This window comes from Salmo salar, chromosome ssa15 (assembly GCF_905237065.1).
Source record: "Salmo salar chromosome ssa15, Ssal_v3.1, whole genome shotgun sequence".
Lineage (NCBI taxonomy): Eukaryota > Metazoa > Chordata > Actinopteri > Salmoniformes > Salmonidae > Salmo > Salmo salar.
In genome coordinates, this window is record NC_059456.1 from 4098823 (window position 1) to 4170911 (window position 72089).

A 72089-nucleotide genomic window follows, 5' to 3' on the forward strand; every position below is an offset into this window, starting at 1 on the left:
GCCGTCATTGGCTAAGTCAATTGCCAAAATCATATCTAAAGATGAGTGATCTCTAATGCTTGCTATTCCTAGCTTTCTTTACTAGGAATCAACAACCGTCTATCAGGGAAAAGCCAGCAGCAGTAGGGAGCTAGCTACATTTCACGTTGTAACCTAAGTAACTCCATATAAGCTAATATGATTAAATCCATGTTAAGCAACAGAGAAACAAGTGTTTGTTGGAAAATGAGTTTATTACTGTCGTAAGCTTTTAGCAGATGATATTACATTTTAAACGTCTTTATGGCAAAACAATAAACATGACAGCTGGAACTGAGACTGAGTGGTGTCAACAATAAAACATTCAAAATAATCTTTACGCTTAGGACCTGAAAATACATTATAAATACACATTCAATCTCATATATAGACTCAACATATATAGCCAAAATAACTACTATAATAATTAACAATTGAGCGGTTTAGAAATCAGCTTTGTCTTGAAGTGGTACAGGCTATATTGATGGGCTCAAACTCCAAGGAGAAGTAGCCAACAGCGAGGTTTTTTCCTCAGCACGGGCATCCTGAGGGTGATGGGGCTGGGGGGGGCTGGGGGTGCTGTTCATACCCTTACAGGAGTGAAGACAGTTGGCTTCATACAGGACCTGAGGCACCCGGTTCAAGTCAATTTTTTTCTCTGGAAGGAAAAAAAAGAAAGACACTATTGTCGGACTCGGAACAAAGCCCCACCACCACCACACACACACAAAAAAAGACTTCCTTGAAACATTACAGCATCGCACACACATTTTAGGCTACTAGGGCTCCCGAGAGGCACAGCGGTCTAAGGCATTGCATCTCAGTGCTAGAGGCGTCACTACAGACCCTAGGGCGGCGCACAATTGGCCCAGCGTCGTCCGGGTTAGGTTTTGGCCCGTGGTAGGCCATCATTATAAATAAGAACTTGTTCTTAAAACTTACTTGCCTAGTTAAATAAAGGTAAAATTAAATCAAATAAAAAGAATCCTATCCAAGTCTCCAATAGTGACTAGCTTTGTGTACTGACATTACATTGTTGTGTGTCTGTATAGTAACAGTTTAAGACATCCGTCCATTAAAGATACTCACACGTACCTCCGGGTGGGCACACTGCGTTCGTTGAGGCGGTTGGGCAGGCTGACTAGCTGTGCGTGATACTCCGGCAGGCTGCCAGTGCAGAAGCTCTCGTCCACACACTGGCCCCCCAGACACTGACGAAGGGCCAGCATGCACAGGAGCAGCAGGAGCTGCATAGGAAAAACACAGAACGTTAAGTATCAATGTTGAGTTGGAGCTGAACACGGAAAACACAACACCAAAAGGGATAGAATATCATTGTTAAACCTAGGGAGTTACTGTCCCTGGTTTAATGATATAATGTCCTGTCATTAGGCTAGTGGCAGCTGAAGCTGAGCAGATAAAACATCAGGCACTAAACATTACATCTGTGCAACTAAATAAAACTACAAGCCCAGGGCTCTACGCTGAGATTTTTTTACGAGGAGCACATGTGCACCTCAGATGAAAAATGTAGGAGTACAATGAAAAATATTCAGCGTATTAATGATAAGAATTGCCAGCAATTACAAAATCTAGGTGTTAAGGAGCACCAGAAAAATGATTGAGATGTAGTCTGCATTGGCTATCCTAATCCTATCCTATCCTCATCTCCTGAAGAAGCTCTTCCTTTTCAGTTCTTTATAATGTACTAAATGTTATCTGAGTACTGTTCTTTATAATGTACTAAATGTTATCTGAGTACTGTTGGGGCACTGGCGCTCCCAAATCAAAATGTCAGGTAGCACAGCAAAACATTTAGGAGCATATGTAACCAAAATGGAATCACCGTAGTGCTCTGTAGCCTGGGCTTAGCTTACTGTCTTAGGGCTAATTCTGTCTTGTCCAAATGCCCGAAAATGATTAAATCACAAGTCCAAAAATAGATGTAGCAACTGTACATTGCCCGTTTAACCAACTCTGTGTTGTCTTGGTAACCATGGCCCAAGACTTAACCAACTTTATGACCCTTCACTTGAAGGGTCTACCCATCCCTAGCTGTGACACTGACCACAACTTTATGACCCTTCACTTGAAGGGTCTACCCATCCCTAGCTGTGATGCTGACCACAACTTTATGACGCTAACTTTCACTATGAGTGTTGAATGCTCTTGATTGCCGCTGGTTATTACTACGCTGTGAGGTTTATGTGAAGACAGACTATGTGCTTTGATTTAGAATTCTCATCCTCTGTTGTTGCTGTTAGGCTCCTTCTAAAAGCACAGTATGAGCTACAGTGCTACCAGCCAAGGGATGGAACATCTACTTTGAGGTAATCCCAATGGTATTCTCTCCACAGCCACGTCTGATGTTATCCCACCCTCTCTCTAGGTTAGAAAACATTTATTAACGCTGCTTACTGCCATTGAGCCGGTGATGAACCGTCCATACGGCTTCGAGCGGACCGTGTACCGCGCCAAGCTCAGCTCCATCACCGACAAGGACATCTGGGCAGCCATGAACAAGATGGGAGAGCCCAACCATAACGAGGCTCTGTCTGTAGATGCCTGGCAGTAGCTGGACCTGCGTATCAGATGTACCTTCACCCGGTACCCTACCCTACCCTACCCTATCCTATCCTATCCTACCCTACCAAACCCTACCCTACCGTATCCTACCTGACCCTACCCTACCCTACCCTATCCAACCCTACCCTATCCTACCCTACCTTACCCACACCCTACCCTATCCTACCCTATCCTACCCTACCTTACCCATACCCTATCCTACCCTACCCTATCCCACCCTACCCATACCCTACCCAACCCTACCCTACACTACACAACCCTACCCTGTCCTGACCCTACCCAACCCTACCCTACCCTACCCATACCCTACCCATACCCAAACCCTACCCTATCCTACCCTCCCCCACCCTACACTACCACACCCTACCCTATCCTATTCTACCCTACCCTATCCTATCCCACACTACCTTATCCAACCCCACCCTACCCTATCTTACCCTACCCTATCCTAACCTATCCTACCCTTCCCCTACCCTACCACACCCTACCGTACCCTATCCTACCCTTCCCTACCATACCCTATTCTACCCTATGCTACCCTACCATATCCTACCCTACCCCACCCTACCCTATCCTAACCTAACCTATCCTACCCTATCCTACCCTACCCTACCAAACCCTTCCCTACCCCATCCTACCTTCGCCCTACCCTACCATACCCTATGCTACCCTACCCTGCCCTGCCCTACCCTACCTTACCCTACTCTACTCTACTCTACTCTACACTACACATATACAGAGAGAGATTGGCCTTCGCTTGTTACATCACACAGACACATTTTCTTAAAAATCTGTCCTCTCCTCTTCTCCTTATCAGACTGGCTTTGTCCTGGTCACTTCTCATCAGACTGGTTTTGTCCTGGTCACATCTCATCATACTGGTTTTGTCCTGGTCACTTCTCCTCATCAGACTGGTTTTGTCCTGGTCACTTGCTTCAGATCAGCGCAATGGAGAGAAATTATTTTCTTGGGGGGGGGAAGGATCCACGGAGTTTGGCTGATTTAATTCAGTGTTAACTGTTCTAATGCCAGTGGTGTTGTCCTGTTGTTGGAATGTGTTCTTGGTTCCAGAACAAGTACTTCCAATATAAATATGTTAACCTGGACTCATCCCTGATCTCCTTCGGGCTGTCAGACCCCCAAACTGTGGAGCGTCACAACAACATCCTTCAAACCAGAGACCTTCTGATTCATACAGGCTAAGCTGAGCCCCAACCCTAAACCAAGCCTTAACCCTAACACTGACCCTAACACTGACCCTAACCCAAGATCCACTTACCCTGGATCTCAAACTGAACTTGTATCCGTGTTAAGTAGCAATGATATCCTTCGCCACCGTAGTCTTACGACAGATATCTCGGACCAGTCATGACTAGTCAACAAAACAATAAAACAATCAATCATTTTCAAGTTTCTTTCCAGCAAATTTCTTAGTTACATGAAGGTATAACTAGCAAGGGAGTTTTGAAGTTGAGGGTGCAGTATTTATGAAGTTTGGCAATGAGGACAAAAACTAGCATAATTCACCTAGCCAGATAGTTTAATAAACCCACCTCAGTGGGTTAGCTACATATATTTTACAAATATCATACCCCCAAGACATGCTAACCTCTCACCATTACAATAACAAGGGAGGTTAGCATTTTATATCATACCCCCAAGACATGCTAAACTCTCACCATTACAATAACAAGGGAGGTTAGCATTTTATATCATAACCCCAAGACATGCTAACCTCTCACCATTACAATAACAGGAGAGGTTAGCATTTTATATCATACCCCCAAGACATGCTAACCTCTCACCATTACAATAACAGGGGAGGTTAGCATTTTATATCATACCCCCAAGACATGCTAACCTCTCACCATTACAATAACAAGGGAGGTTAGCAGTTTTTTGGGGGCGGCAGGGGGGATATTTGTGCGTCTAACTTTCTCACTCATCGTGATTCATTCAGGATGATCCATAATCATGGTAGTATCCACATTAAGGTAGAAGTATTTAGAAACATTCTAAAAGTGACTCGAAAACAAAATACATTTAACATTAATTTCTATCGGACACAAAAATTATCTGAAACACAACCAAAACAAACAGAAAATGCATTCAACAAGTTTGTAGATTCACAAGCTTGATGTTATCATTGTGTGCTAGGAATATGGGACCAAATACTAAACATTTTACTACTTTTTAATACACATATCATTTAGTTTGTCCCAAAACTGTTGTCCCCTAAAATGGGGGGGACTATGTACAAAAAGTACTGTAATTTCTAAACAAGTTCATCCAATAAGGATATAAATACCCTCAAATTAAAGCTGACAGTCTAAACTTTAACTTCATAGTCATTGTATAATTTAAAATGTAAAGTGCTTGACTACAGAGCCAAAACAACTACAAAATTGGAGCTCCCTGTATGTGTATTTATACCATGGCATTGTTGAATACTCATTTCTGATTGGCTTGAAGGTCATTCTACAAAGTGCATTATTTCCCATTGAGGCAGAGGTCAATGGAACTCGCCGAAAACAATGGAAATGCCATGGAAACGCGTGGGGGAAAGATGGTGAATCTCCTCATTGCCCCCCAGCAGAATTAGCCTACATTTAGGCTGTTATATATGTATTTCACACTATGTTGAGGTAAAACCCGGACTATAATGCTGTATAGATGTCACCCCCAACACATGTTCATGTTTTCGTCACCAATCAACTGCATTAGTTAAAAATGACTTTTACTACCATAGATTTCTCTAGCTACTAGCTTATACGAATGGGAGTAAGCATTTAGCAGTCACTTATTCAAAACCTGAAAAGGGCCTACTTCTAAATGTTATGCACCAAACACAGCCAAATATATCAACATCTGACTGAAGTAACCACATTGTTGTGGGCCTGTTACAATACCTCAATCAAGACGGATTTGATGAATATCCACTTTGTTAGATAAGAATTGTTGAATATTTCCACCAGATGTTGTAACATTGCTGCGGGACATGCTCCCATTCAGCCACAAGGATTAGTGAGGTCGGGCATTGATGTTAGGTGATTGGGTGATTAGGCCTGGCTAGCAGTCGGTGTTCCCATTCATCCCAAAGGTGTTCGATGGGGTTGATGTCAGGGCTCTGTGCAGGCCAGTCAAGTTCTTCCACACCGACCTCATGGGCATTGTCATGCTGAAACAGGAAAGAACCTTCCCCAATCTTGTGCCACAAGGTTGGAAGCACAGAATCGTCTAGAATGTAATTGTATGCTGTAGTGTTAAGATTTCCCATCAGTGAAACTAAGGGTCCTAGCCCAAACCATGAAAAACAGCCCCAGATCATTATTCCTCCTCCACCAAACTTTACAGTTGGCACTATACATTGGGGCAGGTAGCGTTGTCCTGGCATCCGCCAAACCCAGATTCGTCCATCGAACTGCCAGATGGTGAAGCATGATGCATCACTCCAGAGAACGCGTTTCCACTGCTCCAGAGTCCAATGGCTGTGAGCTTTACTTCACTCCAGCCGACGCTTGGCATGGTGATCTTATGCTTGTGTGCTTGGCCGTGGAAACCCATTTCATAAAGCTCCCGACGAACAGTTATTGTGCTGACGTTGCTTCCAGAGGCAGTTTGGAACTTGTTAGTGAGTGTTACAACCGAGGACAGACATTTTTTACGCGCTTCAGGACTCGGCGGTCCCGTTCTGTGAGCTTGTGTGGCCTACCACTTTGCGGCTGAGCCGTTGTTGCTCCTAGACATTTCCACTTCACAATAACAACACTTACAATTGACCAGGGCAGCTCTAGCAAGGCCAACTGACTTGTTGGAAAGGTGGCATCCTATTTACGGTGCCACGTTGAAAGTCACTGAGCTCTTCATTAAGGCCATTATATTGCCAATGTTTGTCTATGGAGATCGCATGGCTGTTTGCTCAAATGTATACACCTGTCAGTAACGGGGTTTAATGGCACAGGCAGGGAGCCCAGCCAACAGCGAGTTGCAGTAATCCAGACGGGAGATGACAAGTGCCTGGATTAGGACCTGCGCCGCTTCCTGTGTGAGGTAGGGTCGTACTCTGCGAATGTTGTAGAGCATGAACCTACAGGATCGGGTCACCGCCTTGATGTTAGTGGAGAACGACAGGGTGTTGTCTAGGGTCACGCCAAGGCTCTTAGCACTCTGGGAGTAGGACACAATGGAGTTGTCAACCGTGATGGCGAGATCATGGAACGGGCAGTCCTTCCCCGGGAGGAAGAGCAGCTCCGTCTTGCCGAGGTTCAGCTTGAGGTGGTGATCCGTCATCCACACTGATATGTCTGCCAGACATGCAGAGATGCGATTCGCCACCTGGTTGTCAGAAGGGGGAAAGGAGAAGATGAATTGTGTGTCGTCTGCATAGCAATGATAGGAGAGACCATGTGAGGATATGACAGAGCCAAGTGACTTGGTGTATAGCGAGAATAGGAGAGGGCCTAGAACAGAGCCCTGGGGGACACCAGTGGTGAGAGCACGTGGTGCGGAGACAGATTCGCTACGCCACCTGGTAGGAGTGACCTGTCAGGTAGGACGCAATCCAAGCGTGGGCCGCGCCGGAGATGCCCAACTCGGAGAGGGTGGAGAGGAGGATCTGATGGTTCACAGTATCAAAGGCAGCAGATAGGTCTAGAAGGATGAGAGCAGAGGAGAGAGAGTTAGCTTTAGCAGTGCGGAGAGCCTCCATGACACAGAGAAGAGCAGTCTCAGTTGAATGACCAGTCTTGAAACCTGACTGATTTGGATCAAGAAGGTCATTCTGAGAGAGATAGCAGGAGAGCTGGCCAAGGACGGCACGTTCAAGAGTTTTGGAGAGAAAAGAAAGAAGGGATACTGGTCTGTAGTTGTTGACATCGGAGGGATCGAGTGTAGGTTTTTTCAGAAGGGGTGCAACTCTCGTTCTCTTGAAGACGGAAGGGACGTAGCCAGCGGTCAAGGATGAGTTGATGAGTGAGGTGAGGTAAGGGAGAAGGTCTCCGGAAATGGTCTGGAGAAGAGAGGAGGGGATAGGGTCAAGCGGGCAGGTTGTTGGGCGGCCGGCCGTCACAAGACACGAGATTTCATCTGGAGAGAGAGGGGAGAAAGAGGTCAAAGCACAGGGTAGGGCAGTGTGAGCAGGACCAGCGGTGTCGTTTCACTTAGCAAACGAGGATCGGATGTCGTCGACCTTCTTTTCAAAATGGTTGACAAAGTCATCCGCAGAGAGGGAGGAGGGGGAGGAGGGGAGGAGGATTTAGGAGGGAGGAGAAGGTGGCAAAGAGCTTCCTAGGGTTAGATGCAGATGCTTGGAATTTAGAGTGGTAGAAAGTGGCTTTAGCAGCAGAGACAGAAGAGGAAAATGTAGAGAGGAGGGAGTGAAAGGATGCCAGGTCCGCAGGGAGGCGAGTTTTTCTCCATTTCCGCTCGGCTGCCCAGAGCCCTGTTCTGTGAGCTCGCAATGAGTCGTCGAGCCACGGAGCAGGAGGGGAGGACCGAGCCGGCCTGGAGTATAGGGGACATAGTGAGTCAAAGGATGCAGAAAGGGAGGAGAGGAGGGTTGAGGAGGCAGAATCAGGAGATAGGTTGGAGAAGAGCCATCCTCAGGAAAGGAACTTATCAAGGCGTCAAGCTCATTGATGAACTCTCCAAGGGAACCTGGAGGGCGTTAAATGATAAGGATGTTAAGCTTGAAAGGGCTGGTAACTGTGACAGCATGGAATTCAAAGGAGGCGATAGACAGATGGGTCAGGGGAGAAGAGAGAATGTCCACTTGGGAGAGATGAGGATTCCAGTGCCACCACCCCGCTGGCCAGATGGTCTCAGGGTATGCGAGAACACGTGGGCAGACGAGGAGAGAGCAGTAGGAGTAGCAGTGTTATCTGTGGTAATCCATGTTTCCGTCAGCGCCAACAAGTCGAGGGACTGGAGGGTAGCATAGGCTGAGATGAACTCTGCCTTGTTGACCGCAGACCGGCAGTTCCAGAGGCTGCCGGAGACCAGGAACTCCACGTGGGTCGTGCGCGCTGGGACCACCAGGTTAGAGTGGCAGTGGCCACGCGATGTGAAGCGTTTGTATGGCCTGTGCAGAGGGGAGAGAACAGGGATAGACAGACATATAGTTGACAGGCTACAGAAGAGGCTACGCTAATGCAAAGGAGATTGGAATGACAAGTGGACTACATGTCTCGAATGTTCAGAAAGTTAAGCTACGTTAAATAAAAAAAAAATGACAAAGACAACTTATTGACTAAAATGACTAAAATGATACAGTACTGCTGGCTGGTGAAGTAGGCTAGCTAGCAGTGGCTGCGTTGTTGACTTTGTTTGAAAGTGTAGCTGGCTAGGTAACCTCGATAGTTTCAGTGCTACACCTTATCATGATACAAAGGCAACTATGTAGCTAGCTAACACTAGCTATCCTGGCTAGCTAACCTCGATAATTACTCTAAACTACACAATTATCTTAGATACAAAGACAGCAAAGACAACTATGTAGCTAGCTAACACTACACTAATCAAATCGTTCCGTTGTAATGTATTAGTTTCTACATTGCTGCTAGTCGGTAGAAGTTGGCTAGCTAGCAGTGTTGACTAAGTAGGAGAACGGTGGCGCGGCGGACGAAAATAGCTGGCTAGCTAACCTCGATAATTACTCTAAACTACACAATTATCTTTGATACAAAGACAGCTAAGTAGCTAGCTAAAAAATTGCTCAGATCAAACAGATCAAACCGTTGTAATGTAATGAGATGTAATATTACCTGCGGAGCGAAGTGCAGCACGACTACTCGCTCCAAACCCGGAAGTACCCACTACTTTTGTATATACTGTGTATTTGCATTGTGGTCCTCTGAAGAGTGTGTCTGAACTGTGTTCGCTTCCATTATAGGTATGGGTCGGCAGCACACCATGCAGAGAGCAGAGCATCTGTACATCCAGGGCTGGAGGAAAACCAACAAAACGAGATGCAACAATACGTTTTTTTTTGTCAATAATGATTTGGTTTGGTTTGGTTTGTGATGTGATTGGTCTGAAGCCAAATCCAAACTGGCTTCCCTTGACATTAATTTTTTTGGTGCGCCACGACCATTCACAGTTAAGCTCAACACTGATTGGCTATTATTTTATACTTTTTTTATGAAGGCAGGCCAAATGTTCACTGGCTTCCCTTGCATTCAATGCTACAGACAGCAACAATGTCATACTCTTTATTACCAGACAGCATCAGATAGATGGGCTACATATACAGAGACAAAGGGGCACTGTTTTGCTCGCTCGGATGCTTTCTCCAGTTAGATACATTTAGCCGCTTGCGAATTGAAGGACATTTTATGAAACACGAGAGAGACAAAAGATACATTAGTTTCAATGTTTTTTTTTCTTGGTACATTTTTTGGCATCGAGGAATACACAACACTGCCAGCCAGTCAGAGCCAGAGAGCCAGTCAGTCAGAACCAATGGTTACAGGTGTCTGTCCTAGGCCCTAGGCTGGGTCAGGGATGGTAAAAAAGTTAAACGTTAGCTTTTGGCTAAAAGCTTCAGCTAAGCAGTATTGCAGTATGTTACTGTAAATTATTATTAATATTCGTATTATTATACATGCTAGGCAACTACGAACCTACTAACTACTCTGTATGGCGCTCTGGGCTGGGGGAAGGGTCAGGAGGATTGGGTCAGGGGGACAGGGTCAGGGGAACTGGGTCAGGAGGATTGGGTCAGGGGGACTGGGTCAGGGGAACTGGGTCAGGGGAACTGGGTCAGGGGGATTGGGTCAGGGGAACTGGGTCAGGGGGATTGGGTGAGGGGGATTGGGTGAGGGGGACAAGGTCAGGGATGGTAAAAGGCCATTCATTCTCTTCCTGTTTCAAAATGGACATCAAGTCTGATCTACTGGGTTCCTATTTGTTGGTCATAGTTTGACTACATAATAACTGTTAGAGCACCGCTCTCATTTATTGTTATTTGATTTGTCTTTTTTTTAAACAATACAAAACCAAATATATAAAAGACAACATACCCAGACCCATCTGTCCAGACCCACTTGTCCAGACCCACCTGTTCTCACCCCTATCTCTCCGCCACATTGCACCGTTTTGTTCCTCTCCGTCGCCCACGCTCTTTCAATATTCACATAATAAAGCATGTGATTTTTCCATTTTCTTAACGATGGAGGATTGGTTGATTTCCAGTTTTTAAGTATATGTTTTTTCATGACAATTGACTAGAAGAGTGTCGTCCAACCCGTCGGGTATCTCACTGCCCCCTCATATGATGTCTTGAAATATGCTGACCTTACATTTACATTGTAATACTTCTAACAGCCAACATTCTAACTCCGCCCATAACTGTTGGACTTTATAGCGTTCCCAGAAGGCATGGATTATTTGAGTCATTGTTAGTTTTACACTTAAGACATGACTCTGTCGTTGTGCTGTAGAATTAGTGAATGTTGTCTCTTGCATGAGTTTTTACTGGATTAAGCGAACATTTTAGTTACCTATAATTTCGTTAGAGGGAATAACTATCTTGTGCCAATATCAGTTATTTTTAAGTCTTGGTTTTAATAGTTCTAAAAGGATTGTCAGTTGGATATGCTCTCCGCAAGGTTTTGTATAATCTTATCTATCATATGAACATCCGTTTTTGACTCAAATAGGATTTCCTCAAGATTTCAAATCAAAATTTCATGATAAGTTGCATGTATTTGAAAATATACATTGGTCAGTCCAAAATTGCTTTTTAATTCTGGCATGGAAATAAATGTATTTCCTATTACCAGGTCATTTACGGTTTCTATGCCTTTAGTTTTCCATGTGGACCAATTTATCGGTGAATTCTGAAAAGCGAACCAAGGATTGATCCATAATGTTGTGTTTCTAGGTAGTGATATTGGTTATTGTAGAATACATTTAATTTTATTCCATATTGTTAAAGTGTTGTTAACTATGAAGTTGTTCATGTTCTTAGCTTGATCCTTTGAAAATATTCTGGGGATGAGCATGCGCATCTTCAATATGTACCATTTGTTCCTCTTTAGTGTATTTAACAATATGTCTCAAGTAAAAGCCTTGGGTGGCGAGTTTATACAATTCCAAATCTGGGAGGTTCAAACCACCCTCCGACTTAGGAAGGTTAAAACCACCCTCTGACTTAGGAAGGTTAAAACCACCCTCCGATTTAGGAAGATGTAAAACTTTCCTTTCCGTTCTGAGTTTTATTTGCCCATATGAAGTCTGTTATGACAGACTTTTTAGAGAATGTCTTTGGTGGGGTAATTGGTATTAGCACTTTCATTTGTTAGTAGATACCAGTTTACCCAGTAAGGGGACGGGATGGTCAATCAAAAAAGGTAGATTAAATAAACATTATTTATTTACACAAACACTTTGGTCGAGCCGGAAGGCACTAGGCCTCTGACACACGGCCAGCAGACGTTAGTTCCCCCTCCTTCACCCGGTTTGGTGGCCGAGATGCGGCCTTCGGTCGGCGGCGAGGGACCAGAAAAAGGGGCTTTTAAATGAACAGATCCACTTGAGCTGAGGAAGTCATTAAAGCATTCATCAGGGTGATGTTCATCAGGAAACAACGTTACAGAACATTTTACAACGGAAAACTAAGAAGGAGCGTTTATTTTTGGACAAGTCCAGGTAGTCCCTCCCTTGTACTAGTCTGTTTTCTGTTCCTTCTTGGTGCCTAATGGACACAACCCTGATCTAATTGCATCTGCATGTCGTTACGTAATGCGTGACTCGAGTGGTGTGTACCGTTCTAATGACGTTGGGGAGAGAGGGGGAGACAGCGAGAGAAAGACAGGGAGAGAGAGAGACTGAAATACACGTGGCTGATTTGACTGATGAATGAAGGCACGAGGTAATCTTAAAATAACCTCAGGAGTAGGATGGGCATATACAACCACATACATACAGTGCCTTCAGAAGGTATTCACACCCCTTGACTTTTTCCAAAATGGATGTTGCACAGACTCATTCTGTGTTCAATAATAGTGGTTAACATGATTTTTAAATGACTACCCCATCTCTGTACCCCACACATACAAGTATCTGTAAGGTCCCTCAGTAAAGCAGTGAATTTCAAGCACAGATTCAATCACAAAGACCAGTGTGGTTTTTCAATGCCTCGCAAAGAAGGACACATCAACAAAAAAGCAGACACTGAATATCCCTTTGAGCATGGTGAAGTTATTAACTACACTTGGAATGGTGTATCAATACACCCAGTCAGTACAAAGATACAGACGTCCTTTCTAACTCAGTTGCGAAAGAGGAAGGAAACTGTTCAGGTATTTTACCATGAGCCAACAGTGACTTTAAAACAGTTACAGAGTTGAATGGCTGTGAAAGGAGAAGACTGAGGATGAATCAACAACATAGCTAAATGGGATAGGAGGGAAATGGTTTGATTTCAAGGAAAGCAGTGGTGTCCTTGTGTGTCTGTAACACCCAACAGGGCTGTGTGACAGAGGACCAAGTAAAAATGGAAGTAAAGGGAAAACAGCCTGAGGAATCAAAGGAGAGTAGTTTCACTTCTCAAAGGTCTACCTCATAGACTTCTACCTTCTCACTGATGTCTTCAATCTGGTGCATTAAATCAACTACATAAAACATATTTCACATGATCCCTGACGATCAAGAAGGAATTCCCTCCGAGCCCTAAAACTCCAGGATCTGGTATCCCTGGAGGAGTTCAAAGGACAAATACAGTGAGCTCCAAAAGTAATGGGACAGTGAATGTTTTGATGTTGTTTGGCTCTGTGCTCCAGCACAATGGATTTTAAATTATACAATTAATGTGAGGTTAAAGTGCAGACTGTCAGCTTTAATTTGAGGGTATTTTTTATCTCTATCGGATGAACTGTTTAGAAATTACAACACTTTTTGTACATAGTCCCCCCATTTTAGGAGACCAAAAGTATTTGGACAAATTCACTTATGTGTGTATTAAAGTAGTAAAAAGTAAAGTAGTTGGTCCCATATTTATACACAATGACTATATCAGGCTTGTGACTCTACAAATTTGTTGGATGCATTTGCTGTTTGTTTTGGATGTGTTTCAGATTATTATTTTGTGCCCAATAGAAAGGAATGATAAATAAGATAACTGTAACTAGACCACTGAGGAACATTCAGTGTGGTCTTGGTAAGCAACTCCAGTGTATATTTGGAATTGTGTTTTAAGTTATTATCCTGTAGAGAGGTAAATTTGTCTCTCAGTGTCTGTTGGAAAGCAGACTGAACCAGGTTTTCCGCTAGGATTTTGCCTGTGCTTTGCTTTATTCTGTTTCATTTTAAATCATAAAAAACTCCCTAGTCCTTGCCTGATGACAAGCATACCCATAACATGATGCAGCCACCACCATGCTTGAAAATATGAAGAGTGGCACTCAGTGATGTCTTGTATTTGCGTCAAACATACACTTTTTTTTTCAGGACAAAAAAGTTCATTTCTTTGCCACATTTTTGGCAGTATTACTTTAGTGCCGTCTTGCAAACAGGATGCATGTTTTGGAATATTTTTTTTCTGTACAGACTTCCTTCTTTTCACTCTGTAATTAGGTAAGTATTGTGGAGTAACTATGTTGTTGATCCATCCTCAGTTTTCTCCTTTCACAGCCATTAAACTCTGTAACTATTTTAAAGTCACCATTGGCCTTATGTTGAAATCCCTCAGCAGTTTACTTCCTCTTTGGCAACTGAGTTAGAAAGGACACCTGTTTCTCTGTACTGACTGGGTGTATTGATACACCATTCAAAGTGTAATTAATAACTTCAACATGCTCAAAGGAATATTCAGTGTCTGCTTTTTTTTTACCAATCAGTGCCGATCTTTGCGAGGCATTGAAAATAAAGGACTTGTAGTAAGTAAGCATTTCACGGTAAGGTCTACACTTGTTGTATTCAGCGCATGTTACAAACAAAGTTTGATTTGATTTTGATTTAAACCGACCAGATGTAAGATGTGAAAGGGAAAGTCCATAACTGAAACTACTTTCATTCAATAAGGAGGGAACTAGGCCTGTATTCACTTTGAATTTCACTTTCATTTGGCCCTTGTTCAAAAAGACAGACAAGCTCTTTCCTGGGAATAAGACCCTTTCCACAGAATCTGCTTGTCACCCAGTCAGCTATTCTACAGTAGTCTACTATTAACACAGTCCTCTTATTGATTAGGTGAATCAATTAAGGTTATAAATATACCAGATTGATACAAAGGACCTTGTACTTTTATCCATTTATCCATCCCTTTTACATGATCTATTACAGGTAACAGTCACACATAGCTAGAATGTATTTGCATATGAGCTTCATCTTTTGAGTTCTCAAGACAATGTATAGTTGTCTCTCATTCAACAGAATATCAGGGAGGATTGGTCATACAATGCAAGTTCCACTTCAGTGCTGCTCAGACAACTTGGATCATATCATGCCTCCAACATGCTTCCCCTTTCTGCTTAGATGGGAACAGGGTTCGAACTATACATTGAGTTTTGGGGGTGGCAATCTGTTGATATGGGGGGGCTCACATATATATTTATATTATGTGACCCCCCACCCCCTGTATTTCAAACCCTGTACGGTTAATGAGTAGGTCATTCACTGTCAGAGAGGCTGTTTATTCCTGCCTTCAACATGCCTCCTGGTTCACTGTCAGAGAGTATGTTTATCCCTGCCTTCAACATGCCTCCTGGTTCACTGTCAGAGAGGCTGTTTATCCCTGCATTCAACATGCCTCTTGGTTCACTGTCAGAGAGGCTGTTTATCCCTGCCTTCAACATGCCTCCTGGTTCACTGTCAGAGAGGCTGTTTATCCCTGCCTTCAACATGCCTCCTGGTTCACTGTCAGAGAGGCTGTTTATCCCTGCCTTCAACATGCCTCCTGGTTCACTGTCAGAGAGTGTTTCTGAGAAACAAAATGTCTAGTGTGAAAGGAGAAGCAGGGAAAAGGGAAAAACTCCTTCTTTCTCTTTCTCCCACTCTCATTGGATGACTGCCAGAGAGGGCCTGGAATTCAGAGAGGGCCTGGCGATGATTGGACTGGTCTGGAGCCTGGCGATGATTGGACTGGTCTGGAGCCTGGCGATGATTGGACTGGTCTGGAGCCTGGCGATGATTGGACTGGTCTGGAGCCTGGCGATGATTGGACTGGTCTGGAGCCTGGCGATGATTGGACTGGTCTGGAACCTGGCGATGATTGGACTGGTCTGGAACCTGGTGATGATTGGACTGGTCTGGAACCTGGTGATGATTGGACTGGTCTGGAACCTGGCGATGATTGGACTGGTCTGGAACCTGGTGATGATTGGACTGGTCTGGAACCTGGTGATGATTGGACTGGTCTGGAACCTGGCGATGATTGGACTGGTCTGGAGCCTGGCGATGATTGGACTGGTCTGGAGCCTGGCGATGATTGGACTGGTCTGGAGCCTGGCGATGATTGGACTGGTCTGGAGCCTGGCGATGATTGGACTGGTCTGGAGCCTGGCGATGATTGGACTGGTCTGGAACCTGGCGATGATTGGACTGGTCTGGAACCTGGCGATGATTGGACTGGTCTGGAACCTGGCGATGATTGGACTGGTCTGGAACCTGGTGATGATTGGACTGGTCTGGAACCTGGTGATGATTGGACTGGTCTGGAGCCTGGCGATGATTGGACTGGTCTGGAGCCTGGCGATGATAGTTCACAACGACTGGACTGTTGACATCACAATACAATGATTAGTGAGCATTATTAGGGTATATTTACAGGACTTCTGTTCAACCCTTGCTGTACACTTTTCTCAACTTCCTATATTTAATGGATTGAACTTGAATAGGGAAACTTTCAGGATGGTTCAACCACTGTATTGTTTACGCATCAATATGTTTTCTATGTAAAGGTTCTCTCTCCAAACCTGTTTTTGATTATTTATAAATACTTTCCTGACACTAAATATTCTAAAAGATCAGAGTATTTTTAAATCTACCAATTGGTGCTGAAACAGCAATGAATATTTTCTAAGTCTGAATCAGGCCATAGACTTTTGCGAACACACCTAATGTCACTACAGTATAATAGTCATTGATGACACATGCCGAAATTGCAGTGTAGCTGGGCCTGAGTAAAAGTGACTGGGCCAACATTTTCCAACAAAAATACCCAGACATCAGTGGTGTCGTGGTGCATTGACAAGAGGCTAAAATCTAATTCTGCAAAGCAAAAATTCCTAAAATGGCCTGTATGGTGAAAGAAAGGAGCCCTAGGTGAAATATTCTACTCGGAATGACCTAACATCATGGCAATGTGAAATACATACACCATGATATCCAGAATTAGATAATAGTCCTAGTCATTAGGACTGATACGTTAGGCTAAGGGACCAGATGCGTGCGGAGGGAAGAAAAGGATGAGATTTCTGGTGTGTTACATGACAACGGGATACTTGAGGAGTTCCTGCACTTCCACAGCAGCTGAAGGCTTGGATGCTGGTAGATGCTGATTCATCTCTGTATTGTGCATTTTTTTTCTAGAGGAGATTGATGGGTAACAGAAAAAGGCTACATTCAATTCCATACATCATGGTTTCCACATATGTCTCCCCTGATTTACTATGCTTGCATAACTTCTATAGTCTGTAGTGTTTGCCACATGATTTCTGTAGGCATACAGTAGGTTATTTCTTCTATAGGGTAAATAGTGATCCCTAGCGGTCGAGTCAGGGCCCTGTTCTAAACCTCATAGCCTGTCCCTAAATCTCTTCTATGGAGAAGCAAAAGAGACTAAACTGTAGAACTCATGAGAAATGGGAATACATCTACAATCCTCCCGTTGTGAATGGGAATATCAGGTGTCAGAGAACAGAACAGAGTGCGGAGCTGTCCAGTGCTGAAATATTTGATGTGACTTTAACGTGCTTAGCCAGCGTTGGCTAAACTGCATTAAGTGCCCGTGGTGCTGAATAATATAATCTAGAAGCGAAAGAAACGCACACCTGTTTAGTCGAGGTGCTGGCTAGCAGAGTAGAACACCTGTTTAGTCGAGGTGCTGGCTAGCAGAGTAGAACACCTGTTTAGGAGAGGTACTGGCTAGCAGAGTAGAACACCTGTTTAGGAGAGGTGCTGGCTAGCAAAGTGGAACACCTGTTTAGTCGAGGTGCTGGCTAGCAGAGAAGAACACCTGTTTAGGAGAGGTGCTTTCTAGCCGAGTAGAACACCTGTTTAGGTGAGGTGCTGGCTAGCGGAGTAGAACACCTGTTTAGGTGAGGTGCTGGCTAGCGGAGTAGAACACCTGTTTAGGAGAGGTGCTGGCTAGCAGAGTAGAACACCTGTTTAGGTGAGGTGCTGGCTAGCAGAGTAGAACACCTGTTTAGGAGAGGTACTGGCTAGCAGAGTAGAACACCTGTTTAGGAGAGGTGCTGGCTAGCAGAGTAGAACACCTGTTTAGGAGAGGTACTGGCTAGCAGAGTAGAACACCTGTTTAGTCGAGGTGCTGGCTAGCAGAGAAGAACACCTGTTTAGGAGAGGTGCTTTCTAGCCGAGTAGAACACCTGTTTAGGTGAGGTGCTGGCTAGCGGAGTAGAACACCTGTTTAGGTGAGGTGCTGGCTAGCGGAGTAGAACACCTGTTTAGGAGAGGTGCTGGCTAGCAGAGTAGAACACCTGTTTAGGTGAGGTGCTGGCTAGCGGAGTAGAACACCTGTTTAGGTGAGGTGCTGGCTAGCGGAGTAGAACACCTGTTTAGGTGAGGTGCTGGCTAGCGGAGTAGAACACCTGTTTAGGTGAGGTGCTGGCTAGCGGAGTAGAACACCTGTTTAGGAGAGGTGCTGGCTAGCAGAGTAGAACACCTGTTTAGGAGAGGTGCAGGCTAGCGGAGTAGAACACCTGTTTAGGTGAGGTGCTGGCTAGCAGAGTAGAACACCTGTTTAGGAGAGGTGCTTTCTAGCTGAGTAGAACACCTGTTTAGGAGAGGTGCTGGCTAGCGAAGTAGAACACCTGTTTAGTCGAGGTGCTGGCTAGCAGAGTAGAACACCTGTTTAGGAGAAGTGCTGGCTAGCAGAGTAGAACACCTGTTTAGGAGAGGTGCTGGCTAGCAGAGTAGAACACCTGTTTAGGAGAGGTGCTGGCTAGCAGAGTAGAACACCTGTTTAGGTGAGTTGCTGGCTGACGGAGTAGAACACCTGTTTAGGTGAGGTGCTGGCTAGCAGAGTAGAACACCTGTTTAGGTGAGATGCTGGCTGACGGAGTAGAACACCTGTTTAGGAGAGGTGCTGGCTAGCAGAGTAGAACACCTGTTTAGGTGAGGTGCTGGCTAGCAGAGTAGAACACCTGTTTAGGTGAGATGCTGGCTGACGGAGTAGAACACCTGTTTAGGAGAGGTGCTGGCTAGCGGAGTAGAACACCTGTTTAGGTGAGGTGCTGGCTAGCGGAGTAGAACACCTGTTTAGGTGAGGTGCTGGCTAGCAGAGTAGAACACCTGTTTAGGTGAGGTGCTGGCTAGCGGAGTAGAACACCTGTTTAGGTGAGGTGCTGGCTAGCGGAGTAGAACACCTGTTTAGGAGAGGTGCTGGCTAGCGGAGTAGAACACCTGTTTAGGAGAGGTGCTGGCTAGCGGAGTAGAACACCTGTTTAGGTGAGGTGCTGGCTAGCGGAGTAGAACACCTGTTTAGGAGAGGTGCTGGCTAGCGGAGTAGAACACCTGTTTAGGAGAGGTGCTGGCTAGCGGAGTAGAACACCTGTTTAGGAGAGGTGCTGGCTAGCGGAGTAGAACACCTGTTTAGGTGAGGTGCTGGCTAGCGGAGTAGAACACCTGTTTAGGAGAGGTGCTGGCTAGCGGAGTAGAACACCTGTTTAGGAGAGGTGCTGGCTAGCGGAGTAGAACACCTGTTTAGGAGAGGTGCTGGCTGACGGAGTAGAACACCTGTTTAGGTGAGGTGCTGGCTAGCGGAGTAGAACACTTGCACGCTCTAGGAGCTCCGATGCAGTAATTGAATAACCCAATAACCCCTAATGAAGACAGCTTGGCTGTCGAAACGTTGGTTATTAGGCTATTACATTTCTGCATCTGAGCTCCTAGGGCGTGCGGCTGAATAAAACAAGACTTTGCTATGGTTTCACACTCGCACAAAATCATATTGCCAAATACATCACGTGCCCCGCGTACCTTCAACACCGGTTCCATCATCATTTGTCGCAATAAGTTAAAGGTATCTTTTTTTTTTTGCGTCGGATGGGTCTCGATCAACCGCAACCGCATAAAACACTTCCGCATCTGCGGTGAAATGTGACAGAGCTACAGCGGTGTTTGTCAGACCATGAGACATTCCGAAAACCGGTCTTCTCACAAAATTGTCTGTAGCGTACGAAGGTTAAGTATACAAACTAATATGGCACTTCTATGGAAAGATGAGACTCTCACTAATACCTACATGTTTTTCTCACTGTCCTCACAAGACTCGTCTGAAGGTCCCTCAGTACCAGTCGAAAATGTTCATGGAAGTATATATGGAGACTGTTGAGTGACAAAAATGTGGGGTTAAATACAGGACTGTCTGTTGTTCCATGTAGTGAATGTAATTCAATGCGTTTGTACAGGCTAATAGCAGTAAGTCCATTCATAATTTTTCATCAAATTATTAGTATTATTTTTATATATACTTCAAGGGGTCTTAAAATTCCAAATAAAATAGCAAAATTATCCTTGGTATGACCTTCTTAAAACCATAAGCATAGCCTATATGTCTAGATGATTAGCCTACTATTGTAACCAGGAGCAAAGGGGAATGCCTTTCTCGCAAACAGAAATTCAGAAATGAATTTAATAGCAAAAAACTGTTTTTATTGACTAGGTATCTAACCATCCTTTTGCTGTGTATCTTGTATACACACACACACACACACACACACACACACACACACACACACACACACACACACACACACACACACACACACACACACACACACGTACTACAGTTGTGCCACTTCCTGTTTTAAACCACAGCTTTATGTTCTTTAGTGTCGTCATGTTACTTTGTCTCTGTTCTACCCATCTATTAAGTGAAACCACTTGATGTCATTTAAACCTTTAAACCTCTAATACTGTTCTTATAAGAGTACCTCCATAATTCTTGCCAATATTGTTGTGGTTCGTTTGTCAATATTTTTAGTTATATTTTATATTTTGATATATATTAAAACAGCGTTTCCTAAAGTAACTTCCATGTCTGGTTGGTTGTTTGCTCTGTGAAAATGGACCCAGTTCATCTGAACAGTATCAGATTCTGAAAAGGAAATGTGAGTTAATGAATAAACTTGATGTAGTTTGGTAAAACTCTACTACTTTATTTATTAACTTATTGTTTGTCAGGGATCATTTTTTTATTTAGTTGATTTAATGCACCATATTAATGACATCAGTGAGAAGGTAGAAGTCTATGAGGTAGACCTTTGAGAAGTGAAACTACTCTCCTTTGATTCCTCAGGCTGTTTTCCCTTTACTTCCATTTTTACTTGGTCCTCTGTCACACAGCCCTGTTGGGTGTTACAGACACACAAGGACACCACTGCTTTCCTTGAAATCAAACCATTTCCCTCCTATCCTATTTAGCTATGTTGTTGATTCATTTCCTTGAAATCCCTACTATCCCATTTAAGCCAACCAGATTTGAGAGGTGAAAGGGAAAGTCCCGAACTGAAATTACATTCCTGTATTCTAGGCCTGTATTCACTTTGAGTTTAACTTTCATATGTCCCTTTTTCAACAATACATCCTCTTTCCTGGGAATGGGAACCTTTCCACAGAATCTGCTTGTCACCCAGTTATTCTACAGTAGTCTACTATTAACACAGTCCTCTTATTGATTAGGTGAATCAATTAAGGTTATAAATATACCAGATTGTTACAAAGGATTTTGTACATTTATCCATTGTTCAGACTCTTCTAACACAAATTGAATAGTGCATTTGATTATGGTATTTGTACAGCTACTGTGGAGCTGTTGCTACCTTTTTCTACGGCTGGCCATGCTTTCCACATGAACCCCTACCCCGGTCAACAGCTCTGCACCCACAGCAACTTGCCCAAGCCTCCCCCATTTCTCCTTCACCCAAATCCAGATAGCTGATGTTCTGAAAGAGCTGCAAAATCTGGACCCCTACAAATCAGCTGGGCTAGACAATCTCAAACTCTTTCTAAAATTTTCCGCAGCAATTGTTGCAACCCCTATTACTCGCCTGTTCAACCTCTGTTTTGTATCATCTGAGATTCCCAAAGATTGGAAAGCTACCGCGGTCATCCTCCACTTTAAAGGGGGTGACACTCTAGACCCTAACTGTTCACAGACCTATATCTATCCTACCCTTCCTTTTCTAAAGTCTTCGAAAGCCAAGTTAACAAACAGATCCCCAACCATTTCAAATCCCACCGTACCTTCTCCACTATGCAATCTGGTTTCAGAATTGGTCATGGGTGCACCTCAGCCATGCTCAAGGTCCTAAACGATATTATAAGCACCATCAATAAAAGACAATACTGTGCAGCCGTATTCATCGACCTGGCCAAGGCTTTCGACTCCGTCAATCACCACATTCTTATTGGCAGACTCGACAGCCTTGGTTTCTCAAATGATTGCCTCGCCTGGTTTACCAACTACTTCTCTGATAGAGTTCAGTGTCAAATCGGAGGGCCTGTTGTCCGGACCTCTGGCAGTCTCTATTGGGGTGCCACAGGGTTCAATACTTGGCCCGACTCTTTTCTCTGTAAACATCAATGATGTCGCTCTTGCTGCTGGTGATTCTCTGATTTACCTCTACGCAGACGACACCATTCTGTATACTTCTGGCCCATCTTTGGACACTGTGTTAACAACCCTCCAGACGAGCTTCAATGCCATACATCTCTCCTTCCGTGGCCTCCAACTGCTCCTAAATAGAAGTAAAACTAAATGCATGCTCTTCAACCAATTGCTGCCTGCACCAGCCCACCCGTCTAGCATCCCTACTCTGGACAGTTCTGACTTAGAATATGTGGACAACTACAAATACCTGGGTGTCTGGTTAGACTGTAAACTCTCCTTCCAGACTCACATTAAACATCTCCAATCCAAAATTAAATCTAGAATTGGCTTCCTATTCCGCAACAAAGCATTCTTCACTCATGCTGCCAAACATACCCTCGTAAAACTGACTATCCTAACGATCTTTGACTTGGACGATGTCATTTACAAAATAGCCTCCAACACTCTACTCAGAAAATTGGATGTAGTCTATCACAGTGCCATCCATTTTGTCACAAAAGCCCCATAATACTACCCACCACTGCGACTTGTATGCTCTTGTTGGCTAGCCCTCGCTTCATATTCGTCACCAATCCCACTGGCTCCAGGTCATTACAGAATTGTAATTATTTCGCCACTATGGCCTATTTATTGCCTTACTTCCCTAATCTTACTACATTTGCACACACTGTATATAGATTTTTCTATTGTGTTATTGACTGTCCGTTTGTTTATCCCATGTGTAACTCTGTGTTGTTTGTGTCGCACTGCTTTGCTTTATCTTGGCTAGGTCTCAGTTGTAAATGAGAACTTGTTCTCAACTGGCCTACCTGGTTAAATAAAGGTGAAATACAAAAAATAAAAAGAATCCCTGTATAGTTTGACAAGGATCCTTTTTACCTGATCTATTACAGGTAACAGTCATGCATAGCCAGAATGTATTTGCATAAGAGCTTCATCTTTTGAGTTCTCAAGACAATGTCTCTCATTCAACAGAATATCAGGGAGGATTGGTCATACAATTCAAGTTCCACTTCAGTGCTCCTCAGACAACTTGGATCATATCATTCCTCCAATATGCTTCCCTTTTCTGCTTAGATCTTTTTTTTATGGGAACAGGGTTTGAACTACTCCTCTCTTAGGGCTGTTCAAAGTGTCTTGGGGTTGCCTGATTCTTAAGGCGTTTGCATACTAGGTTTGGTTTGCTTCTAGCTATCCTCTGCCGAGTCCCCACCAACAGTATGTTCCGGTCTTCAGGGGAAATGGAAAGAGTGTGTCAGGCGTGTGCTTACTTGTGCTGAAGTCAGGTGCAGGAGAACAGAGAATTGTGAACAGGCACACACTTTATTTCGGCAGGAGAGAATATACAGACGGACGCAGCTGTGTCCAAAAAACCTCCAACCAACAAGACAACTTGTAAAATGCGCAAAAACAGTCACAATCATCAAATGTATACAAACAGGCTTCATGAAATAACACGCGAGAAAATGCAGACACACCTCCCCGAGCACTCTCGCGACCACCCTGTGAGAGCCTTCTGTTGCCAGGAAATTTGGGGTTATGACGAGCCAACCAGGGAAGGCCTAGTACCACGGGAAACGCAGGAGAGTCAATGAGAAAGAGACTGATTCTCTCCTTGTGACCTCCCTGCATCTCCATGTCCAGGGAGATGGTGGCTTCCCTGATTAGCCCGGACCCTAATGGTTGACTATCCAGAGCGTGAACCGGGAAAGGTCTAACCACAGGAATAATGGGGATCCCTAAACTAAGAGCTAACACTCTGTCGATAAAATTCCCAGCTGCGCCTGAGTCGACGTGCGCCTTATGCTGGGAATGTGGGGAAAACTCAGGGAAACAAACAGGTACAAACAAGTGGACAACAGAGGACTCTGGATGAGAGTGGTGCAGACTCACTTGGGGTGACGCCAGAGTGCCCTGCCTGCTGCCTCGACTCCCAGAGGGACCAACCCGGCACCGACTGGCAGTGTGCCCTCTGCGGCCACAGATGGTGCACGTGAAGGCCCCTCCTCCAGCCTCCCTACGCGCAGCCCCTCCCAACTCCATGGGCACCGGATGGCTCTACCTTTCGGGCGGATGGTCAAATACGGCCCGGAAGCGGCGGGTGAACTCCTCAAAGTGGTCCAACGCCGCGTCTTCCTCACCCCACACAGCGTTTGCCAACTCCAGAGCTCTCCACGAGAGGCATGAGACGAGGGTGGACACTCTCTCCCTTCCTGAGGGAGCTGGGTGAACGGTGGCCAGGTATAGGTCTAGTTGTAAGAGGAACCTCGGTTGCGCTGGTCGAGGCGCTGGAGAGACTTCCAGATGGATACATGAAAAATGGAGCGACGATGGCTAGAAAGCCGGTGACGTCGATCGCCGAACGCCGCCCGAACAAGGAGAGGAGCCGACTGCAGCCAGTAAACACTTCCTCAAAAAAGTCTGAATTAATCTAAGATAACTAAATAAATGTGTCATTCATTTTGATATTGTTTGTTGAGTAGGTCTTGAGGAGGTCTTTTACATCTAGCTAAGATGTTTGGGTGCAGTATTTCTCAAGTGAAAAAATGTGCATGAAAATGAGTAATCTCTCATTGAATGACAACAAACACTTAATTGAAGAATCCCTACTGTTGACCAATCACAGACGAAGGTGCGTAGACTTCAGCTGCCGAACTTTGGCTTGCCTCAGGAACAGCCGAAAAAACCCTTACCAAATACCAAAATGAAAAAAAAAACGTAACAAAATATCGTCATATTATATGCACAAATTGTTAGAAATGAGAAGCATGACAGGTTTCTTGCGTTATCTTCGATTCATTATGACTATTTTCTGAAAGTGTATACTGGTTACGGTGTCTGAAAATAGACAAACAGTACTATTGATGATTTTTTTTTTTTCAAGAGAAAATCGTTATCTTTGACTCTTGTGTTGCTCTTCATTCTAAAGAACACCATGGAGATGAACACCATGGAGATGTTCATGATGTCCATGTTTCACTTATGCAGGCTTTACCCCAAATGGAACCCTGTTCCCTATTTAGTGAAATACTATTGACCATTGTCCATTGGGTTCTGGTCAAAAGTAGTGCACTATATAGGGAATAGAGCTGAGGTCAACAATAGTTCACTGTAAAGGGAATAGGGCTCTGGTCTAAAGTAGTGCACTATATAGGGAATAGAGTGGCATTTGGGACGCATAGGGAAAGACAGATTGCATCATGTCTCTGCCTAAAACATTACTCAGAATTTACTGTCAGAGAGAGCTTCTGTGAAACGGGAAGTCCTGTGTGAAAGGATAAGCAGGGAAAAAGAGAAAGGAGCTGAGAGACAAGTGGAAAACCCTCTCTCTCTCGCTCTCTCACACTCTCTCTCTCTTCCTCCCACTCTCATTGGATGACCATCAGAGATTGTGGGGATTTCAGTATAAATACAAGCCAAGCTCTCCTCCATTCACAACTTCCATCACTTCTCTCCTCCATTCACAACATCCATCACTTGACTGAGCTGTCCATCCAGACTCTTAAAGAAACTGAAGAAGCAGTATCCATGACCAACATGATGACATCAACAGTCCTCATCAGCTTCCTGGCCTGTCTGCTCCTGGTCAATGTTGAAGGTAACATCTATGAAATATTTTGAATTATATTTATAATATCTTTGACATCTTTATTAGAAATCTGTAGCATGGATGAAGCCAGGGAGAAGTGTAGTCAAATAATAGGTTTGATTTGACTGAAGAGTTTAGTTCTTAGCTGCAATCACACCATAAACAAACATGTCATAACCTTTTCTTGTCATCCCCAGGCCAGGTGGGTCATTCTAAAGCTCGGTGCCTGTGTCTGAATGGAATGGTGAACCACGTTAAACCTGTTCTCATTGAGAAGCTCGAAGTGTACACCTCCAGCCACTCCTGCCAGAACATGGAGATCATGTAAGAAATCTGTCTGTCTGTCTGTCTGTCTGTCTGTCTGTCTGTCTGTCTGTCTGTCTGTCTGTCTGTCTGTCTGTCTGTCTGTCTGTCTGTCTGTCTGTCTGTCTGTCTGTCTGTCTGTCTGTCTGTCTGTCTGTCTGTCTGTCTGTCTGTCTGTCTGTCTGTCTGTCTGTCTGTCTGTCTGTCTGTTTGACCTATATTGATATAATTGCATCTTGTGCATAGCTTAGTATATAGATGGACATGAAGGTAAATGTTGCCATTTATTTATTTATTTTTTAATTGTGTACACCTGCTATTAAGATAATATTATTTCTCTCTATCCTCAGTTGAAAGTTGTGATGGATAACTTCTAACAGTAGTCTGTCTCTCCTTGTATATTCAGTGTCACTCTGAAGAACGGAAAAGGGATGAAGTGTCTGAATCCAGAGGCTCCATTTGCCAAGAAAACCATTGAGAAAATAATGAAAAACCAAAGGTGAGGACTTCATATGCAGACTTCATTACAACTTCAATACACAGTAACTGATCCATACGCATTATTCTCAACAGAGCAATACTCACATCAATATATCAGTATTATATTACTACATCAGTATTATATCAGTACATCAGTATTATATCAGTACATCAGTATTATATCAGTACGATATCAGTACATCAGTATTATATCAGTACATCAGTATTATATCAGTACATCAGTATTACATCAGTACTATATCAGTACATCAGTATTATATCAGTACATCAGTATTATATCAGTACATCAGTATTATATCAGTACATCAGTATTTTATCAGTGCATCAGTATTATATCAGTACATCAGTATATCAGTAAATCAGTATATCAGTATTATATCAGTACATCAGTATTATATCAATACATCAGTATTACATCAGTACAATATCAGTACATCAGTATATCGGTATTATATCAGTACATCAGTATATCAGTATAATCAGTATATCAGTATTATATCAGTACATCAGCATTATATCAGTAATATGTATATTACTATATGTACATTATACATTTATTAATGTTATATGTGTTATTGATATATGTACTAATGATATATGGATAATGATTGTTTTTCCTTTCAGGAGTGTGCAGTAAAATTAACGACACCAGTTCAGGTGAGAACTTGATGGAGAGAGAGCTATTCCTGAGGAATGCAAAGAAGACTGCCTGAAAACTGCCTGAAGACAGCCTGAAGACTGCCTAAATATATGTTTACACTGTTGAATGGTACTTAGAAAGTTGTTTTTTATATTTACAAAGTCAGTATCTGTTACAGAATATGACTTACTAGTTGAGAGACATTTCTAATATTTCCAATGGAAAAAATAAAAAAAATGTAAATATTTAAATATACTTTTTTATTATGTAATGTCAAGAATATATGTATGTATTTTTCAGGTTTTCTATCAAATTAATAAAAAAGCATTTGACTCTACTTGTTGCTCTATTTTTAACCCTAACCCTCTTTTCCTCGAAATTGAACTAAGGTACTGTCATGGTTGTCGTAAGGAGAAGCGGACCAAAGTGCAGCGTGTGTGTCATTCCACATTTTATTTACACTGTGAAACTATGCAATACCTAAATAAACTGAATGAAAAAAAACAACAAACCGTGACGCAGAGGTGAAACATATACTGACTCAAAGATAATCTCCCACAAACTCAGGTGGAAAAAAACCCTACTTTCTTATGATCTCCAATTAGAGACAACGAGGACCAGCTGCCTCTAATTGGAGATCATCCCAAACAAAACCAACATAGAAATACAAAACTAGAACATGAACATAGAAATAGAAAAACACCCCCTGTCACGCCCTGACCTACTCTACCATAGAAAATAACATCTTACTATGGTCAGGACGTGACAGGTAGATCCTGTTTCCATTGATCACCCTTGAGATATTTCGACAACTTGACTGTCCACCTGTGGTAAATTCAATTGATTGGACATGATTTGGAAAGACACACACCTGTCTATATAAGCTCCCACAGTTGACAGCGCATGTCAGAGCAAAAACTAAGCCGTAGAGCTCCAAGACACGATCGTGTCATGCGCCCATCAAGAAACTGCCTGTAAGAACTGCCAAATGCCCTCCAGTCACCCAAATCATAGACTGTTCTCTCTCTACTACCGCACGGCAAGCGGTTCCCGGAGCGCCAAGTCTAGGACCAAAAGGCTCCTTCACAGCTTCTACCCCCGAGCCATAAACCAGCTGAAAAACTATTCAAATGGCCACCCTGACTATCAACATTGTTTTTACACTGCTGCTACTCACTGTTTATTATCTATGCATAGTTACATTACAAATTACCTCGACTAACCTGTACCTCGCACATTGACTCGGTACCGGTAGCCCCAGTATATAGCCTCCACATTGACTCGGTACCGGTAGCCCCAGTATATAGCCTCCACATTGACTCGGTACCGGTAGCCCCAGTATGTAGCCTCCACATTGACTCGGTACCGGTACCCCCTGTAAAGTGGGGGGAAAAAGTATTTGATCCCCTGCTGATTTTGTACTTTTGCCCACTTACAAAGAAATTATCAGTCTATAATTTTAATAGTAGGTTTATTTGAACAGTGAGAGACAGAATAACAAAAAAAATCTTGAAAAATACGTGTCAAAAATGTTAAAAAATGATTTGCACTTTAATGAGGGAAATAAGTTTTTGACCCCTCTGCAAAACAAGACTTAGTACCTGGTGGCAAAACCCTTGTTGGCAAACACAGAGGTCAGACGTTTCTTGTAGTTGGCAACCAGGTTTGCACACATCTCAGGAGGGATTTTGTCCAGTTCCTCTTTGCAGATCTTCTCCAAGTCATTAAGGTTTCGAGGCTGACGTTTGGCAACTCGAACCTTCAGCTCCCACCACAGATTTTCTATGGGATTAAGGTCTGGAGACTGGCTAGGCCACTCCAGGACCTTAATGTGCTTCTTCTTGAGCTACTCCTTTGTTGCCTTGGCCGTGTGTTTTGGGTCATTGTGATGCGGGAATAAACCATTGAAGACCAATTTTCAATGCACTGGCTAAGGGAAGGAGGCTCTCACCCAAGATTTGACGGTACATGGCCCCGTCCATCGTCCCTTTGATGCGGTGAAGTTGTCCTGTCCCCTTAGCAGAAAAACACCCCCAAAGCATAATGTTTCCACCTCCATGTTTGACGGTGGAGATGGTGTTCTTGGGGTCATAGGCAGCATTCCTCCTCCTCCAAACACGGCGTGTTGAGTTGATGTCAAAGAGCTCCATTTTGGTCTCATCTGACCACAACACTTTCCCCAGTTGTCCTCTGAGTCATTCAGGTGTTCATTGGCAGACTTCAGACGGGCCTGTATATGTATTCTTGAGCAGGGGGGACCTTGCGGGCGCTGCAGGATTTCAGTTCTTCACGGCGTAGTGTGTTACCAATTGTTTTCTTGGTGACTATGGTCCCAGCTGCCTTGAGATCATTGACAAGATCCTTCCCGTGTAGTTCTGGGCTGATTCCTCACCGTTCTCATGATCATTGCAACTCCACGAGGTGAGATCTTGCATGGAGCCCCAGGCCGAGGGATGCTGACAGTTCTTTTGTGTTTCTTCCATTTGCGAATAATCGCACCAACTGTTGTCACCATCTCACCAAGCTGCTTGGCGATGGTAGCCCATTAGCTTGTGTAGGTCTACAATCTTGTCCCTGACATCCTTGGAGAGCTCTTTGGTCTTGGGCATGGTGGAGAGTTTGGAATCTTGATTGATTGCTTCTGTGGACAGGTGTCTTTTTACAGGTAACAAGCTGCGGTTAGGAGCACTCCCTTTAAGAGTGTGCTCCTAATCTCAGCTCGTTACCTGTATAAAAGACACCTAGGAGCCAGAAATCTTTCTGATTGAGAGGGGGTCAAATACTTATTTCCCTCAATAAAATGCAAATCAATTTCTAACATTTTTGACATGCGTTTTTCTGGATATTTGTGTTGTTATTCTATCTCTCACTGTTCAAATAAACCTACCATTAAAATTATAGACTGATCCTTTCTTTGTCAGTGGGCAAAACGGACAAAATCAGCAGCGGGATCAAATACTTTTTTCCCTCACTGTATATAGCCTCCACATTGACTCGGTACCGGTAGCCCCAGTATATAGCCTCCACATTGACTCGGTACCGGTAGCCCCAGTACATAGCCTCCACATTGACTCGGTACCGGTATCCCCAGTATATAGCCTCCACATTGACTCGGTACCGGTATCCCCAGTATATAGCCTCCACATTGACTCGGTACCGGTATCCCCAGTATATAGCCTCCACATTGACTCGGTACTGGTAGCCCCAGTATATAGCCTCCACATTGACTCGGTACCGGTAGCCCCAGTATATAGCCTCCACATTGACTCGGTACCGGTAGCCCCTGTATATAGCCTCCACATTGACTCGGTACCGGTATCCCCAGTACACAGCCTCCACATTGACTCGGAACCGGTAGCCCCAGTATATAGCCTCCACATTGACTCGGTACCGGTAGCAACAGTATATAGCCTCCACATTGTCTCGGTACCGGTAGCCCCAGTATATAGCCTCCACATTGAATCGGTACCGGTAGCCCCAGTATATAGCCTCCACATTGAATCGGTACCGGTAGCCCCAGTATATAGCCTCCACATTGAATCGGTACCGGTAGCCCCAGTATATAGCCTCCACATTGACTCGGTACCGGTTGCCCCAGTATATAACCTCGTTATTGTTATGTAGATGTATTGTGTTACTTTTTGATTGATTTGATTTTTTTAAACTTTTGTAATTTTCTTAAGTCTTTCTTAAAACTGCATTTTTGGTCAAGGGCTTGTTAGTAAGCATTCACGGGGGGCATGTGACAAATACAATTTGATTTGATTTGAGATAGATGATGATTTGAAAAACTGTATGGCTGAGTGGGATGAGGCAAAGGGAAAAGCAAATAAGTCTGACAACACAGCAGACTGGCAAACATAGTCAATTGAGAAATTACGTAACTAAAATAATGAAAATAAGAAACTATACTATGGAACATACATAAATAATATAAAGAATGAAAGTAAAAAACTCTTGAGTACTTTAAATTAAATTCCATGGAAAAAAGCAAACTCGCCTCCATCCTTCATTGAGGCAGATGGCTTGTTCATAACAAAACCCTTTGATATTGCCAACCACTTTAATATCTTTGTTGTTGACAAGACTAGCAAACTTAGGTATGACATGCAAACAACAAATGCTGAGCCTTCATATTCGTGCATAATGTACCAAATAATGAAATACAAGCACTGTAGATTTGAGTTAAAAGTTTGAGTCCACCTCTTCCACAAAGGGTATGGAAGAGGTGACATTTGTTTTTGCTATCTATACATAAGGACAAACCACCTGGTACCGACGACCTTGATGGTAAATTTGCTGAGGTTGGTAGCAGAATACATTTTGACTCCTGTTTGCCTCATCTTCAATTGAAGGTTAGAAGACGGTGTGCCCTCAGACATGAGGGAGACAAAGGTCATTCAGCTACCCAAGAACAGCAGAGCATCATTTAATGGTTCAAACAGCCGACCAATCAGCCTGTTACAAATGCTTAGCAAACTTTTGGAAAAAATTGTGTTTGATCAAATACTATGGTTTTTGACAGAAAACAAAACAACAGACTTTCAGCATGCTTATAGGGAAGGGCACTCAACATCCTTGGTACTGACACAAATGACTGATGATTGGCTGAAAGAAATTGATGGTAAGAAGATTGTGGGAGCTGTTTTGTTAGACTTTGTCACGCCTGCTACCGCTCTCCCTCCCTGCCCAGCACTACGCACTCTTGCCACCATCATTACGCACACCTGCATCCCTCATCACGCACATCAGCGATTCATTGCACTGACCTGGACTTTACCTCCCCTATCTCTGTCTGTTCCCCAGCTCTGTTCCCCACTTCTGCATTAATTGTCGTATGTCATTGTGTTAACCGGTTCTGACGCTGTTCCTGTCCTGTTCCATGTCGGTGCAAAATGAAATGTTCACTCTCCGTACCTGCTTCTCTACCCCAGTGTCGGTTCTTACAGACTTCAGTGCAGCTTTTGATGTCATTTATCATAATCTATTGCTGAAAAAACGTAGGTGTTATGGATTTGCATCGTCTACCTTATTATGGATTGAGAGTTACCTATCTAGTAGAACCCAGAGTTACCTATCTAACAGAACACAGAGTTACCTATCTAATAGAACACAGAGTTACCTATCTAATAGAACACAGAGTTACCTATCAAATAGAACACAGAGTTACCTATCTAATAGAACACAGAGTTACCTATCTTATAGAAAACAGAGTTACCTATCAAATAGAACACAGAGTTACCTATCTAATAGAACACAGAGTTACCTATCAAATAGAACCCAGAGTTACCTATCTATTAGAACCCAGAGTTACCTATCTATTAGAACCCCGAGTTACCTATCTATTAGATCACAGAGTTACCTATCTAATAGAACACAGAGTTACCTATCTAATAGAACCCAGAGTTACCTATCTAATAGAACCCAGAGTTACCTATCTAATAGAACACAGAGTTACCTATCTAATAGAACACAGAGTTACCTATCAAATAGAACACAGAGTTACCTATCTAATAGAACACAGAGTTACCTATCTAATAGAACCCAGAGTTACCTATCTAATAGAACCCAGAGTTACCTATCTATTAGAACCCAGAGTTACCTATCTAATAGAACCCAGAGTTACCTATCAAATAGAACACAGAGTTACCTATCTAATAGAACACAGAGTTATCTATCTAATAGAACACAGAGTTACCTATCTAAAAGAACACAGAGTTACCTATCTAATAGAAACAGAGTTACCTATCTAATAGAACACAGAGTTACCTATCTAATAGAACCCAGAGTTACCTATCTATTAGAACCCAGAGTTACCTATCTAATAGAACCCAGAGTTACCTATCAAATAGAACACAGAGTTACCTATCTAATAGAACACACAGTTATCTATCTAATAGAACACAGAGTTACCTATCTAAAAGAACCCAGAGTTACCTATCTAATAGAACACAGAGTTACCTATCTAATAGAACAGAGTTACCAATCTAATAGAACCCAGAGTTACCTATCAAATAGAACACAGAGTTACCTATCTAATAGAACCCAGAGTTACCTATCTAATAGAACCCAGAGTTACCTATCTAATAGAACCCAGAGTTACCTATCTACTAGAACCCAAAGTTACCTATCTATTAGAACCCAGAGTTACCTATCAAATAGAACCCAGATTTACCTATCAAATAGAACACAGAGTTACCTATCTAATAGAACACACAGTTATCTATCTAATAGAACACAGAGTTACCTATCTAAAAGAACCCAGAGTTACCTATCTAATAGAACACAGAGTTACCTATCTAATAGAACAGAGTTACCTATCTAATAGAACCCTGAGTTATCTATCTAATAGAACCCAGAGTTACCTATCAAATAGAACACAGAGTTACCTATCTAATAGAACACACAGTTATCTATCTAATAGAACACAGAGTTACCTATCTAAAAGAACCCAGAGTTACCTATCTAATAGAACACAGAGTTACCTATCTAATAGAACAGAGTTACCAATCTAATAGAACCCTGAGTTATCTATCTAATAGAACCCAGAGTTACCTTTCTAATAGAACACAGAGTTACCTATCTAATAGAACCCAGAGTTACCTATCTAATAGAACCCAGAGTTACCAATTTAATAGAACTCAGAGGGTTTATTGAGAGTTATCTAACTAATAGAACACAGAGTTACCTATCTAATAGAACACAGAGTTACCTATCTAATAGAACACAGAGGGGTTTTGTTAATGGAAGGCTCTCTCATGAAAATTCAGTTGAGTGTGGTGTACCGCAGGGCAACCGGCTATGGCTATTATTGTTTTCTGTTTTTACAAATGACCTTCCAATGACCTTGAATAAAGCCTGTGTGTCTATGTACACTGATGACTCAACAGTATACACGTCGGCTACAACAGTAAAATTAATATCAGAGACACTTAACATAGAGCTCCAGTCAGTTTTAGAATGGGTAACTAGCAATAGGTTGGTGCTAAATATTTAAAAAAACCTTAAAGCAAATTTTTTGGGACAAATGACTCACTCAATGCTAAACCTCATTACAATCTATTATTAACTTGGGTCAAACGTTTCAGGTGGCCTTCTACAAGCTTCCCACACTAAGTTGGGTGAATTTTGGCCCATTTCTCCTGACAGAGCTGGTGTAACTGAGTCAGGTTTGTAGGCCTCCTTGCTCGCACATGCTTTTTCAGTTCTGCCCACAGATTTTCAATAGGAGTGAGGTCAGTACTTTGTGATGGCCACTCCAATACCTTGACTTTGTTGTCCTTAAGCCATTTTGCCACAACTTTGGAAGTATGCTTGGGGTCATTGTCCAGTTTGAAGACCCATTTGCGACCAAGCTTTAACTTCCTGACTGATGTCTTGAGATGTTGCTTCAATATATCCACATGATTTTCCTCCCTCATAATGCCATCTATTTTATGAAGTGCACCAGTCCCTCCTGCAGCAAAGCACCCCCACAACATGATGCTGCCAACCCCGTGCTTCACGGTTGGGATGGTGTTCTTCAGCTTGCAAGCATCCCCCTTTTTCCTCCAAATATAACAATGGTCATTATGGCCAAACAGTTCTATTTTTATTTTATCAGACCAGAGGACATTTCTCCAGAAAGTATGATCTTTGTCCCCATGTGCAGTTGCAAACCGTAGTCTGGCTTTTTTATGGCGGTTTAGGAGCAGTGGCTTCTTCCATTACACATGTCACAAAGATGTCTTTGCCGACATTGCTTTAATCAAATAAACCTGAGTCATTGGAAACCTGCCTATTGGTAATTGCATAGCCTACACGTCAAGATGATTAGCCTATTATTGTAACCAGGAGTAAAGGGGAATGTTACTCGCAAAAAGAAATTCAGAAATGAATTTAATAGCAAAATTGTTTTTTTAATTGACTTTCGCTGTTTATCTTGTAAACACACAGACACACACACACACACACACACACACACACACACACACACACACACACACACACACACACACACACACACACACACACACACACACAGAGATACACTCACACACAAATCAAATACACAAACACACAGACACACACACAGAGATACACTCACACACAAATACACACACACACAGAGAGAGAGACACACACACACACACACACAAAGAGATACACTCACACAGAAATACACACACACACACACACACACACACACACACAAAGTTGTGTGATTCTCTGGAATTCAGTGTTGCCACTTCCTGTTTTAATCCACAGCTTTATATTCTTTGGTGTCATCATGTTACTTTGTCTCTGTTCTACCCATCTCTTCACTAAATCCACTTGATGTCATTTAAACCTTTAAATCTCTGATACTGTTCTTATAACAGTACCACCATCTTTCTTACAGTATTGCTGTGGTTTGTTGGTTGTTGTTGTACCTTGTATTAAAAACAACGTTTCCTAAAGTAACTTTCATGTCTGGTTGGTTCTTTGTTCTGGAAAAAAAGTTAATCTGAACAGTATCAGATTCTTAAAAGGAAATGTGAGTTTATTCATACATTTGTGGTAGTTTGGTAGTGTACTACTCTACTACTTTGTATATTAACACACAGGGACACAACTGCATTCCTTGAAATCAAACCATTTACCTACTATCCCATTTAAACCGACCAGATGTAAGAGGTGAAAGGGAAAGTCCCAAACTGAAACTACATTCCTTCAATAAGGAGGGAACTAGGCCTGTATTCACTTTCAGTTTCACTTCCATTTGGCCCTTTTTCAAATGGACAGTAACTTCTTTCCTGGAAACGGGAACTTTTCCACAGAATCTGCTTTTCACCCAGTCAGTTATTCTACAGTAGGCTACTATCAACACATTCCTCTAAGTTGATAAATATACCATATTGAGCCAAAGGTCCTTTCAAACAAAAACACAATGCATTGGATGTGTTTCTGGTTGGTATTTGATGATAGCATGTACAGTTACTGTGGTGCTGTTACTAGCTGTCTAAAATCATTAATCTGACAGGGATCCTTAATTACAGGACTGAGATCAGATCATTAATCTGACAGGGATCCATAATTACAGGTCTGAGATCAGATCATTAATCGGACAGGGATCTTTAATTACAGGTCTGAGATCAGATCACTCATCTGACAGGGATTCTTAATTACAGGTATGAGATCAGATCATTCATCTGACAAAGATTCTTAATTACAGGTCTGAGATCAGATCATTAATCTGACAGGGATTCTTAATTACAGGTCTGAGATCAGATCATTCATCTGACAGGGATCCTTAATTACAGGTCTGAGATCAGATCATTAATCTGACAGGGATCCGTAATTACAGGTCTGAGATCAGATCATTAATCTGACAGGGATCCTTAATTACAGGTCTGAGATCAGATCATTCATCTGACAGGGATCTTTAATTACAGGTCTGAGATCAGATCATTCATCTGACAGGGATCTTCAATTACAGGTCTGAGATCAGATCATTCATCTGACAGGGATCCTTAATTACAGGTCTGAGATCAGATCATTCATCTGACAGGGATCTTTAATTACAGGTCTGAGATCAGATCATTAATCTGACAGGGATCCTTAATTACAGGTCTGAGATCAGATCATTCATCTGACAGGGAGCCTTAATTACGGGTCACAATCAGATCTGAGATCATTTACTATTTTTTTTTCAATTACTGTGTTAGATCTTTACTGTATTAGATATTTTTTATTTGACAAGTAGTTGAATATTGGTATGTATTTTGGAAATACACTTGAAAAGTCTTGGCATGTGTTTGAAAATATAAAAATCACTGATTTAAATGCAGTCCCATGCATTTAACCCAGGTCGGTTGGGTATGTTAAATAATGTACTTGGAAATAAAAAATTGAAAATACTTTCAAATACTTCAAATTGAAGTTGTTGATTGGGGCCACATTATTTGAAAATAAATAGTGTTGATGTCTTCACTACTATTCTACAATGTAGAAAATAGTCAAAATAAAGAAAACACTTGAATGAGTAGATGTGTCCACACTTTTGACTCGTACTGTGTATATTCCTTTCAGGCCCACCCAATGGGGAGCCAATCAGAATTAGTTTTTCGACAGAAAAGGGTTTTATTACAAACATAAATACTCCCAGCTCCTGAAACATGGAACCAACACTTTACATGTTGCGTTTATATGTTTGTTCAGTATAGTTTCAGGTGTTTTTTTAATGCTTGCTGTATTAGGTTAACTCCTAGCAGTACTTGGGACATGTGTGCCTCGCATACTTTGTTAAAAGACCTAAGCTTGAAAAACTAGAAAAAAACTGAAACGCTGTAGCCAGTATATAAATCCTCAAAAGTAGTCAGAATTCATCTGAGATAACTAAAGAAATCTGTAAATCATTTTGCCATTTTTGCAGACGAAATCTTTAGTCGTACAATTTTACATCTAACTAAAATGTTTGGATTCAGTGTTTCTCAAGTGCAATAATATGCATGAAAATGAGTCGTCTCTCATTGAACGACAAAATACACTTCATTGAAGAATCCCTACTGTTGACCAATCACCGACAAACAGGCGTAGACTTTGGCTACCGAACTTTGGCTTGCCTCAGGAACAGCTGAAAAAAAACCTTGCCGAAGACCAAAACTTCTCAAAGACTTCACAAAATGTTGTCATAATATATGTATGAACTGTTTCGCATGGGAATAATAGGGACACCTTTATTGGTGCCAAACGTGTCTTAAGGTAGCCTGACGTCGTTGTCTTTGATATCATGGAAATGTAACCAAGAAGGCCATGGTTAACTTTCAAATGGCACATATAGTCCTCTGGTCAAAAGTAGTGTTCTGCATAGGGAATAGGTCTCTGGTCAACAGTAGTGCACTATATAGGGAATAGGGCTCTGGTCAAAAGAAGTGCACTATATAGGGAATGGGGCTCTGGTCAAAAGTAGTGTTCTGCATAGGGAATAGGGCTCTGGTCAACAGTAGTGCACTATATAGGGAATAGGGCTCTGGTCTAAAGTAGTGCACTATATAAGGAATAGGGCTCTGGTCAAACGTAGTGCAACATATAGGGAATAGGGCTCTGGTCTATAGTAGTGCACTATATATAAGGAATAGGGCTCTGGTCAAACGTAGTGCACAATATAGGGAATAGGGATCTGGTCAAACGTAGTGCACTATATAGGGAATAGGGCTCTGGTCAAACGTAGTGTTCTGCATAGGGAATAGGGCTCTGGTCTAAAGTAGTGCACTATATAAGGAATAGGGCTCTGGTCAAACGTAGTGCAACATATAGTGAATAGGGCTCTGGTCTATAGTAGTGCACTATATATAAGGAATAGGGCTCTGGTCAAACGTAGTGCACAATATAGGGAATAGGGATCTGGTCAAACGTAGTGCACTATATAGGGAATAGGGCTCTGGTCAAACGTAGTGCACTATATAGGGAATAGGGCTCTGGTCAAACGTAGTGCACAATATAGGGAATAGGGATCTGGTCAAACGTAGTGCACAATATAGGGAATAGGGATCTGGTCAAACGTAGTGCACAATATAGGGAATAGGGATCTGGTCAAACGTAGTGCACAATATAGGGAATAGGGCTCTGGTCTAAAGTAGTGCACTATATAAGGAATAGGGCTCTGGTCAACAGTAGTGCAATATATATAGGGAATAGGGCTCTGGTCTATAGTAGTGCAACATATAGGGAATAGGGCTCTGGTCAACAGTAGTGCACAATATAGGGAATAGGGCTCTGGTCTAAAGTAGTGCACTATATAGGGAATAGGGCTCTGGTCAACAGTAGTGCACAATATAGGGAATAGGGCTCTGGTCTAAAGTAGTGCACTATATAGGGAATAGGGATCTGGTCTATAATAGTGTACTATATAGGAATTAGGGCTCTGGTCTAAAGTAGTGCACTATATAAGGAATAGGGCTCTGGTCTAAAGTAGTGCACTATATAGGGAATAGGGCTCTGGTCTATAGTAGTGTACTTTATAGGGAATAGGGCTCTGGTCTAAAGTAGGGCAGTATATAGGGAATAGGGTTCTGGTCTAAAGTAGTTAAATATATAGGGAATAGGGCTCTGGTCTAAAGTAGTGTACTATATAGGGAATAGGGTGCCATTTGGGATGGAAAAGGAAAGACAGGTTCTATCATCTCTCTGTCTTAAACACGCCTCAAATTTCACTGTCAGAGAGAGTGTTTCTGAGAAATGGGAAATCCTGTGTGAAAGGAGAAGCAGGGAAAAGGAGAAAGGAGCTGAAACAGAGGACAGGGAAAACCCCTCTCTTTCTCTCTCTCCCCTTCTCATTGGATGACTGTCAGAGAAAGGGTGGGGCTTAATATAAATACAGTATAAATACAAGCCAAGCTCTCCTCCATTCACAACATCCATCACTTGACTGAGCTGTCCATCCAGACTCTTAAAGAAACTGAAGAAGCAGTATCCATGACCAACATGATGACATCAACAGTCCTCATCAGCTTCCTGGCCTGTCTGCTCCTGGTCAATGTTGAAGGTAACATCTATGAAATATTTTGAATTATATTTATAATATCTTTGACATCTTTATTAGAAATCTGTAGCATAGCCAGGGAGAAGTGTAGTCAAATATTAAGTTGGATTTCTGACTGAAGAGTTTAGATCTTAGCTGCAATAATACCATAACCAAACATGTCATAACCTTTTCTTGTCATCCCCAGGCCAAGTGGGTCATTCTAAAGCTCGGTGCCTGTGTCTGAATGGAATGGTGAACCACGTTAAACCTGTTCTCATTGAGAAGCTCGAAGTGTACACCTCTAGCCACTCCTGCCGGAACATGGAGATCATGTAAGAAATCTGTCTGTCTGTCTGTCTGTCTGTCTGTCTGTCTGTCTGTCTGTCTGTCTGTCTGTCTGTCTGTCTGTCTGTCTGTCTGTCTGTCTGTCTGTCTGTCTGTCTGTCTGTCTGTCTGTCTGTCTGTCTGTCTGTCTGTCTGTCTGTCTGTCTGTCTGTCTGTCTGTCTGTCTGTCTGTCTGTCTGTCTGTCTGTACTATATTCATATCAGTGTATATTGTGACTAGCTTAGTAGATGGACACAATGGTGAATGTTACTATTTATTTGTACACCTGCTATTAAGATAATATTATTTCTCTCTATCCTCATTTGAAAGTTGTGATGGATAACTTCTAACAGTAGTCTCTCTCTCCTTGTATATTCAGTGTCACTCTGAAGAACGGAAAAGGGAAGAAGTGTCTGAATCCAGAGGCTCCATTTGCCAAGAAAACCATTGAGAAAATACTGAAAAACCAAAGGTGAGGACTTCATATGCAGACTTCATTACAACTTCAATACACAGTAACTGATCCATACGCATTATTCTCAACAGAGCAATACTCACATCACTATATCAGTATGATATTACTACATCAGTATTATATCAGTACATCAGTATTATATCAGTACATCAGTATTATATCAGTACGATATCAGTACATCAGTATTATATCAGTACATCAGTATTATATCAGTACATCGGTATTTTATCAGTATTATATCAGTACATCAGTATTATATCAGTACATCAGTATTATATCAGTACATCAGTATTATATCAGTATAATGGTATTTTATCAGTATATCAGTATTATATCAGTACATCAGTATATCAGTAAATCAGTATATCAGTACTATATCAGTACATCAGTATTATATTAGTACATCAGTATTATATCAGTACATCAATACATCAGTATTATATCAGTACATCAGTATATCAGTAAATCAGTATATCAGTATTATATCAGTACATCAGCATTATATCAGTAATATGTGTATTACTATATGTACATTATACATTTATTAATGATATATGTGTTATTGATATATGTACTAATGATATATGGATAATGATTGTTTTTCCTTTCAGGAGTGTGCAGTAAAATTAACGACACCAGTTCAGGTGAGAACTTGATGGAGAGAGAGCTATTCCTGAGGAATGCAAAGAAGACTGCCTGAAAACTGCCTGAAGACAGCCTGAAGACTGCCTAAATATATGTTTACACTGTTGAATGGTACTTAGAAAGTTGTATTTTATATTTACAAAGTCAGTATCTGTTACACAACATGACTTACTAGTTGAGAGACATTTCTAATATTTCCAATGGAAAAAATAAAAAGCATGTAAATATGTAAATATACTTTTTTATTATGTAATGTCAAGAATATATGTATGTATTTTTCAGTTTTTCTATCAAATTAATAAAGAAGCATTTGACTCTACTTGTTGCTCTATTTTTCCTCTTTTCCTCGAAATTGAACTCAGGTACTGTCACGGTTGTCGTAAGGAGAAGCGGACCAAAGTGCAGCGTGTGTGTCATTCAACATTTAATTTACACTGTGAAACTATGCAATACCTAAATAAACTGAATGAAAAAATACAACAAACCGTGACGCAGAGGTGAAACATATACTGACTCATAGATAATCTCCCACAAACTCAGGTGGAAAAAAAACCCTACTTAAGTATGATCTCCAATTAGAGACAACGAGGACCAGCTGCCTCTAATTGGAGATCATCCCAAACAAAACCAACATAGAAATTAAAAACTAGAACATGAACATAGAAATAGAAAACATAGAAAAACACCCCCTGTCACGCCCTGACCAACTCTACCATAGAAAATAACATCTTACTATGGTCAGGACGTGAAAGGTACATCCTGTTTCCATTGATCACCCTTGAGATATTTCGACAACTTGACTGTCCACCTGTGGTAAATTCAATTGATTGGACATGATTTGGAAAGACACACACCTGTCTATATAAGCTCCCACAGTTGACAGCGCATGTCAGAGCAACAACTAAGCTGTAGAGCTCCAAGACACGATCGTGTCATGCGCCCATCAAGAAACTGCCTGTAAGAACTGCCAAATGCCCTCCAGTCACCCAAATCATAGACTGTTCTCTCTCTGCTACCGCACAGCAAGCGGTTCCCGGAGCGCCAAGTCTAGGACCAAAAGGCTCCTTAACAGCTTCTACCCCCGAGCCATAAACCTGCTGAACAACTATTCAAATGGACACCCTCACAATCTACATTGTTTTTACACTGCTACTACTTACTGTTTATTATCTATGCATAGTTACATTACAAATTACCTCGACTAACCTGTACCTCGCACATTGACTCGGTACCGGTAGCCCCAGTATATAGCCTCCACATTGACTTGGTACCGGTAGCCCCAGTATATAGCCTCCACATTGACTCGGTACCGGTAGCCCCAGTATGTAGCCTCCACATTGACTCGGTACCGGTACCCCTGTATAGTGGGGGGAAAAAGTATTTGATCCCCTGCTGATTTTGTACTTTTGCCCACTTACAAAGAAATTATCAGTCTATAATTTTAATAGTAGGTTTATTTGAACAGTGAGAGACAGAATAACAAAAAAAATCCTGAAAAATACGTGTCAAAAATGTTAAAAAATGATTTGCACTTTAATGAGGGAAATACGTTTTTGACCCCTCTGCAAAACATGACTTAGTACCTGGTGGCAAAACCCTCGTTGGCAATCACAGAGGTCAGACGTTTCTTGTAGTTGGCCACCAGGTTTGCATACACCTCAGGAGGGATTTTGTCCCATTCCTCTTTGCAGATCTTCTTCAAGTCATTAAGGTTTCGAGGCTGACGTTTGGCAACTCAAACCTTCAGCTCCCACCACAGATTTTCTATGGGATTAAGGTCTGGAGACTGGCTAGGCCACTCCAGGACCTTAATGTGCTTCTTCTTGAGCTACTCCTTTGTTGCCTTGGCCGTGTGTTTTGGGTCATTGTGATGCGGGAATAAACATTGAAGACCAATTTTCAATGCACTGGCTAAGGGAAGGAGATTCTCACCCAAGATTTGACGGTACATGGCCCCGTCCATCGTCCCTTTGATGCGGTGAAGTTGTCCTGTCCCCTTAGCAGAAAAACACCCCCAAAGCATAATATTTCCACCTCCATGTTTGACGGTGGAGATGGTGTTCTTGGGGTCATAGGCAGCATTCCTCCTCCTCCAAACACGGCGAGTTGAGTTGATGTCAAAGAGCTCCATTTTGGTCTCATCTGACCACAACACTTTCCCCAGTTGTCCTCTGAGTCATTCAGGTGTTCATTGGCAGACTTCAGACGGGCCTGTATATGTATTCTTGAGCAGGGGGACCTTGCGGGCGCTGCAGGATTTCAGTTCTTCACGGCGTAGTGTGTTACCAATTGTTTTCTTGGTGACTATGGTCCCAGCTGCCTTGAGATCATTGACAAGATCCTTCCGTGTAGTTCTGGGCTGATTCCTCACCGTTCTCATGATCATTGCAACTCCACGAGGTGAGATCTTGCATGGAGCCCCAGGCCGAGGGATGTTGACAGTTCTTTTGTGTTTCTTCCATTTGCGAATAATCGCACCAACTGTTGTCACCTTCTCACCAAGCTGCTTGGCGATGGTCTTGTGTAGGTCTACAATCTTGTCCCTGACATCCTTGGAGAGCTCTTTGGTCTTGGGCATGGTGGAGAGTTTGGAATCTGATTGATTGATTGCTTCTGTGAACAGGTGTCTTTTTTACAGGTAACAAGCTGCGGTTAGGAGCACTCCCTTTAAGAGTGTGCTCCTAATCTCAGCTCATTACCTGTATAAAAGACACCTAGGAGCCAGAAATCTTTCTGATTGAGAGGGGGTCAAATACTTATTTCCCTCAATAAAATGCAAATCAATTTCTAACATTTTTGACATGCGTTTTTCTGGATATTTGTGTTGTTATTCTATCTCTCACTGTTCAAATAAACCTACCATTAAAATTATAGACTGATCCTTTCTTTGTCAGTGGGCAAAACGGACAAAATCAGCAGGGGATCAAATACTTTTTTCCCTCACTGTATATAGCCTCCACATTGACTCGGTACCGGTAGCCCCAGTATATAGCCTCCACATTGACTCGGTACCGGTAGCCCCAGTACATAGCCTCCACATTGACTCGGTACCGGTATCCCCAGTACATAGCCTCCACATTGACTCGGTACCGGTATCCCCAGTATATAGCCTCCACATTGACTCGGTACCGGTATCCCCAGTATATAGCCTCCACATTGACTCGGTACTGGTATCCCCAGTATATAGCCTCCACATTGACTCGGTACCGGTAGCCCCAGTATATAGCCTCCACATTGACTCGGTACCGGTAGCCCCTGTATATAGCCTCCACATTGACTCGGTACCGGTATCCCCAGTACACAGCCTCCACATTGACTCGGAACCGGTAGCCCCAGTATATAGCCTCCACATTGACTCGGTACCTGTAGCAACAGTATATAGCCTCCACATTGTCTCGGTACCGGTAGCCCCAGTATATAGCCTCCACATTGAATCGGTACCGGTAGCCCCAGTATATAGCCTCCACATTGAATCGGTACCGGTAGCCCCAGTATATAGCCTCCACATTGAATCGGTACCGGTAGCCCCAGTATATAGCCTCCACATTGACTCGGTACTGGTTGCCCCAGTATATAACCTCGTTATTGTTATGTAGATGTATTGTGTTACTTTTTGATTGATTTGATTTTTTTAAACTTTTGTAATTTTCTTAAGTCTTTCTTAAAACTGCATTTTTGGTCAAGGGCTTGTTAGTAAGCATTCGGAGCATGTGACAAATACAATTTGATTTGATTTGAGATAGATGATGATTTGAAAAACTGTAGGGCTGAGTGGGATGAGGCAAAGGGAAAAGCAAATAAGTCTGACAACACAGCAGACTGGCAAACATAGTCAATTGAGAAATTACGTAACTAAAATAATGAAAATAAGAAACTATACTATGGAACATACATAAATAATATAAAGAATGAAAGTAAAAAACTCTTGAGTACTTTAAATTAAATTCCAGGGAAAAAAGCAAACTCGCCTCCATCCTTCATTGAGGCAGATGGCTTGTTCATAACAAAACCCTTTGATATTGCCAACCACTTTAATATCTTTGTTGTTGACAAGACTAGCAAACTTAGGTATGACATGCAAACAACAAATGCTGAGCCTTCATATTCGTGCATAATGTACCAAATAATGAAATACAAGCACTGTAGATTTGAGTTCCACAAAGTTTGAGTTCCACCTCTTCCACAAAGGGTATGGAAGAGGTGACATTTGTTTTTGCTATCTATACATAAGGACAAACCACCTGGTACCGACGACCTTGATGGTAAATTTGCTGAGGTTGGTAGCAGAATACATTTTGACTCCTGTTTGCCTCATCTTCAATTGAAGGTTAGAAGACGGTGTGCCCTCAGACATGGAGGGAGACCAAGGTCATTCAGCTACCCAAGAACAGCAGAGCATCATTTAATGGTTCAAACAGCCGACCAATCAGCCTGTTACAAATGCTTAGCAAACTTTTGGAAAAAATTGTGTTTGATCAAATACTATGGTTTTTGACAGAAAACAAACAACAGACTTTCAGCATGCTTATAGGGAAGGGCACTCAACATCCTTGGTACTGACACAAATGACTGATGATTGGCTGAAAGAAATTGATGGTAAGAAGATTGTGGGAGCTGTTTTGTTAGACTTTGTCACGCCTGCTACCGCTCTCCCTCCCTGCCCAGCACTACGCACTCCTGCCACCATCATTACGCACACCTGCATCCCTCATCACGCACATCAGCGATTCATTGCACTGACCTGGACTTTACCTCCCCTATCTCTGTCTGTTCCCCAGCTCTGTTCCCCGCATCTGCATTAATTGTCGTATGTCATTGTGTTAACCGGTTCTGACGCTGTTCCTGTCCTGTTCCATGTCGGTGCAAAATGAAATGTTCACTCTCCGTACCTGCTTCTCTACCCCAGTGTCGGTTCTTACAGACTTCAGTGCAGCTTTTGATGTCATTTATCATAATCTATTGCTGAAAAAACGTAGGCGTTATGGATTTGCATCGTCTACCTTATTATGGATTGAGAGTTACCTATCTAATAGAACCCAGAGTTACCTATCTCACAGAACACAGAGTTACCTATCTAATAGAACCCAGAGTTACCTATCTAATAGAACACAGAGTTACCTATCAAATAGAACACAGAGTTACCTATCTAATAGAACACAGAGTTACCTATCTTATAGAAAACAGAGTTACCTATCAAATAGAACACAGAGTTACCTATCTAATAGAACACAGAGTTACCTATCAAATAGAACCCAGAGTTACCTATCTATTAGAACCCAGAGTTACCTATCTATTAGAACCCCGAGTTACCTATCTATTAGATCCCAGAGTTACCTATCTAATAGAACCCAGAGTTACCTATCTAATAGAACCCAGAGTTACCTATCTAATAGAACCCAGAGTTACCTATCTAATAGAACCCAGAGTTACCTATCTAATAGAACCCAGAGTTACCTATCAAATAGAACACAGAGTTACCTATCTAATAGAACACAGAGTTACCTATCTCATAGAACCCAGAGTTACCTATCTAATAGAACCCAGAGTTACCTATCTATTAGAACCCAGAGTTACCTATCTAATAGAACCCAGAGTTACCTATCAAATAGAACACAGAGTTACCTATCTAATAGAACACACAGTTATCTATCTAATAGAACACAGAGTTACCTATCTAAAAGAACCCAGAGTTACCTATCTAATAGAACAGAGTTACCAATCTAATAGAACCCAGAGTTACCTATCAAATAGAACACAGAGTTACCTATCTAATAGAACACAGAGTTACCTATCTATTAGAACCCAGAGTTACCTATCTAATAGAACCCAGAGTTACCTATCTAATAGAACCCAGAGTTACCTATCTACTAGAACCCAAAGTTACCTATCTATTAGAACCCAGAGTTACCTATCAAATAGAACCCAGATTTACCTATCAAATAGAACACAGAGTTACCTATCTAATAGAACACACAGTTATCTATCTAATAGAACACAGAGTTACCTATCTAAAAGAACCCAGAGTTACCTATCTAATAGAACACAGAGTTACCTATCTAATAGAACAGAGTTACCTATCTAATAGAACCCTGAGTTATCTATCTAATAGAACACAGAGTTACCTATCTCATAGAACCCAGAGTTACCTATCTAATAGAACCCAGAGTTACCTATCTATTAGAACCCAGAGTTACCTATCTAGTAGAACCCAGAGTTACCTATCAAATAGAACACAGAGTTACCTATCTAATAGAACACACAGTTATCTATCTAATAGAACACAGAGTTACCTATCTAAAAGAACCCAGAGTTACCTATCTAATAGAACACAGAGTTACCTATCTATTAGAACAGAGTTACCAATCTAATAGAACCCTGAGTTATCTATCTAATAGAACCCAGAGTTACCTATCTAATAGAACACAGAGTTACCTATCTAATAGAACCCAGAGTTACCTATCTAATAGAACCCAGAGTTACCAATTTAATAGAACTCAGAGGGTTTATTGAGAGTTATCTAACTAATAGAACACAGAGTTACCTATCTAATAGAACACAGAGTTACCTATCTAATAGAACACAGAGGGGTTTTGTTAATGGAAGGCTCTCTCATGAAAATTCAGTTGAGTGTGGTGTACCGCAGGGCAACCGGCTAGGGCTATTATTGTTTTCTGTTTTTACAAATGACCTTCCAATGACCTTGAATAAAGCCTGTGTGTCTATGTACACTGATGACTCAACAGTATACACGTCGGCTACAACAGTAAAATTAATATCAGAGACACTTAACATAGAGCTCCAGTCAGTTTTAGAATGGGTAACTAGCAATAGGTTGGTGCTAAATATTTAAAAAAAACCTTAAAGCTAATTTTTTGGGACAAATGACTCACTCAATGCTAAACCTCATTACAATCTATTATTAACTTGGGTCAAACGTTTCAGGTGGCCTTCTACAAGCTTCCCACACTAAGTTGGGTGAATTTTGGCCCATTTCTCCTGACAGAGCTGGTGTAACTGAGTCAGGTTTGTAGGCCTCCTTGCTCGCACATGCTTTTTCAGTTCTGCCCACAGATTTTCAATAGGAGTGAGGTCAGTACTTTGTGATGGCCACTCCAATACCTTGACTTTGTTGTCCTTAAGCCATTTTGCCACAACTTTGGAAGTATGCTTGGGGTCATTGTCCAGTTTGAAGACCCATTTGCGACCAAGCTTTAACTTCCTGACTGATGTCTTGAGATGTTGCTTCAATATATCCACATGATTTTCCTCCCTCATAATGCCATCTATTTTATGAAGTGCACCAGTCCCTCCTGCAGCAAAGCACCCCCACAACATGATGCTGCCAACCCCGTGCTTCACGGTTGGGATGGTGTTCTTCAGCTTGCAAGCATCCCCCTTTATCCTCCAAATATAACAATGGTCATTATGGCCAAACAGTTCTATTTTTATTTTATCAGACCAGAGGACATTTCTCCAGAAAGTATGATCTTTGTCCCCATGTGCAGTTGCAAACCGTAGTCTGGCTTTTTTATGGCGGTTTAGGAGCAGTGGCTTCTTCCATTACACATGTCACAAAGATGTCTTTGCCGACATTGCTTTAATCAAATAAACCTGAGTCATTGGAAACCTGCCTATTGGTAATTGCATAGCCTACACGTCAAGATGATTAGCCTATTATTGTAACCAGGAGTAAAGGGGAATGTTACTCGCAAAAAGAAATTCAGAAATGAATTTAATAGCAAAATTGTTTTTTTAATTGACTTTCGCTGTTTATCTTGTAAACACACAGACAAACACACACACACACACACACACACACACACACACACACACACACACACACACACACACACACACACACACACACACACACACACACACACACACACAGAGATACACTCACACACAAATCAAATACACAAACACACAGACACACACACAGAGATACACTCACACACAAATACACACACACACACAGAGAGACACACACACACACACACACACAAAGAGATACACTCACACAGAAATACACACACACACACACACACACACACACACACAAAGTGATTCTCTAGAATTCAGTGTTGCCACTTCCTGTTTTAAACCACAGCTTCATATTCTTTGGTGTCATCATGTTACTTTGTCTCTGTTCTACCCATCTCTTCACTAAATCCACTTGATGTCATTTAAACCTTTAAATCTCTGATACTGTTCTTATAACAGTACCACCATCTTTCTTACCAGTATTGCTGTGGTTTGTTGGTGGTTGTTGTACCTTGTATTAAAAACAACGTTTCCTAAAGTAACTTTCATGTCTGGTTGGTTCTTTGTTCTGGAAAAAAAGTTAATCTGAACAGTATCAGATTCTTAAAAGGAAATGTGAGTTTATTCATACATTTGTGGTAGTTTGGTAGTGTACTACTCTACTACTTTGTATATTAACACACAGGGACACAACTGCATTCCTTGAAATCAAACCATTTACCTACTATCCCATTTAAACCGACCAGATGTAAGAGGTGAAAGGGAAAGTCCCAAACTGAAACTACATTCCTTCAATAAGGAGGGAACTAGGCCTGTATTCACTTTCAGTTTCACTTCCATTTGGCCCTTTTTCAAATGGACAGTAACTTCTTTCCTGGAAACGGGAACTTTTCCACAGAATCTGCTTTTCACCCAGTCAGTTATTCTACAGTAGGCTACTATCAACACAGTCCTCTAAGTTGATAAATATACCATATTGAGCCAGATCATTAATCTGACAGGGATGATCCATAATTACAGTTCTGAGATCAGATCATTCATCTGACAGGGATCCTTAATTACAGGTCTGAGATCAGATCATTAATCTGACAGGGATCCTTAATTACAGTTCTGAGATCAGATCATTCATCTGACAGGGATCCTTAATTACAGGTCTGAGACCAGATCATTAATCTGACAGGGATCCTTAATTACAGGTCTGAGATCAGATCATTCATCTGACAGGGATCCTTAATTACAGGTCTGAGATCAGATCATTAATCTGACAGGGATCCTTAATTACAGGTCTGAGATCAGATCATTCATCTGACAGGGATCCTTAATTACAGTTCTGAGATCAGATCATTCATCTGACAGGGATCCTTAATTACAGGTCTGAGATCAGATCATTCATCTGACAGGGATCCATAATTACAGGTCTGAGATCAGATCATTCATCTGACAGGGATCCATAATTACAGGTCTGAGATCAGATCATTCATCTGACAGGGGTCCATAATTACAGGTCTGAGATCAGATCATTCATCTGACAGGGATCTTTAATTACAGGTCTGAGATCAGATCATTCATCTGACAGAGAGCCTTAATTACGGGTCACAATCAGATCTGAGATCAGATACTTTTTTTTTTCAATTACTGTGTTAGATCTTTACTGTATTAGATATTTTTTATTTGACAAGTAGTTGAATATTGGTATGTATTTTGGAAATACACTTGAAAAGTCTTGGCATGTGTTTGAAAATATAAAAATCACTGATTGAAATGCAGTCCCATGCATTTAACCCAGGTCGGTTGGGTATGTTAAATAATGTACTTGGAAATAAATAATTGAAAATACTTTCAAATACTTCAAATTGAAGTTGTTGATTGGGGCCACATTATTTGAAAATAAATAGTTTTGATGTCTTCACTACTATTCTACAATGTAGAAAATAGTCCAAATAAAGAAAACACTTGAATGAGTAGGTGTGTCCACACTTTTGACTCGTACTGTGTATATTCTTTTCAGGCCCACCCAATGGGGAGCCAATCAGAATGAGTTTTTCGACACAAAAGGGTTTTATTACAAACATAAATACTCCCAGCTCCTGAAACATGGAACCAACACTTTACATGTTGCGTTTATATGTTTGTTCAGTATAGTTTCAGGTGTTTTTTTAATGCTTGCTGTATTAGGTTAGCTCCTAGCAGTACTTGGGACATGTGTGCCTCGCATACTTCGTTAAAAGACCTAAGCTTGAAAAACTAGAAAAAAACAGAAACGCTGTAGCCAGTATATAAATCCTCAAAAGTAGTCAGAATTCATCTGAGATAACTAAAGAAATCTGTAATTCATTTTGCCATTTTTGCAGAGGAAGTCTTTAGTCGTGCAATTTTACATCTAACTAAAATGTTTGGATGCAGTGTTTCTCAAGTGCAATAATATGCATGAAAATGAGTCGTCTCTCATTGAACGACAAAATACACTTCATTGAAGAATCCCTACTGTTGACCAATCACCGACAAACAGGCGTAGACTTTGGCTACCGAACTTTGGCTTGCCTCAGGAACAGCTGAAAAAACACCTTGCCGAAGACCAAAACTTCTCAAAGACTTCACAAAATGTTGTCATAATATATGTCTGAACTGTTTCGCATGGGAATAATAGGGACACCTTTATTGGTGCCAAACGTGTCTTAAGGTAGCCTGACGTCGTTATCTTTGATATCATGGAAATGTAACCAAGAAGGCCATGGTTAACTTTCAAATGGCACAAATAGTCCTCTGGTCAAAAGTAGTGTTCTGCATAGGGAATAGGGCTCTGGTCAACAGTAGTGCACTATATAGGGAATAGGGCTCTGGTCAAAAGAAGTGCACTATATAGTTTTTTTGGCTCTGGACAAAAGGAGTGCACTACATAGGGAATATGGCTCTGGTCTAAAGTAGTGCACTATATAGGGAATAGGGCTCTGGTCATAAGTAGTGCACTATATAGGGAATAGGGCTCTGGTCAACAGTAGTGCACTATATATAGGGAATATGGCTCTGGTCAAAAGTAGGGCAATATATAGGGAATAGGGCTCTGGTCAACAGTAGTGCACTATATTGGGAATAGGGCTCAGGTCAAAAGTAGTGCACTTCATAGGGAATAGGGCTCTGGTCTAAAGTAGTTAACTATATAGGGAATTGGCCTCTGGCCAAAAGTAGTGCACTATATAGGGAATAGGGCTCTAGTCAAAAGTAGAGCACTATATAGGGAATAGGGCTCTTGTCTAAAGTAGTTAACTATATAGGGAATAGGGCTCTGGTCTAAAGTAGTTAAATATATAGGGAATAGGGCTCTGGTCTAAAGTAGTGTACTATATAGGGAATAGGGCTCTTGTCTAAAGTAGTTAACTATATAGGGAATAGGGCTCTGGTCTATAGTAGTGCAATATATAGGGAATAGGGCTCTGGTCTAAAGTAGTGTACTATATAGGGAATAGGGTGCCATTTGGGATGGAAAAGGAAAGACAGGTTCTATCATCTCTCTGTCTTAAACACGCCTCAAATTTCACTGTCAGAGAGAGTGTTTCTGAGAAATGGGAAATCCTGTGTGAAAGGAGAAGCAGGGAAAAGGAGAAAGGAGCTGAAACAGAGGACAGGGAAAACCCCTCTCTTTCTCTCTCTCCCCTTCTCATTGGATGACTGTCAGAGAAAGGGTGGGGCTTAATATAAATACAGTATAAATACAAGCCAAGCTCTCCTCCATTCACAACATCCATCACTTGACTGAGCTGTCCATCCAGACTCTTAAAGAAACTGAAGAAGCAGTATCCATGACCAACATGATGACATCAACAGTCCTCATCAGCTTCCTGGCCTGTCTGCTCCTGGTCAATGTTGAAGGTAACATCTATGAAATATTTTGAATTATATTTATAATATCTTTGACATCTTTATTAGAAATCTGTAGCATAGCCAGGGAGAAGTGTAGTCAAATATTAAGTTGGATTTCTGACTGAAGAGTTTAGATCTTAGCTGCAATAACACCATAACCAAACATGTCATAACCTTTTCTTGTCATCCCCAGGCCAGGTGGGTCATTCTAAAGCTCGGTGCCTGTGTCTGAATGGAATGGTGAACCACGTTAAACCTGTTCTCATTGAGAAGCTCGAAGTGTACACCTCCAGCCACTCCTGCCGGAACATGGAGATCATGTAAGAAATCTGTCTGTCTGTCTGTCTGTCTGTCTGTCTGTCTGTCTGTCTGTCTGTCTGTCTGTCTGTCTGTCTGTCTGTCTGTCTGTCTGTCTGTCTGTCTGTCTGTCTGTCTGTCTGTCTGTCTGTCTGTCTGTCTGTCTGTCTGTCTGTCTGTCTGTCTGTCTGTCTGTCTGTCTGTCTGTTACTATATTCATATAAGTGTATATTGTGATAGCTTAGATAGATGGACATAATGGTGAATGTTACTATTTATTTGTACACCTGCTATTAAGATAATATTATTTCTCTCTATCCTCAGTTGAAAGTTGTGATGGATAACTTCTAACAGTAGTCTGTCTCTCCTTGTATATTCAGTGTCACTCTGAAGAACGGAAAAGGGATGAAGTGTCTGAATCCAGAGGCTCCATTTGCCAAGAAAACCATTGAGAAAATAATGAAAAACCAAAGGTGAGGACTTCATATGCAGACTTCATTACAACTTCAATACACAGTAACTGATCCATACGCATTATTCTCAACAGAGCAATACTCACATCAATATATCAGTATTATATTACTACATCAGTATTATATCAGTACATCAGTATTATATCAGTACATCAGTATTATATCAGTACGATATCAGTACATCAGTATTATATCAGTACATCAGTATTATATCAGTACATCAGTATTATATCAGTACTATATCAGTACATCAGTATTATATCAGTACATCAGTATATATATCAGTACATCAGTATTATATCAGTATAATGGTATTTTATCAGTGCATCAGTATTATATCAGTACATCAGTATATCAGTAAATCAGTATATCAGTATTATATCAGTACATCAGTATTATATCAATACATCAGTATTACATCAGTACATCAGTACATCAGTATATTGGTATTATATCAGTACATCAGTATTATATCAGTACCATATCAGTACATCAGTTTTAAATCAGTATTTCAGTATTATATCAGTACATCAGCATTATATCAGTAATATGTATATTACTATATGTACATTATACATTTATTAATGTTATATGTGTTATTGATATATGTACTAATGATATATGGATAATGATTGTTTTTCCTTTCAGGAGTGTGCAGTAAAATTAACGACACCAGTTCAGGTGAGAACTTGATGGAGAGAGAGCTATTCCTGAGGAATGCAAAGAAGACTGCCTGAAAACTGCCTGAAGACAGCCTGAAGACTGCCTAAATATATGTTTACACTGTTGAATGGTACTTAGAAAGTTGTTTTTTATATTTACAAAGTCAGTATCTGTTACACAACATGACTTACTAGTTGAGAGACATTTCTAATATTTCCAATGGAAAAAATAAAAAGCATGTAAATATTTAAATATACTTTTTATTATGTAATGTCAAGAATATATGTATGTATTTTTCAGTTTTTCTATCAAATTAATAAAGAAGCATTTGACTCTACTTGTTGCTCTATTTTTCCTCTTTTCCTCGAAATTGAACTAAGGTACTGTCACGGTTGTCGTAAGGAGAAGCGGACCAAAGTGCAGCGTGTGTGTCATTCCACATTTTATTTACACTGTGAAACTATGCAATACCTAAATAAACTGAATGAAAAAAACAACAAACCGTGACGCAGAGGTGAAACATATACTGACTCATAGATAATCTCCCACAAACTCAGGTGGAAAAAAACCCTACTTTCTTATGATCTCCAATTAGAGACAACGAGGACCAGCTGCCTCTAATTGGAGATCATCCCAAACAAAACCAACATAGAAATAAAAAACTAGAACATGAACATAGAAAAGAATAGAAAAAACACCCCCTGTCACGCCCTGACCTACTCTACCATAGAAAATAACATCTTACTATGGTCAGGACGTGACAGGTAGATCCTGTTTCCATTGATCACCCTTGAGATATTTCGACAACTTGACTGTCCACCTGTGGTAAATTCAATTGATTGGACATGATTTGGAAAGACACACACCTGTCTATATAAGCTCCCACAGTTGACAGCGCATGTCAGAGCAACAACTAAGCTGTAGAGCTCCAAGACACGATCGTGTCATGCGCCCATCAAGAAACTGCCTGTAAGAACTGCCAAATGCCCTCCAGTCACCCAAATCATAGACTGTTCTCTCTGCTACCGCACGGCAAGCGGTTCCCGGAGCGCCAAGTCTAGGACCAAAAGGCTCCTTAACAGCTTCTACCCCCGAGCCATAAACCAGCTGAAAAACTATTCAAATGGCCACCCTGACAATCAACATTGTTTTTACACTGCTGCTACTTACTGTTTATTATCTATGCATAGTTACATTACAAATTACCTCGACTAACCTGTACCTCGCACATTGACTCGGTACCGGTAGCCCCAGTATATATCGTAGCCTATAGCTTCCACATTGACTTGGTACCGGTAGCCCCAGTATATGTGTAGCCTCCACATTGACTCGGTACCGGTAGCCCCAGTATGTAGCCTCCACATTGAATCGGTACCGGTACCCCCTGTAAAGTGGGGGGAAAAAGTATTTGATCCCCTGCTGATTTTGTACGTTTGCCCACTTACAAAGAAATGATCAGTCTATAATTTTAATAGTAGGTTTATTTGAACAGTGAGAGACAGAATAACAACAAAAAAATCCTGAAAAAACGATGTCAAAAATGTTAAAAAATGATTTGTACTTTAATGAGGGAAATAAGTATTTGACCCCTCTGCAAAACAAGACTTTGTACTTGGTGGCAAAACCCTTGTTGGCAAACACAGAGGTCAGACGTTTCTTGTAGTTGGCAACCAGGTTTGCACACATCTCAGGAGGGTTTTGTCCAGTTCCTCTTTGCAGATCTTCTCCAAGTCATTAAGGTTTCGAGGCTGACGTTTGGCAACTCGAACCTTCAGCTCCCACCACAGATTTTCTATGGGATTAAGGTCTGGAGACTGGTTAGGCCACTCCAGGACCTTAATGTGCTTCTTCTTGAGCTACTCCTTTGTTGCCTTGGCCGTGTGTTTTGGGTCATTGTGATGCGGGAATAAACATTGACGACCAATTTTCAATGCACTGGCTAAGGGAAGGAGGCTCTCACCCAAGATTTGACGGTACATGGCCCCGTCCATCGTCCCTTTGATGCGGTGAAGTTGTCCTGTTCCCTTATCAGAAAAACACCCCCAAAGCATAAGGTTTCCACCTCCATGTTTGACGGTGGAGATGGTGTTCTTGGGGTCATAGGCAGCATTCCTCCTCCTCCAAACACGGCGTGTTGAGTTGATGTCAAAGAGCTCCATTTTGGTCTCATCTGACCACAACACTTTCCCCAGTTGTCCTCTGAGTCATTCAGGTGTTCATTGGCAGACTTCAGACGGGCCTGTATATGTATTCTTGAGCAGGTGGACTTGCGGGCGCTGCAGGATATCAGTTCTTCACGGCGTAGTGTGTTACCAATTGTTTTCTTGGTGACTATGGTCCCAGCTGCCTTGAGATCATTGACAAGATCCTCCCGTGTAGTTCTGGGCTGATTCCTCACCGTTCTCATGATCATTGCAACTCCACGAGGTGAGATCTTGCATGGAGCCCCAGGCCGAGGGATACTGACAGTTCTTTTGTGTTTCTTCCATTTGCGAATAATCGCACCAACTGTTGTCACCATCTCACCAAGCTGCTTGGCGATGGTTTGTATTCACCTTGTGTAGGTCTACAATCTTGTCCCTGACATCCTTGGAGAGCTCTTTGGTCTTGGGCATGGTGGAGAGTTTGGAATCGTGATTGATTGCTTCTGTGAACAGGTGTCTTTTTTACAGGTAACAAGCTGCGGTTAGGAGCACTCCCTTTAAGAGTGTGCTCCTAATCTCAGCTCGTTACCTGTATAAAAGACACCTAGGAGCCAGAAATCTTTCTGATTGAGAGGGGGTCAAATACTTATTTCCCTCAATAAAATGCAAATCAATTTCTAACATTTTTGACATGCGTTTTTCTGGATATTTTTGTTGTTATTCTGTCTCTCACTGTTCAAATAAACCTACCATTAAAATTATAGACTGATCCTTTCTTTGTCAGTGGGCAAACGTACAAAATCAGCAGCGGATCAAATACTTTTTTCCCCCACTGTATATAGCCTCCACATTGACTCGGTACCGGTAGCCCCAGTATATAGCCTCCATATTGACTCGGTACCGGTAGCCCCAGTATATAGCCTCCACATTGACTCGGTACCGGTATCCCCAGTATATAGCCTCCACATTGACTCGGTACCGGTATCCCCAGTATATAGCCTCCACATTGACTCAGTACCGGTATCCCCAGTATATAGCCTCCACATTGACTCGGTACCGGTAGCCCCAGTATATAGCCTCCACATTGACTCGGTACCGGTAGCCCCAGTATACAGCCTCCACATTGACTCGGTACCGGTAGCCCCAGTATACAGCCTCCACATTGACTCGGTACCGGTAGCCCCAGTATATAGCCTCCACATTGACTCGGTACCGGTATCCCCAGTATATAACCTCCACATTGACTCGGTACCCGTATTCCCAGTATATAGCCTCCACATTGACTCGGTACCGGTAGCCCCAGTATATAGCCTCCACATTGACTCGGTACCGGTAGCCCCAGTATATAGCCTCCACATTGACTCGGTACCGGTAGCCCCAGTATATAGCCTCCACATTGACTCGGTACCGGTAGCCCCAGTATATAGCCTACACATTGACTCGGTACCGGTAGCCCCAGTATATAGCCTCCACATTGACTCGGTACCGGTAGCCCCAGTATATAGCCTCCACATTGAATCGGTACCGGTTGCCCCAGTATATAACCTCGTTATTGTTATGTAGATGTATTGTGTTACTTTTTGATTGATTTGATTTTTTAAAACTTTTGTAATTTTCTTAAGTCTTTCTTAAAACTGCATTTTTGGTCAAGGGCTTGTTAGTAAGCATTTCACGGTAAGGTTGCTGTATTCGTCGCATGTGACAAATACAATTTGATTTGATTTGAGATAGATGATGATTTGAAAACTGTATGGCTGAGTGGGATGAGGCAAAGGGAAAAGCAAATAAGTCTGACAACACAGCAGACTGGCAAACATAGTCAATTGAGAAATTACGTAACTAAAATAATGAAAATAAGAAACTATACTATGGAACATACATAAATAATATAAAGAATGAAAGTAAAAAACTCTTGAGTACTTTAAATTAAATTCCATGGAAAAAAGCAAACTCGGCTCCATCCTTCATTGAGGCAGATGGCTTGTTCATAACAAAACCCTTTGATATTGCCAACCACTTTAATATCTTTGTTGTTGACAAGATTAGCAAACTTAGGTATGACATGCAAACAACAAATGCTGAGCCTTCATATTCGTGCATAATGTACCAAATAATGAAATACAAGCACTGTAGATTTGAGTTCCACAAAGGGTATGGAAGAGGTGACATTTGTTTTTGCTATCTATACATAAGGACAAACCACCTGGTACCGACGACCTTGATGGTAAATTTGCTGAGGTTGATAGCAGAATACATTTTGACTCCTGTTTGCCTCATCTTCAATTGAAGGTTAGAAGACGGTGTGCCCTCAGACATGAGTCAAAGGTCATTCAGCTACCCAAGAACAGCAGAGCATCATTTAATGGTTCAAACAGCCGACCAATCAGCCTGTTACAAATGCTTAGCAAACTTTTGGAAAAAATTGTGTTTGATCAAATACTATGTTTTTTGACAGAAAACAAATTAACAACAGAATTTCAGCATGCTTATAGGGAAGGGCACTCAACATCCTTGGTACTGACACAAATGACTGATGATTGGCTGAAAGAAATTGATGGTAAGAAGATTGTGGGAGCTGTTTTGTTAGACTTTGTCACGCCTGCTACCGCTCTCCCTCCCTGCCCAGCACTACGCACTCTTGCCACCATCATTACGCACACCTGCATCCCTCATCACGCACATCAGCGATTCATTGCACTGACCTGGACTTTACCTCCCCTATATCTGTCTGTTCCCCAGCTCTGTTCCCCACTTCTGCATTAATTGTCGTATGTCATTCTGTTAACCAGTTCTGACGCTGTTCCTGTCCTGTTCCATGTCGGTGCAAAATGAAATGTTCACTCTCCGTACCTGCTTCTCTACTCCAGTGTTGGTTCTTACAGACTTCAGTGCAGCTTTTGATGTCATTGATCTTAATCTATTGCTGAAAAACGTAGGTGTTATGGATTTGCATCGTCTACCTTATTATGGTTTGAGAGTTACCTATCTAGTAGAACACAGAGTTACATATCTAATAGAACACAGAGTTACCTATCTAATAGAACACAGAGTTACCTAACTAATAGAACACAGAGTTACCTAACTAATAGAACACAGAGTTACCTATCTAATAGAACCCAGAGTTACCTATCTAATAGAACCCAGAGTTACCTATCTAATAGAACACAGAGTTACCTAACTAATAGAACACAGAGTTACCTATCTAATAGAACCCAGAGTTACCTATCTAATAGAACCCAGAGTTACCTATCTAATAGAACCCAGAGTTACCTATCTAATAGAACACAGAGTTACCTAACTAATAGAACACAGAGTTACCTATCTAATAGAACCCAGAGTTACCTATCTAATAGAACCCAGAGTTACCTATCTAATAGAACACAGAGTTACCTAACTAATAGAACACAGAGTTACCTATCTAATAGAACCCAGAGTTACTTATCTAATAGAACCCAGAGTTACCTATCTAATAGAACCCAGAGTTACCTATCTAATAGAACCCAGAGTTACCTATCTAATAGAACCCAGAGTTACCTATCTAATAGAACCCAGAGTTACCTATCTAATAGAACACAGAGTTACCTATCTAATAGAACACAGAGTTACATATCTAATAGAACACAGAGTTACCTATCTAATATAACACAGAGTTACCTATCTAAAGAACACAGAGTTACCTATCTAATAGAACACAGAGTTACCTATCTAATTGAACACAAAGTTACCTATCTAATAGAACACAGAGTTACCTATCTAATAGAACACAGAGTTACCTATCTAATAGAACAGAGTTACCTATCTAATAGAACCCTGAGTTATCTATCTAATAGAACCCAGAGTTACCTATCAAATAGAACACAGAGTTACCTATCTAATAGAACACACAGTTATCTATCTAATAGAACACAGAGTTACCTATCTAAAAGAACCCAGAGTTACCTATCTAATAGAACACAGAGTTACCTATCTAATAGAACAGAGTTACCAATCTAATAGAACCCTGAGTTATCTATCTAATAGAACACAGAGTTACCTATCTAATAGAACACAGAGTTACCTATCTAATAGAACCCAGAGTTACCTATCTAATAGAACCCAGAGTTACCAATTTAATAGAACTCAGAGGGTTTATTGAGAGTTATCTAACTAATAGAACACAGAGTTACCTATCTAATAGAACACAGAGTTACCTATCTAATAGAACACAGAGGGGTTTTGTTAATGGAAGGCTCTCTCATGAAAATTCAGTTGAGTGTGGTGTACCGCAGGGCAACCGGCTAGGGCTATTATTGTTTTCTGTTTTTACAAATGACCTTCCAATGACCTTGAATAAAGCCTGTGTGTCTATGTACACTGATGACTCAACAGTATACACGTCGGCTACAACAGTAAAATTAATATCAGAGACACTTAACATAGAGCTCCAGTCAGTTTTAGAATGGGTAACTAGCAATAGGTTGGTGCTAAATATTTAAAAAAACCTTAAAGCAAATTTTTTGGGACAAATGACTCACTCAATGCTAAACCTCATTACAATCTATTATTAACTTGGGTCAAACGTTTCAGGTGGCCTTCTACAAGCTTCCCACACTAAGTTGGGTGAATTTTGGCCCATTTCTCCTGACAGAGCTGGTGTAACTGGAGTCAGGTTTGTAGGCCTCCTTGCTCGCACATGCTTTTTCAGTTCTGCCCACAGATTTTCAATAGGAGTGAGGTCAGTACTTTGTGATGGCCACTCCAATACCTTGACTTTGTTGTCCTTAAGCCATTTTGCCACAACTTTGGAAGTATGCTTGGGGTCATTGTCCAGTTTGAAGACCCATTTGCGACCAAGCTTTAACTTCCTGACTGATGTCTTGAGATGTTGCTTCAATATATCCACATGATTTTCCTCCCTCATAATGCCATCTATTTTATGAAGTGCACCAGTCCCTCCTGCAGCAAAGCACCCCCACAACATGATGCTGCCAACCCCGTGCTTCACGGTTGGGATGGTGTTCTTCAGCTTGCAAGCATCCCCCTTTATCCTCCAAATATAACAATGGTCATTATGGCCAAACAGTTCTATTTTTTATTTTATCAGACCAGAGGACATTTCTCCAGAAAGTATGATCTTTGTCCCCATGTGCAGTTGCAAACCGTAGTCTGGCTTTTTTATGGCGGTTTAGGAGCAGTGGCTTCTTCCATTACACATGTCACAAAGATGTCTTTGCCGACATTGCTTTAATCAAATAAACCTGAGTCATTGGAAACCTGCCTATTGGTAATTGCATAGCCTACACGTCAAGATGATTAGCCTATTATTGTAACCAGGAGTAAAGGGGAATGTTACTCGCAAAAAGAAATTCAGAAATGAATTTAATAGCAAAATTGTTTTTTTAATTGACTTTCGCTGTTTATCTTGTAAACACACAGAACACACACACACACACACACACACACACACACACACACACACACACACACACACACACACACACACACACACACACACACACACACAGAGATACACTCACACACAAATCAAATACACAAACACACAGACACACACACAGAGATACACTCACACACAAATACACACACACACAGAGAGACACACACACACACACACACACAAAGAGATACACTCACACAGAAATACACACACACACACACACACACACACACACACACACACAAAGTTGTGTGATTCTCTAGAATTCAGTGTTGCCACTTCCTGTTTTAATCCACAGCTTCATATTCTTTGGTGTCATCATGTTACTTTGTCTCTGTTCTACCCATCTCTTCACTAAATCCACTTGATGTCATTTAAACCTTTAAATCTCTGATACTGTTCTTATAACAGTACCACCATCTTTCTTACAGTATTGCTGTGGTTTGTTGGTGGTTGTTGTACCTTGTATTAAAAACAACGTTTCCTAAAGTAACTTTCATGTCTGGTTGGTTCTTTGTTCTGGAAAAAAAGTTAATCTGAACAGTATCAGATTCTTAAAATGAAATGTGAGTTTATTCATACATTTGTGGTAGTTTGGTAGTGTACTACTCTACTACTTTGTATATTAACACACAGGGACACAACTGCATTCCTTGAAATCAAACCATTTACCTACTATCCCATTTAAACCGACCAGATGTAAGAGGTGAAAGGGAAAGTCCCAAACTGAAACTACATTCCTTCAATAAGGAGGGAACTAGGCCTGTATTCACTTTCAGTTTCACTTCCATTTGGCCCTTTTTCAAATGGACAGTAACTTCTTTCCTGGAAACGGGAACTTTTCCACAGAATCTGCTTTTCACCCAGTCAGTTATTCTACAGTAGGCTACTATCAACACAGTCCTCTAAGTTGATAAATATACCATATTGAGCCAAAGGTTAAAAAAAACACAATGCATTGGATGTGTTTCGGGGATTGATGATAGCATGTACAGTTACTGGGTGCTGTACTAGCTGATCATTCATCTGACAGGGATCCTTAATTACAGGACTGAGATCAGATCATTAATCTGACAGGGATCCATAATTACAGTTCTGAGATCAGATCATTCATCGGACAGGGATCCTTAATTACAGGTCTGAGACCAGATCACTCATCTGACAGGGATCCTTAATTACAGGTATGAGATCAGATCATTCATCTGACAAGGATTCTTAATTACAGGTCTGAGATCAGATCATTAATCTGACAGGGATTCTTAATTACAGGTCTGAGATCAGATCATTCATCTGACAGGGATCCTTAATTACAGGTCTGAGATCAGATCATTCATCTGACAGGGATCCTTAATTACAGGTCTGAGATCAGATCATTAATCTGACAGGGATCCTTAATTACAGGTCTGAGATCAGATCATTCATCTGACAGGGATCCTTAATTACAGGTCTGAGATCAGATCATTCATCTGACAGGGGTCTTAATTACAGGTCTGAGATCAGATCATTCATCTGACAGGGATCCTTAATTACAGGTCTGAGATCAGATCATTCATCTGACAGGGATCTTTAATTACAGGTCTGAGATCAGATCATTAATCTGACAGGGATCCTTAATTACAGGTCTGAGATCAGATCATTCATCTGACAGAGAGCCTTAATTACGGGTCACAATCAGATCTGAGATCAGATACTATTTTTTTTCAATTACTGTGTTAGATCTTTACTGTATTAGATATTTTTTATTTGACAAGTAGTTGAATATTGGTATGTATTTTGGAAATACACTTGAAAAGTCTTGGCATGTGTTTGAAAATATAAAAATCACTGATTGAAATGCAGTCCCATGCATTTAACCCAGGTCGGTTGGGTATGTTAAATAATGTACTTGGAAATAAAAAATTGAAAATACTTTCAAATACTTCAAATTGAAGTTGTTGATTGGGGCCACATTATTTGAAAATAAATAGTGTTGATGTCTTCACTACTATTCTACAATGTAGAAAATAGTCAAAATAAAGAAAACACTTGAATGAGTAGGTGTGTCCACACTTTTGACTCGTACTGTGTATATTCCTTTCAGGCCCACCCAATGGGGAGCCAATCAGAATGAGTTTTTCGACAGAAAAGGGTTTTATTACAAACATAAATACTCCCAGCTCCTGAAACATGGAACCAACACTTTACATGTTGCGTTTATATGTTTGTTCAGTATAGTTTCAGGTGTTTTTTAATGCTTGCTGTATTAGGTTAGCTCCTAGCAGTACTTGGGACATGTGTGCCTCGCATACTTTGTTAAAAGACCTAAGCTTGAAAAACTAGAAAAAAACTGAAACGCTGTAGCCAGTATATAAATCCTCAAAAGTAGTCAGAATTCATCTGAGATAACTAAAGAAATCTGTAAATCATTTTGCCATTTTTGCAGACGAAGTCTTTAGTCGTACAATTTTACATCTAACTAAAATGTTTGGATGCAGTGTTTCTCAAGTGCAATAATATGCATGAAAATGAGTCGTCTCTCATTGAACGACAAAATACACTTCATTGAAGAATCCCTACTGTTGACCAATCACCGACAAACAGGCGTAGACTTTGGCTACCGAACTTTGGCTTGCCTCAGGAACAGCTGAAAAAAAACCTTGCCGAAGACCAAAACTTCTCAAAGACTTCACAAAATGTTGTCATAATATATGTCTGAACTGTTTCGCATGGGAATAATAGGGACACCTTTATTGGTGCCAAACGTGTCTTAAGGTAGCCTGACGTCGTTGTCTTTGATATCATGGAAATGTAACCAAGAAGGCCATGGTTAACTTTCAAATGGCACAAATAGTCCTCTGGTCAAAAGTAGTGTTCTGCATAGGGAATAGGGCTCTGGTCAACAGTAGTGCACTATATAGGGAATAGGGCTCTGGTCAAAAGAAGTGCACTATATAGGAATGGGGCTCTGGTCAAAAGGAGTGTACTGCATAGGGAATAGGGCTCTGGTCTACAGTAGTGCACTATATAGGGAATAGGGCTCTGGTCTAAAGTAGTGCACTATATAAGGAATAGGGCTCTGGTCAAACGTAGTGCAACATATAGGGAATAGGGCTCTGGTCTATAGTAGTGCACTATATATAAGGAATAGGGCTCTGGTCAAACGTAGTGCACAATATAGGGAATAGGGATCTGGTCAAACGTAGTGCACTATATAGGGAATAGGGCTCTGGTCAAACGTAGTGTTCTGCATAGGGAATAGGGCTCTGGTCTAAAGTAGTGCACTATATAAGGAATAGGGCTCTGGTCAAACGTAGTGCAACATATAGTGAATAGGGCTCTGGTCTATAGTAGTGCACTATATATAAGGAATAGGGCTCTGGTCAAACGTAGTGCACAATATAGGGAATAGGGATCTGGTCAAACGTAGTGCACTATATAGGGAATAGGGCTCTGGTCAAACGTAGTGCACTATATAGGGAATAGGGCTCTGGTCAAACCGTAGTGCACAATATAGGGAATAGGGATCTGGTCAAACGTAGTGCACAATATAGGGAATAGGGATCTGGTCAAACGTAGTGCACAATATAGGGAATAGGGATCTGGTCAAACGTAGTGCACAATATAGGGAATAGGGCTCTGGTCTAAAGTAGTGCACTATATAAGGAATAGGGCTCTGGTCAACAGTAGTGCAATATATATAGGGAATAGGGCTCTGGTCTATAGTAGGGCAACATATAGGGAATAGGGCTCTGGTCAACAGTAGTGCACAATATAGGGAATAGGGCTCTGGTCTAAAGTAGTGCACTATATAGGGAATAGGGCTCTGGTCAACAGTAGTGCACAATATAGGGAATAGGGCTCTGGTCTAAAGTAGTGCACTATATAGGGAATAGGGCTCTGGTCTAAAGTAGTTAACTATATAGGGAATAGGGCTCTGGTCTAAAGTAGTTAAATATATAGGGAATAGGGCTCTGGTCTAAAGTAGTGTACTATATAGGGAATAGGGCTCTTGTCTAAAGTAGTTAACTATATAGGGAATAGGGCTCTGGTCTAAAGTAGTGTACTATATAGGGAATAGGGTGCCATTTGGGATGGAAAAGGAAAGACAGGTTCTATCATCTCTCTGTCTTAAACACGCCTCAAATTTCACTGTCAGAGAGAGTGTTTCTGAGAAATGGGAAATCCTGAGTGAAAGGAGAAGCAGGGAAAAGGAGAAAGGAGCTGAAACAGAGGACAGGGAAAATCCCTCTCTTTCTCTCTCTCCCCTTCTCATTGGATGACTGTCAGAGAAAGGGTGGGGCTTAATATAAATACAGTATAAATACAAGCCAAGCTCTCCTCCATTCACAACATCCATCACTTGACTGAGCTGTCCATCCAGACTCTTAAAGAAACTGAAGAAGCAGTATCCATGACCAACATGATGACATCAACAGTCCTCATCAGCTTCCTGGCCTGTCTGCTCCTGGTCAATGTTGAAGGTAACATCTATGAAATATTTTGAATTATATTTATAATATCTTTGACATCTTTATTAGAAATCTGTAGCATAGCCAGGGAGAAGTGTAGTCAAATATTAAGTTGGATTTCTGACTGAAGAGTTTAGTTCTTAGCTGCAATCACACCATAAACAAACATGTCATAACCTTTTCTTGTCATCCCCAGGCCAAGTGGGTCATTCTAAAACTCGGTGCCTGTGTCTGAATGGAATGGTGAACCACGTTAAACCTGTTCTCATTGAGAAGCTCGAAGTGTACACCTCCAAACACTCCTGCCAGAACATGGAGATCATGTAAGAAATATGTCTGTCTGTCTGTCTGTCTGTCTGTCTGTCTGTCTGTCTGTCTGTCTGTCTGTCTGTCTGTCTGTCTGTCTGTCTGTCTGTCTGTCTGTCTGTCTGTCTGTCTGTCTGTCTGTCTGTCTGTCTGTCTGTACTATATTAATATCAGTGTATATTGTGACTAGCTTAGTAGATGGACACAATGGTGAATGTTACTATTTATTTGTACACCTGCTATTAAGATAATATTATTTCTCTCTATCCTCAGTTGAAAGTTGTGATGGATAACTTCTAACAGTAGTCTGTCTCTCCTTGTATATTCAGTGTCACTCTGAAGAACGGAAAAGGGATGAAGTGTCTGAATCCAGAGGCTCCATTTGCCAAGAAAACCATTGAGAAAATAATGAAAAACCAAAGGTGAGGACTTCATATGCAGACTTCATTACAACTTCAATACACAGTAACTGATCCATACGCATTATTCTCAACAGAGCAATACTCACTATATCAGTATCACTAGATCACTATATCAGTATGATATTACTACATCAGTATTATATCAGTACATCAGTATTATATCAGTGCATCAGTATTATATCATTACATCAGTATTATATCAGTACATCGGTATTTTATCAGTATTATATCAGTACATCAGTATTATATCAGTACATCAGTATTATATCAGTACGATATCAGTACATCAGTATTATATCAGTACATCACTGTTATATCAGTACATCAGTATTATATAAATACATCACTATATATCAGTACACCGATTTATCAGTACATCAGTACATCAGTTTACCGGTACATAAGTATACCTGTACATCTGTATATCAATACATCAGTACATCAGTGTATCAGTATATCAGTGCGTCAGTAGATCAGTATCAGTTCATCAGTATGTCGATATCAGTACATCAGTATCAGTATATCTGTATCAGTACCTCTGTATCAGTATATCAGTATCAGTACGTCAGTAGATCAGTATATCAGTATCAGTTCATCAGTATGTCGGTATCAGTACATCAGTACATCAGTATCAGTATATCTGTATCAGTACATCAGTATGTCTGTATCAGTATATCTTGAATCTGTATTTATTAGTAGTTTTATAAATAATACATGTATTAATTATATAATTATAATAATTTATTTTCTGTTTCAGGAGTGTGCAGTAAATCTGTGAACTAATGACACCAATTCCACTAAGAACTTGATGGAACAGAGAGCACCATGAGAGAAAGATAATCCTGATGAATTACCACAGTTGAGTCAGTGCCCTGAAGACTGCCTGAATACGTTTACACTGTTTAATGGTCCTTAGAAAGTCCTTTTTTAAATTGACAAAATTAGTATGTCTTACACAATATCACTTACTACTTGAGAGACATTCATAAAAACTTCCAATGGAAACTTAAATAGGCTGATATTTAGTTTTTTAAGTCAGTTTAATGTTTTCTTGAATGTTCAATTGTTCATTGTTCATTTATGCAATTGAAAATATAAAAAGTATGTAAATATGTAGATATATTTTTTCATTTTGGAAGGTCAAGAATTGAAATGTTTTACATTTTGTTTAGTTATCAAAATGATCAACATCTGTGTAAATACTGTATATTCTATATGTGTTGTTTATGTTTTCTATCAAATTAATAAAGACGCATTTGACTCTACTTTTTGGTCTATTTTTCCTCTGTTCATCTAGACTTTGATAGCACACCAAATATCACTATAATGATGATAGTCAGATGACAGACTATGTAGAGTGAGATGTCTTCTAGAACATACCCTAAAGGAACACATTATGTAGAGTGAGATGTCTTCTAGAACATAGCCTAAAGGAACACATTATGTAGAGTGAGATGTCTTCTAGAACATAGCCTAAAGGAACACATTATGTAGAGTGGGATGTCTTCTAGAACATAGCCTAAAGGAACACATCATGTAGAGTGAGATGTCTTCTAGAACATAGCCTAAAGGAACACATTATGTAGAGTGAGATGTCTTCTAGAACATAGCCTAAAGGAACACATTATGTAGAGTGGGATGTCTTCTAGAACATAGCCTAAAGGAACACATTATGTAGAGTGGGATGTCTTCTAGAACATAGCCTAAAGGAACACATTATGTAGAGTGAGATGTATTCTAGAACATAGCCTAAAGGAACACATTATGTAGAGTGGGATGTCTTCTAGAACATAGCCTAAAGGAACACATTATGTAGAGTGAGATGTCTTCTAGAACATTGCCTAAAGGAACACATTATGTAGAGTGGGATGTCTTCTAGAACATAGCCTAAAGGAACACATTATGTAGAGTGGGATGTCTTCTAGAACATAGCCTAAAGGAACACATTATGTAGAGTGAGATGTCTTCTAGAACATAGCCTAAAGGAACACATTATGTAGAGAGATGTCTTGTAGAACATAGCCTAAAGGAACACTGTGACGTTCGTCATTAGGAGGAGACCAAGGCGCAGCGTGAGTTGGGTTCATCATATTTATTGAATAAATGAGAACCAGTAAAAACAATAAACAATACAATGAACGAAAAGCTAGGCGTGCAAACACATGCAACACAAAGACAAGATCCCACAACTGACTGTGGGAAAAAGGGCTGCCTAAGTATGATTCCCAATCAGAGACAACGAATGACAGCTGCCTCTGATTGGAAACCATACTCGGCCAATCAAAGAAAAAGACAACATAGACATACAACACATAGAATGCCCACCCCATGTCACACCCTGACCTAACCAAACAGAGAAAAACGTCTCTCTCAGGTCAGGGCGTGAGAAACACATTATGTAGAGTGGGATGTCTTCTAGAACATAGCCTAAAGGAACACATTATGTAGAGTGAGATGTCTTCTAGAACATAGCCTAAAGGAACACATTATGTAGAGTGGGATGTCTTCTAGAACATAGCCTAAAGGAACACATTATGTAGAGTGGGATGTCTTCTAGAACATAGCCTAAAGGAACACATTATGTAGAGTGGGATGTCTTCTAGAACATAGCCTAAAGGAACACATTATGTAGAGTGGGATGTCTTCTAGAACATAGCCTAAAGGAACACATTATGTAGAGTGAGATGTCTTCTAGAACATAGCCTAAAGGAACACATGATGTAGAGTGAGATGTCTTCTAGAACATAGCCACGTCTAGAAATCATTATCCGTTTTAGCAGCAACTACACCTGTATAGAGCTTTCATAACATCTTCATAAAAACAAAATAGATGCTTCATAAATACTTGTAAGCAAAGTAATACAACACAAAGGTTGAGATTGGTCCCTTCATCTTTTCCTTCTAGCTCTGAATTTGCTGGTAACTACATTATTGAGGAAACGTTTACTTACTACAACTGTGATGAGGTTGTCTCACCTTAAGATTAGTGTACTAACTGTAAGTCACTCTGCTTAACAGCATCTGGTAAATGACTAAAATGTAAAATGTAAGACACAAATAATAATGCTTAAAATCATGAAAGTGTTTGTTTGTTATATTTATACCCAGATTGTGTATTTATTTATCCTTATTTTACCAGGTAAGTTGACTGAGAACATATATATTTTACAGCACCTACCTGGGGAAGAGTTACAGGGGGAGTAAAGGGGATGACTGAACAGATTGGAAGCTGGGGATGATTAGGTGGCCATGATTTTATGGGAATTATAAAGGACACCGGGGTTAGCACCCATTCTATGGGATCTTTAGTGACCATAGAGAGTCAGGACACCATATTTAACCTCCCATCCAAAAGGCTGCACCTTCTGCAGGCAATGTCTTCTTCACTGCCTTGTTGCATTACAATTTCCTTAAACAATAGGGAAGTGTGCCCTCTACTGGCACTCCAGTATCACTATAAGCAGCCTCTGGTCTCCCATCCAGGGACCAACAAGGATTGTCCCTACTTAGCGTCAGAAGTAAGCCAGCAATGGGATGCAGAGTGGTATGCTGCAGAAAGACACAGTGGCGATTTTAGCATGTCAGTCTTGGTGGGGCAAAGCCACTACAGAACACAACACTAAACAATACATTAATTACACTATAACAGTGACAAACAATACCCACAAGCTGTTAGGGCTTACATAAAGCTGTCTCAACAGCAGAGTCCCAACAACAATCCCAACACCTTACCACTGCTACACCTGGCTATCAGCTGAGCCTTGTCTGGCAGCGAAACAGTTCATTCAGCCTCATTTAATGCATTTAAAAATATGAATATATCTGATATGGCTGACTTGCTGAAACAAATGTAGGTTTCTACTGACAATTGAGATGTACAAACTATGGAATAAGATGACGATAAATGGATAAGAGGCAATCCGTATTTTCGATTAAGACATTAATGAGCGAGCTAGGACGGACGTGGTCAATATAACTATTTCTTCAGCACTTTTGAAATGTAGAGCGACAGAATTCAGAACATGGGCCGTTCTTACAGTGTTCTCCCTGTACACCAAGTCAGAACCATTGGATAAATAAAGGGGGCTCAATATATACAATATTCAATAATGACATTTCTCTAAAAGAGGCTATAGGCTACACGTGCACCATCAAGTCAGAACAGTAGGCTAAGTTTTGAGGGGAAAAGGAACCAAATGATTAGGGTGAGGCACATGGGCTACTATCAGCTTACTACACAGCATACACTTTATTTTACTTTCTTAGCTACAGTATACATATCTCCCATGTATATTACATAATTTATGCAGCAGCAGACAAGATATTTTTGGAATGGCCAAGTTGTGATGTGCTCACTTGAACAGGAAGGTGGCACGGCGGTCCTTCGTGGGCAAATTTTGTTGTCAAACTTTGTCATCAAAGTATGGCATTCTCTGTATTTATGGTGCTTTCAAGACAACTGGGAATTCTGAAGAAAAAAACAAGGTCGAATCATGAAGTCAGTGATCTTCAGATTGGAGCTCTAGAAAGAGGCCCGGGTTCCCAACTTGGAATTCCGAGTTGGATGACCGTTCAAGCGTATTTTCCCAGTCAGAGCCTGTTTTTTTTTCCAAGTTCCCAGTTGCCTTGAACTCACGGAAGTCTGAGATTTCCCAGTTCCGAGTTAACAGTTGTTTTGAATGTGGCAGAAGTCAAGCTGGATTTAAAGCACAGCCATTGTTGAACGTTTAGCCCTTTAAAGCTTGGAAAAGAAACACTTAAACCAAGACTTGGACCACACACCCACTCCACTGAATAGCAGGCTAGTGATTGCTTTGAAATGCTTGCAGTTAGACACTGATTCCTTCCAAACCACTCATTGTTGAATTTCAGATTTCCAACTTGTTGTGTTATGTTTATGTCCAATGATCGATGAGCAACGG

The 72089-nt window shown here is 41.3% G+C and overlaps 4 protein-coding genes across 4 annotated transcripts; all 4 read left to right on the plus strand.

Annotated features, from left to right (window-relative positions):
- The first annotated feature begins 25751 nt into the window (after positions 1-25751).
- On the plus strand, positions 25752-27680 carry LOC123727116 (C-X-C motif chemokine 11-1-like). Its single transcript, XM_045695236.1, has 4 exons — positions 25752-25994; positions 26183-26309; positions 26695-26787; positions 27414-27680. The coding sequence occupies exons 1-4, from the start codon at positions 25772-25774 to the stop codon at positions 27424-27426; spliced, it is 456 nt and encodes a 151-aa protein (XP_045551192.1). The 5' UTR covers positions 25752-25771; the 3' UTR covers positions 27427-27680.
- Positions 27681-39787: 12107 nt separating this feature from the next.
- Positions 39788-41677, plus strand: LOC106570889 (C-X-C motif chemokine 11-1). Its single transcript, XM_045695237.1, has 4 exons — positions 39788-39934; positions 40119-40245; positions 40618-40710; positions 41325-41677. The coding sequence occupies exons 1-4, from the start codon at positions 39865-39867 to the stop codon at positions 41335-41337; spliced, it is 303 nt and encodes a 100-aa protein (XP_045551193.1). The 5' UTR covers positions 39788-39864; the 3' UTR covers positions 41338-41677.
- Positions 41678-52848: 11171 nt separating this feature from the next.
- On the plus strand, positions 52849-54586 carry LOC123727117 (C-X-C motif chemokine 11-1-like). The gene is made up of 4 exons (XM_045695238.1): positions 52849-52989; positions 53174-53300; positions 53658-53750; positions 54399-54586. Exons 1-4 carry the CDS (start codon positions 52920-52922, stop codon positions 54409-54411), a joined length of 303 nt encoding a protein of 100 aa, XP_045551194.1. The 5' UTR covers positions 52849-52919; the 3' UTR covers positions 54412-54586.
- An 11730-nt stretch (positions 54587-66316) lies between these two features.
- scyb7 (Platelet basic protein) lies at positions 66317-68431 on the plus strand. The gene is given in 4 exon segments (NM_001141223.1): positions 66317-66451; positions 66636-66762; positions 67075-67167; positions 67925-68431. Coding segments are annotated over 4 exon segments (303 nt in total). The 5' UTR covers positions 66317-66381; the 3' UTR covers positions 67938-68431.
- Positions 68432-72089: the final 3658 nt, after the last annotated feature.

Coding starts and splice junctions, on each gene's coding strand:
- LOC123727116 (XM_045695236.1), top strand. CDS start 25,772: ATGACCATCAGAGATTGTGGGGATTTCAGTATAAATACAAGCCAAGCT. Junction 25,995..26,182: donor GCTCCTGGTCAATGTTGAAG/GTAACATCTATG, acceptor TGTCATCCCCAG/GCCAGGTGGGTCATTCTAAA. Junction 26,310..26,694: donor TGCCAGAACATGGAGATCAT/GTAAGAAATCTG, acceptor TTGTATATTCAG/TGTCACTCTGAAGAACGGAA.
- LOC106570889 (XM_045695237.1), top strand. CDS start 39,865: ATGACCAACATGATGACATCAACAGTCCTCATCAGCTTCCTGGCCTGT. Junction 39,935..40,118: donor GCTCCTGGTCAATGTTGAAG/GTAACATCTATG, acceptor TGTCATCCCCAG/GCCAAGTGGGTCATTCTAAA. Junction 40,246..40,617: donor TGCCGGAACATGGAGATCAT/GTAAGAAATCTG, acceptor TTGTATATTCAG/TGTCACTCTGAAGAACGGAA.
- LOC123727117 (XM_045695238.1), top strand. CDS start 52,920: ATGACCAACATGATGACATCAACAGTCCTCATCAGCTTCCTGGCCTGT. Junction 52,990..53,173: donor GCTCCTGGTCAATGTTGAAG/GTAACATCTATG, acceptor TGTCATCCCCAG/GCCAGGTGGGTCATTCTAAA. Junction 53,301..53,657: donor TGCCGGAACATGGAGATCAT/GTAAGAAATCTG, acceptor TTGTATATTCAG/TGTCACTCTGAAGAACGGAA.